Source organism: Saccostrea echinata, unplaced genomic scaffold (genome assembly GCF_033153115.1).
Source record: "Saccostrea echinata isolate AGI-Se365-2 ecotype Australia unplaced genomic scaffold, CSIRO_AGI_Sech_v1 ptg000032l, whole genome shotgun sequence".
NCBI classification, from domain to species: Eukaryota; Metazoa; Mollusca; class Bivalvia; order Ostreida; family Ostreidae; genus Saccostrea; species Saccostrea echinata.
In genome coordinates this window covers 6,760,242-6,832,330 of record NW_026889781.1, presented here as the reverse complement: position 1 = coordinate 6,832,330, position 72,089 = coordinate 6,760,242, and the positions used below count along the sequence as shown (strand labels likewise).

General features: G+C 33.9%; 2 protein-coding genes, 1 long non-coding RNA gene and 1 pseudogene across 3 annotated transcripts; 1 reads left to right on the top strand and 3 right to left on the bottom strand.

The window, feature by feature from the left end:
• Positions 1–4,943: 4,943 nt before the first annotated feature.
• LOC133197905 (PR domain-containing protein 11-like) lies at positions 4,944–10,717 on the top strand (annotated as a pseudogene).
• An 8,729-nt stretch (positions 10,718–19,446) lies between these two features.
• On the bottom strand, positions 19,447–24,468 carry LOC133198014 (uncharacterized). The gene is made up of 3 exons (XR_009722488.1): positions 24,451–24,468; positions 23,691–23,727; positions 19,447–19,493 (listed from the first exon to the last, which is right to left on the bottom strand). It is a non-coding gene; the product is annotated as an uncharacterized LOC133198014 (long non-coding RNA).
• A 22,914-nt stretch (positions 24,469–47,382) lies between these two features.
• LOC133197904 (uncharacterized protein K02A2.6-like) lies at positions 47,383–48,222 on the bottom strand. Its single transcript, XM_061334085.1, has one exon. The coding sequence runs from the start codon at positions 48,220–48,222 to the stop codon at positions 47,383–47,385; it is 840 nt and encodes a 279-aa protein (XP_061190069.1).
• A 3-nt stretch (positions 48,223–48,225) lies between these two features.
• Positions 48,226–51,233, bottom strand: LOC133197903 (uncharacterized protein K02A2.6-like). Its single transcript, XM_061334084.1, has 2 exons — positions 51,034–51,233; positions 48,226–50,872 (listed from the first exon to the last, which is right to left on the bottom strand). Exons 1-2 carry the CDS (start codon positions 51,231–51,233, stop codon positions 48,226–48,228), a joined length of 2,847 nt encoding a protein of 948 aa, XP_061190068.1.
• Positions 51,234–72,089: the final 20,856 nt, after the last annotated feature.

The window sequence follows — 72,089 nt, the reverse complement described above, 5'->3', positions numbered from 1 at the left end:
TCTATATTTAATGTACTTGACCAACAAAATATTCAACATGCGGTCTAACAAATGTAATTTTAGCAATTAGATAGTAGAATCTATATAGGTTCGCAGCACTTTTTACAAACTGCAAAGAGTGTTGAAAATAATCATATGTTAAACTTAGATTTTTAACTTGGTTATGCCCTTGCAATATTAGAATTTATAGATGACCTCAATACTTCAGGTATATTTGCTAAAATCACGTGACTGCCACATCAGGTGACAAGTCTAAATAAGAAGTCTAATCGTCCTCAACATGTAGTTTTCAACCACATTGCATTTGTCCGATAATAGTAGAGTCCTAAAAAGAAACGCGCATCCTTGTAAACAATGTATTTTCTATCTAAAAAAAATCGCCCATATTTCCATTTGGCACCTTAACTGTACTGCGCAGACTATAAATATTTTATTTTTAAAATATTTTGAAAAATATCACCAAAAAAAATTCTCAATTATTTCTGAGAACACCATACATGCATTGTACATATAATATAAACAGAATAGGATTGAGCGGCAGACATTGCTTATATAAGGCGTCTCCCTAAATATTATTTTTCTGTCCATCTGCCGAAGATCGTGTAGCACACCATCCTCCTTTTTTAGTGTTACAGTAGTGTACTTAGGAGTTATGCTCTGATGAAATAAAACCAAAACTGTAGAAGGAGTAGCATTTTGAGAGAATTTCACAGAAATGTCTTTTTCAAGTCACGTTGGCATCACGTTCATTGAAATAAAAAATAAAGGAACAATAAAGTACTCTTAATACCACAGCAAGTCAAGTCACATTAAAAAAAAAAAAAAAAAAAAAAAAAAAAAAAAAAAAAAAACGGGATTTTTCAGTTCATAGTTCTGATTTGAAATATTTAAATTTGCATCTTAGCACCTGTCTCATATTCTAAAAACGACCAAATAAATAAGTGAAGACACTCGCAAAATTCAATTAAATTCACAAAGCAATGTGTATATATCCATGCAATTTTCTGGATATCCTAAAAATAAATCATATTATGTAATTTGAAAAAAAAAAAAAAAAAACAAAATGATGGTAAAATTATCAATTATACATTTTTTAGCTGAAAACAGGAAAAAATAATCAAGAAATCTATTGAAGGATAAAAAACAATAAGCATTCAACTTAATAGAAAATACATGTTTCTGAAATAATATTGTCTATTAATTCAATTTTATATACAGCTATACGCTGTGTAAATAGCCTTAATTTTGCTATAATTGCAAGATTTCAGAGATTGTTTATAATTTCAATTTAACGCTTATAGGCATTTGTAATTTAATGACTTTTTTTTTTTCTAAAAATGTATTTGCATCTTTTGTATTCAGCATGTTATAACTATTTACACGACTGTTTCAAAGACTTCATACTCTTTGGGTCACAATAAGTAACACGAGGTAAAAACTAATGAAGAAATGCACATATATTTTTATGCCAATAAGAATTATTTCTATTATCAGTGGGTTGATGGACCTTAATAGATGAACTTGACAGTGAAATTACTTTTTTTTTTCAAACGACAGTGGATTAAATATTTCGGTTATAATCTGTACTATATACCTATACAGTGATAATAAATAATAACCAGAATTTAATCAATATATTCGTCTTATTCCTCTCAGATTATAAACTGTTAGCATACGAAGAATCCGAAGTGTATTTCTAAAAAAGCAGAAATCAGGGGAAAAATAAAACATTATACAAAATTTAGTAGTAGTCGGACATAAACTGAATGAGTAATAAACAGACAACAGGTACATGTAAAACTCGATAATCCAGATATTTGCACCATAATATGAGAGGGAAAAACAGAATTACAACAGGCATGATCCGGAATAGAAAAGAAACAGTAAACGCATTTTTTTCCCAAATGCCATGATGATTGGCTTATACTCATTTGTTTGTGTAAAATTCTATCACTTCGTGTCCACCTTCATAACTATAATTAATTACTGCTTCTCTTATTTAGTTGACATCAAAATGTGAAAAATTCCACTCGATCATAGGAAACAATTAGGCAAACCAAGAAGCAAAACATCTACAGTAAACGCATCTTTATAATTTTTGCTTTAAAATACTTTCCCAGTTTAACTAGCAGGCCTGATATCGTTTATGAATCCCTTTAACTTTCAATTTTGAATTACTTTTTTCACATTTTCTTTTGTTATTAAAGTAAAATCATTTGCCATATCGAAATTTTACGTACTGATGTATTACTTACATGATCATTAATGAATGGCAAAGAAATAAAAGTGTGTCCTCAAATAGTGCATTAATTTAATGAAGATTTTCCATCACCCAGTACACGATAAATATTTTTATTATTCAGTTCAGAAATTCAATTCCACAGGCACCTGTGCTTCTATTGCATAATTCATTTAACGCTAATATGATGGAATAGAACACCGCTTACCTAAACTGAAATACGTTTTAAAATATGCGTCATGGTTTTTTTTTTTTTTTTTAAACAGCTTCCATGTCATGTGGTATAAGGATGGTATGGGGTAGCAAGAATATACATGAAATTTTATATTTTATTTTGAGTACAAGAATTCTTTTATCCTGTATAATCTAAACATATCGTTAAAGAGGGATTCAACAATGTGATGTATCACATTTCTAAAGTATTTAAAAAAATCGGGCTTCTGTGTCTCATGAGGTATTCTTTTTCTAAACTTTGACAACACAAAACAGAATACAATAGTACAAAAGACAAAATATATACAATCCCACTCACAAAGAAATTGAAATGCTGTCTAATCTTACACTATATATAACTGTCTTTCATTGTAAGACCGTCAGGGTAAGTCAGTTGTTAGAACGAAGTCGATTAGAAAAAAGGATGTGGAAGTTTGGTAGGTCTTTCCTTCTGGAATTCACTACAACATTTAAGATCATTACTAAATTCATTGTGACAAAATGGCGTCATTAATATTGCCACAGACTTTTTGAGTTAACGACCTCGATATTTTAAAATACACACAATGGTTGTCAATTTGAAAACTTATTTTCCCTTCAAAGTAGTTTAAGTTTCTATGTACAAGAAGATAACGAACATTGATCAATCTTTTAAATCCAGTAACCAAAACGAGTTGTGAAAGGGCACAACACCTATCCCCAGAAATACCAGAGGTGGGATCAGGTTCCTAGGAAAAGTAATCACAACCTTTTCGACATGTCACACTCACCGTGAGCTCTATATTGGTAATTTTACGGAGAAATCGGCAGTCAAATTTAGTATTAAAACAACAATTGGTTTGGAACACGTCAGTCAAAATACGACCGAAACGATAAGTTTCATTTGCTTAAAACATCATTATAACGACCATTGAGTTTACGCAATGCTGTCTTTAAGCAAGGTTGTTGAGATCTCTGTATCACCAATTTATTTGTCAGTATCCTTCCTCGGTTTAAAAATTGATACTACCCAGAGCACACTCTTAAGTATCGAATTAGTTGGAAGACATTAACACCATATGCAGGTGATAGTGGAATATTTCCACATAAATAAGAAAGTTGATGATGGAAAAGCTGAAGTCATCCTGATTTTCATAAAATTTAGCTGTCAAATATGAAACAGGTATGGCAGTGTTTGCTGTGGCTTTTATTTCGAGTTCACTGGGATATATCGAGTCTGCATATGAATGGAAGTGCCTATTGTTGATGAAACGTCGACGATACATCTTAATGTCTAGTTGAAGGCCACAGCAAGTTTTCTTTTTCTTCATATATAAAAGTTTTTTTTTTTTTTTTTTTTTTTTTTTTTGCATTCTGCTTCATGATAATAAAGAAACAGGTTGGCTAGTAAAGAAGCACAATTAGTGCCAATCGAAATTCAAACAGATAGTTGGAAGAATGGGTCTTCACAGACTACATACATATTGTCAATGAGGAACTCTAATATTAATATCTTCTTAATATTAACTTTGAAGTACTTGTATGTAGAATCAGAATGATTTTTTTTAACAAATTAATTTTTTAAATTACCAATCATAGAATATGAAAACTTACGGGTCCAATTATTATTTAGGAAACAATTGGCTATTATGAGGAGTCTGCTCTTTAATTTATCACGAGGAATGGCTAGATAAAGGGTAGAAAAGTCAAATGTTCTTATGCTATTGATATTTGTAAAGTTTTGAAGATTTTAGATTTCTTTAAAAAATGGACTTTTTTAGAATTCACATTTGACTTACGTATGTTGTAGCACAATACATCAATCAATCATTTTCATGAGAAAATAATATTGCGTAACAAATGGTGTTTACAATATGACCTCAAATCAGTATGTCTTCATCTTACTATTTTAGTGAGGAGTAAGGATAGCGGCTTAGTTGGCTATTTACTGGACCCCGCAATATATCTCCATTTGTAAAGATTTTAATGAATTTTCGAATCCAATATAGGTACGATAAATGAAACTAATTTCCATTGAATGGAATGTTAGAAAAATTCAAAACTGAGTGATTTTGAAGAATTTCATCTTCTAAAAAGGAACTGAGAGTATAGGTTGGATTACCAGGTGTGGAAGTAAAACCGAGTTCTTCTTAAATACAGTTGTAATAATGAGCCTTACGAACAAGTACTTTTTAGTTACAGGCTTTGTCAGCTGGAACGAAATCATATTTTTCAGGTAGTCTTTCTTATTCTTTTATCACTTCCAGTCTACTGAAAACAGAAGGATAGATAGTTCCCATTTTGCCCTTTAATTTTCTTATATCTAACAGAGTACCGACCAGACACAATCTAACACCAGAGCCATCCCATAAAGCGTACCCAGGGGTCGCTTTGCTTTCATTCATGCGTGAAGCCGACTCCGCCATGGTATATTCCAAACATACAGTAGCTGAAATGGCTCATTGTTGATCAGTGGTGATCTGAAGCACGTATTGAATATGTAAGCGACAAAATGGAGGAAGTTAATTAATATTTACATTACAAGGGTTGTTTAAAAACTTCGTGGATACAACGAATTACGGGGAAATTAGTTGACTTTGAGAAATAATGTATAATTTATAAAATGACACTGGATTGATGATAAATACGTGTATACAAAAATCAAATAAGTTAATCTAAAGATTTGAATTTTTAGATTATTTTCATTCTTTCAATGATTTTTATTATTTTTAGATTATCATTGTATCGTAATTAAACACTGAGGGATAGCCAAGTTTGGGGAGAGAGAGGGGGGAGAAAGAAAGAGTGATATATATATTAAAGCTTATTTTTGAATTATTGTAAGATCAAAATTCATGCCTTTCCATCAATTCCTCGCAAAATGCTTTTTTAAAAAAAAAATATACCTTCCAGCATATATAACGTACATCATTCTATTGCATTCACAGGAGCTTTTTAAGATTGCTTAGAAGGAATGGGATGTTGAGACTGAAAAGAAGAACTGTAAGTAATAAGGTTCATTGTCCGCCTGAAAAGAGGGAGAACTCTTACTGGAATAAATTACTATTGTTTCTGTAGAAAATGATTTTAAAAAAAAGCAAAGAAGAATCAATAGAGGGAAAGCGATACTTCAGATTTAAAGCTTATTTCAAATATTGTTGTATGGTTACTGATTGTTACGTTTCATTTGTTCTTACAACGTTAAACGTACATTACCAGCTTTACTTGAATTTTTTACTGACTACTGACGATTGACTTTAAAGCCAACTAACAACTTGTTGTATGACAAACGAGATGATCTTAGCTCTTACAACGACATATCTCCTTATTTATCGAGTATTATCTGCTATCACCATATTTTCTAAACATGAAAAAAAAAGACAGGCTTCTTTTATTTCAAGTTCACTGGGATGAATCGAATCAACATATGAATGAAAGTAACTATTATTAATTGATTATACGTCGTCAATATTTCTGAATATCGAATTGAAGGCCACAACAAGTGCTTTCTTCTTCTCATGTAGAAGTTTTAAATGCTGCTTCATATAGAAACAGGTCGGCTAATAAAAAGATTTAAATAGAAAAAAAAATTGAAAAACGGGGTTGGGGGTTGGGGCATACCCCAAGTGCCTGTGAATAACGGAGCACAATTAGTGCCCACCGAAATTCCAACAGTCTGTTGGCAGATCTGGTCTCCGAAGATATGATAAATTGTTAATGTTCCGTATGAGAACCCTAATTAATTTTACGTCACCTGACAACATTTCACGTATCGCTTCACTCGATCTACATTTCAAACTTCACTACATAAACTACTACACCTCATCCTATCTTCTTCTTTTTTTATTTCACACCTCATTTGACCTGACCTTCATTTCATACCTCACGCGCAAAAAAAAAAAAAAAAAAAAAAAAAAAAAAAAAAAAAAAAACAATAAATAAATAAAAAAAAAAAAAAAATTTCTTTGCGCATAAAAAGTTTCTAATGCAAACGTAATGTATATGTACATGTGTGAATGTTTGTCCATATAGTATTTTCTCTTCAATTAATTTGTCAAAAACGTGTGCACAAATTTAAAATTCGATACTTTTATCCACGTTTATCAATTTCATGGTGAATTTATAATAAATCACTTTCTTAAAATAACTCCATTTTTTTTCAGGTAATACACACTTGATTAAAAAAAAAAAAAAAAAAAAAAAAAAAAAAAAAAAAAAAAAAAAGGATTGATGTAAAAAAAAAAAAGAATCAGTGCTTTATTAGCAAGAGACTTGTTATGGTATTAACAAAACCGATGTTTTTAACACTTTTTGTCAGGATAATACATTTCAAATGAAAATATTATGCTCTGCATACGTAGGACAGTCTTAGTACAATTCTGTACAATTTTTTTTTCTTTGCAGTTTGTGCAGATTACATTAAACACGGTATAAAAATTTCTAAATATAGACACATTCCTAATGCAAAGGTATGCACTTAAACAATAAAATGCTTTCTTTGGTTGTTGGTACGGGCATTAATGTTGCAGCTGATGCAGAGAAAATTCATAATCCGTGTAAGCGTAATTTTTTCTGCAATAGCTGCAACTTTAATTCCCCTACAAACAAACAAAAAAAAAGAAGACATTTTATTGTTCATATTTATAGATGTACAAATAATCCTATAAAGTAGAATTAAATAGATGAAATTGTGTATTATAGGTATGTACGCCATTGTAGGTTTCATTGATGGAACAGCCACTACTCAAGAAATCTGTAGAGGTGATATGCTTAGCGGTGTCTGATAAACGGCAATGGTTTTCTCAAGAAATAAAGGAACTAATATTCAATAGATGTATAAAAAAAAAAAAAAAAAAAAAAAAAAAAAAAAAAAAGGATAATATTCAGTGGATGTAAATAAAGGAGATAATATTCAGTAGATGTAAATGCAACAAAATGACTGGAATCCTATTATAATATGAAACATGCATCATTTAGAATATTTTCACGTTATATTTTACAACTGCCAAAAAAAAAAAAATCATTTTCTAAAGATCTATATATACATCCATACTCCAAAAGGATAACACAGAAAGAAACTACCCCACTCAGACAACTTATGTTGGTTCACTGAAGGGCCCAGAAAGGTGGCTGAATTGTAGATCTCTACCATACGGTTACTTTTCAATAGACTTTCATTCACCTTGCAGTTAACTAAATGGCATAGTTCAATCAAATAAGAAGTTTAAATGACAAGGAGCACACGCCGGGTGTGACCGGTCGGCAGGGGATGCTCACTCATCCATGGCACCTGATCCCACCTCTAATGTCTTAGAGGTCCGTGTTTGCTTTGCTCCTATTTTGTAATGTTTAGTGGACTGTGAGCTTGAATACTATTCTTTATCTCCACATATTTCATCATAAAATTACTTAATTATCTGTCCTTAACCTCTGTTTCATGTCCTTGACATTATCTTGTACATGTAAGATTCCTCTAGGTTCCCTTACACATCAGCGAGCTAACCTTACCTCCTGTATTCTCCATAAAACTTTCGTCACTTCCGGGGGCGGGAATGGGTGCATGGGCGGAGACCTTCGTACCGAAGTTCACGATCCTCGGGGTTTACGAAGGACATATTCACACTGTAAACCGGAAGGATAATTTTTACTCATGGCAGGTAAAATTATCTGAAGAATCATCCAAAATCAAGTATGAAATATCCCATCCAAATACAGGACATTCTATATATTCCCGATATACAATGTTTGAAAAAGAATGTTTTAAAGGAGAACATCTAAAAGGTTGACAACGAAGAGGCTGTTAAAATTAGTACAATAGAAGAAAAACTTAATCTATAATCAATCATTTGTATCGAAGTATCTAATGTTTTGATCTTTCTTGATGATTTGTTAAAGAAAGGTCGGTACAATATATGAATGTTGAACTTATGTTAAAAGTATCAGTTAAAAAAAGAAATTAATTTTTGAGAATTCATGAGGTACATGAACTACAAAGCTTCACGCCTGCATATTTATCATAAAGCGCTAACGCGCTTCATGAAGTATGCCGCTGTGAAGCGTCCTAGTTCATGTCCTGATGATTTTTCAAAAATTATTTTTTTTAACTGATACTTTTAACATAAGTTCAACATTCATATATTGCAAAGACCATTCATTTTTCTAATGACTAACCACATATTTTTGTCATTCAACTATCATTTCTGGGAAAATAATTGCACTATATTTTTTTTTTTAATTTCAATTACTTCACAACGGAAATATTCTAACGCATCCCACGGTAGTTCATGAGAACAGGAACTTTTTTTTCTAATTTGCAAAGTATCTTAAGGAAAAATATTTGGAAATGAAAATAATTTAAATGTTAACTACTGAAAGTTTAGATAGTGTTAAATTCAATCGCATCTTCTGGAGCCTTTCCTGCAAGCCCGGAAAGACACCTTAAATGTTTATGTATTTCATCATGGTATGTAAATATTTTATACACACTGGAGTCCCTTCTGATCTAAGATTTTTTTAAAGGTAGATAAACAGGGGACCGATGGTACCTATAACATAGATGCAGAAGATCCATCCTGTTGTAACTGGTTACGAATTGTGAACTCTCCCGCCAAATATCAGCAAGAAAATGTCATCCCTATAACGTGCGAGGGCATCATCTTCTATATGACGTCACGTAACGTAGAACTGGGTGAAGAGCTTCTGGTCTGGTATGGGGACGGACATGGGAGGTTTTTAGGGTAAACCGTATACATCCGGGTAATTATACAATCTATCACTTCACATATCTTGATTTAATGGGAGATTTTAGGGGTAAACTGTATAATTCCGGGTAATTATGCTAATTATTATATACCTTGATTTATTGGGAGGTGTTTAGGGGTAAACCGTATACATCCGGGTAATTATACTATCTATCATATTACATACCTTGATCGTAGGGGTTAAAAGTATACATAAGGGTAATTATGCTATATATCAAATCACAAACACTTGACATCTTGGAAGGTTTTTAGGTAAACTGTATACATATAGGTAATTATACTATCTATCATATCCAATGCCTTGCTTTCTTAGGAGGTTTTTATGTTAACCGTGTACATCCGGGTAATTATACTATCTATCACATCACATACCTTGATTTCTTGGGAGGTTTTTAGGTTAAACGTGTACATCCGGGTAATTATACTATTTAAACACTATGTTATCTATAACATAAGTTTTTTTTAGGGAGAAACCGCCTACATCCGGGTAATTAATTACTCCTTCATCACATCTTTAAAGTACCTTAACAAACGTTTTATAAACCTTATATTATGATATTTTAATATTTTCTAATTTGCAACTGGGTAGAATAAGAACTGCTTTACCTTTATATATATATATATATATATATATATATATATATATATATATATATATATATATATATATATATATATATATATATATATATATATGTATGTATGTATGCATGTATGTATATGTATAAATGTATAAACTCCTTACATTTTTTTCCCTTTTTTCCCCCTTTTTTTTTGCATTCCACAAATTTGAATTTTAGAACTTTTAGATTACTAACTTCATCTTAAACCTACAAACAGAGATTATTGCAGTGTATGAAATTTTGTTTTTGTTTTTGTTTTTTTTCATTTAAAAGACCATGGTTATGGTTTCTAACACCATCCAACGATACTTATTTTCCTTTGTTCCTCAAGATGAATTTTAGTTATGCCTAGATTGGCTTATGCTTACATGTATCAGAAAATTGTGCTTTTTTACCCAAGTCGCAAATGGGATACTTTCCCTTTGAATATCTGTTGGTTTTCGATACATAAGTTCAATTTTATTGATTTATAAGTTTTTAAAGGGTACAGGGTGTGTAACAACAAACAAATAAATATATGAATGGAGTTTAGAACGTTTATATGTTGTGACACAGATATCGGTATTTCAATAATGATATTTTCCTTGCGTTTTCTGCAGAAGTTGATCTGAATGGCTCTTTTGCATTCCGTGCCAATGTTTTGATATTTGACGACAATGAAAGACTAATTTTTTGATAATTGGACACCTGTGACGTATGAGAACTGGAATCGAGACAACGAGGGTGAGACGACAGTCGACCCTATCTTTGGCCTCCTTTTTACTTATCATAACGACGGTAGGTGGCGCTGGGTTACCTAGAGGAATTACACCTACTATACAGGAACAGACGGACAATACCTTCCCTTCATTTGTGAGGATTCTCTGTTTTATTTGGAGCCGGAAGGGTGTTCTATTACGTAATGTGTCATTTTTTTTAAAATGAAAATAAACTTTTCCAACCATTATATTTTTACCATTGAAAAAATGGCAGTGTTAGACTTGTGAGTAAAAAAAAAATGTAAATAATTGAATTGAACCTTCTTAATTCAATGTAGTATATTTGTCTTCTGGGAAGAGATTTATCCTCAAGTTTTTAAATAAACTATGGATAGCATGTAGACAAAATGTACAATGTGGCATCTCGTTATCTTTCTACTTGTTCATGGAAAACTTACACTCAGATATCTTCTTTCCAAAGAAAAAAAATTACACCAAGTGTTATTATTAATTTTATGCAACCGTAATCGAAGACTCGGGGACATATATGTTTTGCTTTGACCGTCCTTCCGTCAGTCTGTCTCTCTGTTGGTCATTTATCTGTTTGTCTGTTAGTCCGTAAAAAAACACTTTAACCTTACCCATAACTTTTGATTGGTTTGAGGTATGGCTTTTATTTTTTCAGGTGTATTTCGTGTGAAAAGACCTTTCCTAGAGTATAAATATGTTTGACATTTTGAACTTGATCTTGGAGTTTGACCCACTTAAAATAATTAACCTTGGACATCTCTATTAAACGATTAAATCAGGTAATTGTATGCTCCAAATGTTTTTTCTTTTGACAAGACCTTCTCTTGGGTACCAACAATTTTTTACCCTTTGACCTTGACCTTATGAGTTTGACCTACTTTAAAAAAAACTTTAACATTGGTTGTAATTTCTGAACGGTTAATGCATTGGTCTTTAATACCATAAATGTATTATATTTTGCGCATACTATATTTAGCGGAAATAGTTTTTCAACAAGTTAGCGTAAATTTGATTTAGCGCATTTTGAATGCATTTTTGAACATATATACACAAGATCTTTAAAGATGTACTTGATTTAGTGGAAGCTGCTTTCCGCGAAAGGTGCTAAATAGAATACCCCACCAAATGTGATACGTTTTCAGTATTTCACAGCTTTATTTCTTGTGGCAAGCGTTTTTCTCGCATACAAACAATTTTTTACCCTTTGATCTTGACCTCAGACTTTGACATACTTTTAAAAACTTCGGTCATAACTTTTTAATGACTCATTCTAAAACTTTCACATTTAATCTGTGTATTTCTTCTGAAATTCATTTGTGTACTATTAATTTTGGCCTTTTGGTCTTGACAAGTTTTGACTTACTTTTGAAAATCTTTAACATTGGCCATAATTATTGAACTATTGGTGCTTTCATAGCTTTTAGATTTCAAAGGTGAACTCATTGTGACAAGACCATTTTTTGAGTACCAACAATGATGATCTCTTGACCTTGACCTTAGAGTTTGACTTGCAAATGACAACCTTCGGCATAAGCGGCCATACGAGGGCATCATTGTTTCCCCAAAACATCTTGTTGTTTTAACATCAGCTGCTAAAAAAAACTTTTTCTCTTCATTGGACTACAAGTTCCAAACTGCAGTCTATGACATTTTTGGAAATATGTATCATACTCCATACACCGCATAATAGAGAATGAATTGTCTTAACACACACTTAAGCATTGAATCATTTTTTTTAAAGATGTTGTATCATAATATTAACGGAGTGTGCAAACAAATTGAGAAACGTGCGCAAGCGCGTTATAAAAATTTGTTTGCACACACCGTTGCAGATTCGAGACTACATCTTTCAAAAAAATAATGATTCAATGCTTATATATACTTTTTTTTAACTCCTTGCCTTGCTTTTCTTTTAAATATTTGTGTTATCCCTCGGGTAATTACAATTTATGGAAGTAAACGTGAATTTTGATTTTCGCTTATGACATTGCACTTACACTGCGTTGAACTTTTGTGACGTCAAAATAAAATGCCTACTATAACCTTTTGCGCCCCCCCCCCCCCTCCCGCCTTTGTTATTGTGTTTTGAATGCGTAGCTATCAACACATTTTATAAGCAAAATACTTGTGAAATGTAAATATATCTATCTGTGTTCCAACTCGAACAAAAATTACAGTTTCGATATAAGTCTTCGATGACGGATCTTGTACATTCAAGAGCGGTAAATTCTAATTTTTATTCTTTTTAAATGATTATCTGCAATAAAAGATATTTATCTTCAGAAAATGTGATGTTTTGACTTTAACCTCATAACATACCCTTGCTAAAAAGTTAGACCTGTGAGGTATACGAACCTGGCATCATTGCGTTTCTTGCAAGAACAATTTAAGCCAAATAAAGGTATTAATGGCATAATTCAATTTGTTAAAAAAAAAAAAAAAAAAAAAAAAAAAAAAAAAAACAAGAGGCCCAGGGGCCACATCGCTCACCTGAGCACTATGACTAGGAAAAAGCAGAAATCACTTCAATCTTGAAAGGTTGAAAAGTTTAAATATAAAAGTGGGGGGGGGGTCATGAATTGAACAAATTTGAATCTACATTATCTGAGGATGCTTCCATTTAAATATGACCAATCATGGCTTTGGTGTTCTTGAGTAGAAGATTTTTAAAGATTTAACCTATGTATTCCTATGTAAAACTTTTATCACCCATTGTGGCCCCACCCGACCCCCAGGGGTCATGTTTGAACAAACTAGAATGTACACTATCTAAGAATGCTTCCATATAAATATGACCAATCATGGCTTTGCTATTCTTAACAAATTGTTTTTTTTAAAGATTTTTACTATGTGTTCCAATGTAAAACTTTGATTGCCCATTGTGGCCCCACCCGACCCCCAGGGGTCATGATTCGAACAAATTTGTATGTACACTATCTGAGGATGCTACCATATAAATATGACCAATCATGGCTTTGCTATTCTTAACAAATTGTTTTTTTTAGAATTTTTACTATGTGTTCCTATATAAAACTTTGATCGCCCATTGTGGCCCCACCCGACCCCCGCGGGTCATGATTTGAACAAATTTGAATGTACACTATCTGAGGATGCTACCATATAAATAGGACCAATCATTGCTTTGCTGTTCTTGAGAAGAAGATTTTTACTATGTGTTCCTATGTAAAACTTTGATCGCCCATTGTGGCCCCACCCGACCCCCGCGGGTCATGAGTTGAATAAATTTGAATCTACACTATCTGAGGATACTTCCCTGTAAATATGACCAATCATGGCTTTGCTGTTCTTGAGAAGAAGATTTTTAAAGATTTTTCCTATATATTCCTATTTAAAACTTTGATCGCCCATTGTGGTCCCACCCGACCCCCGGGGGTCATGAGTTGAACAAACTTGAATCTACACTACCTGAGGATGCTACCATATAAATATGACCAATCATGGCTTTGCTGTTCTTGAGAAGAAGATTTTTAAAGATTTTCCTATATATTCCTATTTAAAACTTTGATCGCCCATTGTGGTCCCACCCGACCCCCGCGGGGTCATGAGTTGAACAAACTTGAATCTACACTACCTGAGGATGCTACCATATAAATATGACCAATCATGGCTTTGCTGTTCTTGAGAAGAAGATTTTTACTATGTGTTCCAATGTAAAACTTTGATTGCCCATTGTGGCCCCACCCGACCCCCAGGGGTCATGATTCGAACAAATTTGTATGTACACTATCTGAGGATGCCACCATATAAATATGACCAATCATGGCTTTGCTATTCTTAACAAATTGTTTTTTTTAGAATTTTTACTATGTGTTCCTATATAAAACTTTGATCGCCCATTGTGGCCCCACCCGACCCCCGCGGGTCATGATTTGAACAAATTTGAATGTACACTATCTGAGGATGCTACCACATAAATAGGACCAATCATGGCTTTGCTGTTCTTGAGAAGAAGATTTTTACTATGTGTTCCTATGTAAAACTTTGATCGCCCATTGTGGCCCCACCCGACCCCCGGGGGTCATGAGTTGAATAAATTTGAATCTACACTATCTGAGGATACTTCCATGTAAATATGACCAATCATGGCTTTGCTGTTCTTGAGAAGAAGATTTTTAAAGATTTTTCCTATATATTCCTATTTAAAACTTTGATCGCCCATTGTGGTCCCACCCGACCCCCGGGGGTCATGAGTTGAACAAACTTGAATCTACACTACCTGAGGATGCTACCATATAAATATGACCAATCATGGCTTTGCTGTTCTTGAGAAGAAGATTTTTACTATGTGTTCCAATGTAAAACTTTGATCGCCCATTGTGGTCCCACCCGACCCCCGCGGGGTCATGAGTTGAACAAACTTGAATCTACACTACCTGAGGATGCTACCATATAAATATGACCAATGATGGCTTTGTTGTTCTTGAGAAGAGGATTTTTAAAGATTTTTCCTATATATTCCTATGCAAAACTTTGATCGCCCATTGTGGCCCCACCCGACCCCCGGGGGTCATGATTTGAACAAACTTGAATCTACACTACCTGAGGATGCTTCCAAGTAAATATGACCAATCATGGCTTTGCTGTTCTTGAGAAGAAGATTTTTGAAGATTTTTCCTATATATTCCTATATAAAACTTTGATCGCCCATTGTGGCCCCACCCGACCCCCGGGGGTCATGATTTGAACAAACTTGAATCTACACTATCTGAGGATGCTACCATATAAATATGACTAATTATAGTTTTGCTGTTCTTGAGAAGAAGATTTTTAAAGATTTTTCCTGTATATTTCCTATGTAAAACTTTGATCGCCCATTGCGGCCCCACCCTACCCCCGGGGGTCATGATTTGAACAAACTTGAATCTACACTACCTGAGGATGCTTCCACATAAGTTTCATGTTTTCAAGCACAGTGGTTCTTGAGAAGAAGATTTTTTAATGATGCCATTAATTTTTCACGAATTCTTAATTATCTCCCCTTGGAAGAAGGCGTGGCCCTTCATTTGAACAAACTTGAATCCCCTTTACCCAAGGATACTTTGTGGCAAGTTTGGTTGAAATTGGCCCAGTGGTTCTTGAGAAGAAGTCGAAAATGTGAAAAGTTTACAGACGGACAGACGGACAGACAGACGGACAGACGGACAGACATACATTAGGTTATATATTGGGTACGTCAAGTCCAAGTCTTCTTGGATATTGCTTATTGGATATAAAAAAAGTGTACATACGAGAGAGCATTCTTTGGGTAGTAACTGTTTAAATCTTATTGGGTATAAATGCTTATGTCCAAAACTTTATTGAGATTTTTCTTATAATTCTTGATTCAAACCAAATTTGTGGTTGTTTAATTGTTTGCAGATAAATTAAGACAAGACTGTAAACCTTTGATTTGGAACACACTTTTTTCATACTATCTGTGAAATAGCTTTTTTGAGAAGTAAATATTGTTAGCATCCACATTATTACTGGCAAATTAAGATATATATTTAAAAATACCTCATACTGGAATGTGTTTACCTAAATGCAATACACATACGAAGACAACCCAACACATCTCAGACACCTGTTTAACCCTTCTTGGATACTAAAAACAAGCATTTGATGAGAAACCCAACAAGTCTTTTGAATCATGTCTGATTCCTATTGGATACATATAAACTTGTATTAGAATAGAAGCCAACAGGTATTGGACACCTGTCCAACTCCTCTTGGATACCTACATCCCTTAACAACATATACAACCCAACAGGTATGGACACCTGTCCAATTCCTCTTGGATACCTGCATCCCTTCATCAGAATACAACCCAACAGGTAATGGACACCTGTCCATCTCTTGGATACCTACATTCTACCCAACAGGTATTGGACACTTGTCCAATTCTTCTTGGGTTAATGAAATCCTTTCATCACAATACTACCCAACAGGTATTGGACACCTGTTCAACTCTTCTTGGATACCTACATTCCATCCAACAGGTATTGGACACTTGTCCAATTCTTCTTGGGTTAATGAAATCCTTTCATCACAATACTACCCAACAGGTATTGGACACCTGTTCAACTCTTCTTGGATACCTACATTCCATCCAACAGGTATTGGACACTTGTCCAATTCTTCTTGGGTTAATGAAATCCTTTCATCACAATACAACCCAACAGGTATTGGACACCTCTCAAACTCCTCTTGGATACCTACATTCCACCCAAAAGGTATTGGACACTTGTCTAACTCCTCTTGGTTATCTGCATCCCTTCTCTTAGAATACAACCCAACAGGTAATGGACACTCGTCCAATTCTTCTTGGGTTACTTGAATCCCTTCTTCAGAATACAACCCAACAGGTATTGACACCTGTCCAACTCCTCTTGGATACCTACATTCCATACAACAAGGAAATGACACTTGTCCAATTTTTCTTGGGTTACTTGAATCCCTTCATCATAATACAACCCAACAGGCATTGGACATCTGTCCAACTCCTCCTGGATACCTACATTCCACCCAACAGGTATTGGACACTTGTCCAATTCTTCTTGGGTTAATAAAATCCTTTCATCTTAATACAACCCAACAGGTATTGGACACCTGTCCAACTCCTCTTGGTTATCTGCATCCCTTCCTTAGAATACAACCCAACAGGTAATAGACACTTGTCCAATTCTTCTTGGGTTAATTAAATCCTTTCATCACAATATATCCCAACAGGTATTGGACACCTGTCCAACTCCTCTTGGATACCTACATTCCACCCAACAGGGTAATGGACACTTGTCCAATTCTTCTTGGGTTACTTGAATCCCTTCATAAGAATATAACCCAACAGGTATTAGACACCTGTCCAACTCCTCTTGGATACCTACATTCCATACAAAGGAAATGACACTTGTCCAATTTTTCTTGGGTTACTTGAATCCCTTCATCAGAATACAGCCCAACAGGCATTGGACATCTGTCCAACTCCTCCTGAATACCTACATTCCACCCAACAGGTATTGGACACTTGTCCAATTCTTCTTGGGTTAATAAAATCCTTTCATCTTAATACACCCAACAGGTATTGGACACCTGTCCAACTCCTCTTGGTTATCTGCATCCCTTCCTTAAAATACAACCCAACAGGTAATAGACACTTGTCCAATTCTTCTTGGGTTAATTAAATCCTTTCATCACAATATATCCCAACAGGTATTGGACACCTGTCCAACTCCTCTTGGATACCTACATTCCACCCAACAGGGTAATGGACACTTGTTCAATTCTTCTTGGGTTACTTGAATCCCTTCATAAGAATATAACCCAACAGGTATTGGACACCTGTCCAACTCCTCTTGGTTATCTGCATCTCTTCCTTAGAATACAACCAAACCTGCATTAGAGTGCAACCCAATAGGTATAAGACATCTGTCTATCCCTTGTTGAATACATATTTATCTGCATAAGTATACCACAGTCTAAAACTTCTTGAATACTGGAATCCTAACATTCTAAACTGGTTCAGAAAGTTTTCAAAATATATTTTACAAATGATAGGACAAGATATAAGCATTCTGCATCATAACTATTTGGCCGTTAATGCAAATGAAGCCAATTTTCTAAGCATGGTTGTGAAATTTGAATATTGCAACTTGGCAGTAACTCAATAAATCTAAAGCAACATAATGAAAAGATTTCTTCCCAAACCTTTACTTTATCTACCATGTAGTATCTGTAAATACCAACCAATTAAGAAATAGTCTCTTTTTTTACATTTAACTTCGAAACACAGAACAGATTTTACTTAAACATTGCCAGGTAGATATGTTAAAGGTACATAGACACAGTTCATATTGCCATTTTGTTTATAATTTTAAATTTCTAATTTAGTTTTAAAAAAAATTCAGTTTCATGATTTGAACTTGCAGGAATTCTTAAAATTCAGTGACAACAATATTCTTCATAACATTACATCAAACACCTGCATTTTTAAACATGGCACAAGGTCTGTTATTGTTTTTGTTTACTTTTTGCTAACTTTGCACACATCACTGCACACTTACTGACAACACTGGTGAATCGTTTTTTGCTTTCTACATTTTTATTCTCACTTTTCTTGATTACAGTTTTAATATGTCCTATTGATATGCCACAGAATTTCCACTTTTTTAAATACTAAGGATGAATTTTAGTTTGAGAAAATGCAAGAATGTACAGCAATCATACACACCCAAAATTCATTCTTTTATAATTTTATGATAAATGAAGTTTTATAACACGCTTTAATAATGTCAGTCTTCCTGGAGTGGTGTTTGTGTTCAAACATTCTCTGAAATATTCATGCACCTCCTTCAGTTTTGCCTCCATCCACTTTATTCATGCTGCAATTAGATCATCAGTACACATTTGTATTTGACTCTTGATTCAACTTCAAAGTGTTATCAGACGCTGGATGGGAACCAAATAGCAATAGGTCTCCTATGTGAGTCAAATGACCTAAAAAACAGTAAAATTATGCAAAAATGAAGGGGACCAATTAGACTTACTTAAATATTCTATTCAAGTGGAATAAAATGGAAATTTTCACTCAATTAATGTAATCAATCAAGATTTATATAATACAAAGTTTTAAATAAATGACATTTTCATCCCCATCCAAAGACTGATATAATTAAATAGGAGTATAGTATTCATAACATTTCATATTTACAGGCAATTCAATTTATAATAAGCTCTTTAAAAATTCAACATCTTTACCTTCCAGTGTGATATATGTCAATTTTCTGCAAGCATTTTTCACAGTCAGGCCATACACTGTTAACAGCACAAGTTTGGAAATGTCCACAGGCTCAATGACCCCCGGGATCTGCCTATAATGTATTTTATGGACGTCTACTGTATGATCCAAGTGATTTGTCAGCCATTGTTGTTGTTGGGGTGATATGTCAAATACCTGAAAACACAAAAGCAGTCTCATTAAGATTCTAGAAACTATTGTACATACTATATTTTCAAGTAAAGAAATTTATCAGTCAAACAACTATTTGAATTCCTGAGCTATATGTTTATTATGTAGACTGAAGTGTATCAAGCTATTAATAAATACCGTTAATCTGGAAATTTTTACTTTTTTTTGGTTACGTTTTTATTTTTGCGAATCTGGATCAAAAGAGTGTTGATTAATTTTTACGTTTAAAATTTTTGCGAATCGTCATTTGAACAAAGATATAAAAAGCTCTTAAAATTTTCTTAAACGTTTGTAAGTTACGCATGTACATACAATAAATTACGAATAAACATACAATATTAAACTATGCCAACGTTCAATAAAGAGATAAAATAATTAGAAAACATAAATCATCCAAAGTGTTGAAAGTTTTCATAACATTTTCATAAATCACACATGTACATAAAATATATATAACAATGTAATCTTTAAGTAATCTTTAGATAAAAACATTTAAGAAATAAATAACAAGTTTAAAAACTTCTCTGGGAAATGAAGTGGGTCGGTCACGTGATCAAATCCTGTGAAGGCCGAAGGCCTTCTCAGAAGATTTGATCACGTACCAACCCACTTCATTTCTCAGTGAAGTTTTTAAACTTGTTATTTATTACTTATATATACATTTGAGACGGACGATTGAATATAATCGAATATAAATATTGCACTAACTGCTCGCCGTAGATTTTGACAAATTACGCAAGGTGTAAATCGGCTTGAAAAGCGGTTACGCTTCAAATTCATCCGGCAAAGGATTCTGTTTTGAAGGGTATATTCTGTGAAAGGCTACATGTGATCAATTATAGTGAGCATATTGGTGTCTGGGAATTTTTGTGTTCATGAGAACGGTCGGAGAAACCATATGCGATGTTTAAAAAAACACAAGAAACACGTCCGATGTTTGATAATAAAAAGTTGGAGGAATTTCGGTCTGGAAGGGAAGGATGAAGACACATGTCCGGACCAGTTAACTTGAAATCAAGTATAAAATTTGATCAGAAACATAAAATCTACGATTTTAGTAAGGCATATTTATTATGATGTTGACACGGATACCCTGGCGACAGCTTACATTGTTAAGACAACGATCTCGATGATGGAGGTGTGCCTACCGAACTTCCGAAGTGTTTGTCTACTGTTTGTGGCGTGAGTGCATTACAATGTAATTTTCAAACAGATTTTCAAATTTATTGTGAGTAAAGTTTAATGAAAAAAAATTTATAGCATTCAGGGGTCTACAAGAAAAATAAGGATAAACGTTGAGACTATGCAGCTCAGACATGAAACTTTTAACACGTAGTTTTCTATTGTCTATGTAAAATCGATCAAGAACTGTATTAAATACTCGTTTACATTGTAAATAAAATGGTTATTATTTTACTTGCGTATTTTGTACATTTTTATACATGAAAAGCATGCTGTTTTGCTAAGTAGTGTAAGTCTTTTTAAGTAAATATTACTGCACTGTGTGAATAGGTCACGTAATGACCTATGACCTTCGAAAAACTTCATACAGATATGAAGATATTTGCTCTCTATATGTTTATTTAATAGAGAGATACCACAAATGTATATATTTTTTGTTGTTGATTTATTTTTCAGAAAAATATTTTTGCGAATGCAATACATGCGCAAATTTGCTAAAAATTTATCTACAGCAAAAATTTCCAGATTTACGGTATACTAGTCTTAACTGGTCAGCAAAGTTGACTTTTAAATCAACAAAAAAACAATTACTGTGTAGAATCCACAAAGAAACAATCTTGTCAAGTTCCTGTCCAGTTTGGTTCAATTTGCCCAATGGCTCACAATAGGATTGAAAAGTTAAAATTTACAGACAAGATGGACCATGGTGTACATTAAATTTTATTCATTAGATTAAGTTTCTCAGTAATACAACTTAATAATTAGTGTATTTGATATTGTTATTTTATTTTGTTGCTTTACTATTGTTTGTCCTGTTTACAAAAACAAACACAGCAATAGGTCGCCAAACCATAATGCACATAACGCAACTAAATTTCTGAAAGTCTAGGAAAACAGCTGATAAAAATAAATGGCTTTTTGTTGATCAAAAATTTCGGTCCGGCAGAAATTCATTTGGCCCTGTGAAATGCATCAGACTGTCGGTCCGAATGTCCAGTGTTAATTATTTTTTCAAGAACACTGAGCAATTTAGTTGATTTTCAATGATTTCTACAAAAGTGGGCAGATTTTTTCTGACCACAGTCAGAAAAAGCAAAATTTGAACCAGATGGAAAAAGCTACATGCACAGTATTCTTCATACACAAGTCTATTAAAGTACATGTCATTAAATACATTACATGCAAGCACTCTGAAATACATCTTGTTTTTGTTCTGTTTTAACTTCCATTTCTGGTAAATTTCATGTTTATAAATAGTCTATGTACTCAAATTTTGCTATGAAGATGACTACTGCTATACATAAAAACTTGACAGAACACTCATAATGACCATAGAAAACATTAGTTTATTTAAAAAAAAAAATTGTATGCAACCTCATGAATGTTTATTACCATTTTAAATTTTTACCATTTCTAATTTCAGACTTTTTAAATTCCCTCAGTCACAATTCTATGTCAAGTTCGGAAAAAAAGCCAAGGCTTCCAAGTAGACTGGGATAAACTCATCCACATTTGTGGAATTACATGAATGAATATCCTAAATATCTTTTCATAACCTAAAATTGGAAAATGTTCATTCCTTTCTTATCCCAAATAGATTTCTTGAATTGATAAGAAATGAATACTGTAAAATCTAACAGAAAGTATTTTTTGAGACTGAAAGAAAATGGTAAGAGAATGTAATTGATAGGGTATTCTGTCATGTAACATGTGTAATTGTACCTTTTAAAATTAACTAGTTGAAATCCCGTGCAAGCGCGGGGAATTGAATTTATACCACTACCGACAGAAAAATTCCAATAATATATATTGTAGTTTCTACCGACAGCCTACAGGCTTATAGCAGGAAAAAATACTTTGTTCAAAATTCTGCAGTTAGTTTTGGAGCAGAAGTAGATGTACGTCTCCACCCCCCTTCTCTCTCTTTCTCATTGTGAAAACTTGAAAAAATAACAATTTCATTTATTGACGTTTATTATGAAACTTGTTATACTATGTAATGGATATTGTACTTCAGATGCTCTTATTTCGTCAAGGATAGCAGCAGCGAATTTGCACATTTTACTAATAGATTGATTTTTTTTTTTTACATAAGCTTTTAATGCCTTATGAATAGGCCAAGTATTTGATACAAAAGACTGTATACAGAAAAAAAAACCCCTGAAATATATTGATTAAAGCACAAAATTTAACAACTTTACTTGTATTTAAACAATACCTAATATTCATTTATTAATTTCATTTTCTTTTTTCACGTAAGCAAGTTTATTTCGAAGTACAAATTGTACTTCGGGTTTATTGCCACGATGCTCTCAGTGAGAAGTATACAAATTTTACCGATAAATTTATTAGGAAAACCTACCAGGTACTAATAGTCTTTAGATACATTGTCATAAATATATTCACAACTTATAGCGTCATCGATGATTTACCATTATTTCAATGACCATTCACACAAAAGCTTTTTTATGCTCATACAGCTATAATCGCCTTCTTTTTCTTTTTTAGCAACGGGCTTGATGCTATATGATATTCTAGAAGTTTCTGTCAATATTAAGATCGGTGAATGCGAAAATAATTTGCACATTTCCCTTTTTCATCGGTTATCACAACTTATTTCTTTCATATTATTTAAATCAAGTTTTGATTGAATAATTCAGTGATGACGTTTTATGGAATAAATAAACGATTGCTTGTTGTCAGTTTCATTAAAAATTGCCAGTTACTTAGATCCGCCAACCGGAACCGCCACCGTATTCACCTTTTTGCTATTTCATGGTTGTTTATAGAAAATGAAAGTAGAATTTTAATCTAATGTACGATATTTACTATGCGAGTGAAATCTAAATATAGTTTACGTACACCACCTCATATCTAGAGTATTCATAGAGGAGTAAGTAAGAAGTCTGGTGCAGCCATTTCGGAGTTTACTTGCAAAATTTATTAATTTATAAGTATAAATAGTGTGAATTTTATGTGCAACACATTAAGTGCACTTACCTTGGCATATCTCTACATCATTTGGTAATTGATCCACCTGTGTAATGGTAAAATAAGAAATTTATCTCTACATTTTTAGATAAACCTTACTACATAACATGCAGAAGCCCTGTCATTATTTTTCTTTTAAGAAAAAAAAACACCTACCTTAATAGGTAAGGGTATATTTTTTCTTCATTAAAAGAAAAGTAATAACTTCAGCCAGTCAGGTGCCTGTGATTGCATGATGGGAATATGTTAGGTATGTTGTGAAATGTAGAGAGGCTGTGTGCCAAATCTTCACTAATTATACAGCAATTTTTATTTTCTTACATATCAGATGTGATTAACTTATATACAGTTATCTAGTTATTGTCAATTACCTCCATCTATCATCATCTCCGCTATCTTTACACTACATAAAACGATACCTAACAATTTATGGACAAACGATTGTCAAAATTTTTTTACCTTCTCCTATATACCTCGTCAAAACATACAAAAGTTTATTATTATATAAAATTTAATGATTAACACTTCTGATTTATCAAAGATTATGTGTACGTTAGTTTTCTAAATGCAGCTCGCGCCATATAAAGTCGATGAAGACAGAGGAAATTCCAAATACATACAAGTATCATTTAAATTAGTTGTTCTGATACTTATCCTACTGTTGTACACATTTACGTAAAAAATAGTACATTTTAATCAATTTTACATTTAAATCAAATTTACCTAAGCAAGACATCTATCAATGGGTAAATAAATCGAAGAAACTTACTTTTGCTCTTGTTGAGTTTACCTCGAGCGCTTCTTAATCGCCATATTTTTTGGTCAAAACAAAACGCCGCAAAGATCAAGACTAACGGAAGTTGATTTTCGGAACTCTCGGGGGTTACTTATGTTAAATTTAGCGTTCCGAGTGTAAAACCGAGATCGAAATACGGTGAGTCCGTAGAAACAACTTTTTCAGACATTTTTTTGGACAAGTCATCGTGTCCAAGTCGTGTTGGGTACTAACCGGCAAATACCCAATTAAGGCATTTTAAGTAAATTTAGCGACACTTCTTATTGGGTATACCCAATTAGCAAAAAGTACCCAATAAGTACCAATTGAGTATAAAAAGAACCCAATAAATGCACTCTCGTAAACACGGACAGACGGACAGACGGACTACAGACAAAATGTGATCAGAAAAGCTCACTTGAGCCTTCGGCTCAGGTGAGCTAAAAAAAAAAAAAACATGAAGTACGTCTGACGTCAAAGATTTAGCTCATTTTTTCCCTTAAAATAAAAATGGAACGAAATATTTCTAAATTCCAATTTATTACAACACATATTATGTACAGTTTTAACTTGGTACATTTGGTAAGGAAAATTGATAAAACTTTATTGCTTCAGCAAATAGTTCAACCACAAAATCCCCTCAAAACACAATCCTTTACCAATTTTCTCTCTTAACATTATTTAAAAAAAAAAAAAAAGAATAGAATCCCATGATGAATTGGTGGTTCTCGTCAGTTTGAGGCCTGGTCTTTCAATTTTGAATGTTCATCTGTTGAAAATAAAAGAATTAAATGATGTTTCAGAAAAATAGAAGGATATGTTTTACACCTCTTACGAATTTTCTAATAACCGTTTGATATGTTGAAGGAAATACCAAAGAGAAAATACGAGTTTTTAAGATTGAGTGTTGTTTACCTAGTGTCGTTTGATCATCATCCTGGTCCCCCTGATAGTTGATCCACTCACTACTGTAGGATGCCATGGAGAGGACCAGTCTGCCGAGGACCAGGGTCCATTAAGGAAGGCCTGGTGACAGTAGTTAAACCACCAGCCTCCTCTAAAGTAAGCAGCACAGTGACCTCCCCAGGAACTTTCACTATTCCTGTCGTTATCTCTGTCTTGTGTACTGAATGACACATTCCCCGAGTATAACATGCTGTCACCTGTACAGAAAATACATCACAGAGATAATTGATTGATTTATTTAAGAATTGAATCAATATTTTATGCAAGATATAGTCTCATAACTGCAACGGCGTGTGCAAACAAATTGTGTATCGCGCGTTAGCGCTTATATTTATATTTTTAACTCCTTGCCTTGATTGCAAATTTGATTCAGATTTCAAAATCCCTGTATTATCCTTAGGGTATGTTACAATTAATGGAAGAGACATTGCAACAGCTTCTGTTCAATGTTAGTGTGAATTTTGATTTTAATTTTCACTTATGACGTAGCATTTCCACAACATTTGTGACGTCAAAATAAAACGCATTCTTAAAGCTTTTGACCCCCAGCCCGTGTTATGGTGTTCTGAATGTCGTAGCTTTCCTCACACTTTATAAGCAAAATACATGTGGAATGTCAATATATATCACATTAATCTTATCTTCAATAATACTGAAGTACATCTAAGATAGACGGTTTCTCGTGCTGCCTTCTGTACATAACGATAATATTTATCAAAAATACAATACAAAACACTGTGCAATTCATATAGCATCCTTTCTAATGGAACAATGAACCCCAGGCGCGTTACACTTTTAAGTATGATTATTATTATTATTTGGGTAAAGGTCACTGGAAATATTAGAAAAATGAATATATTAAAAATGGATATATGTAGAGACCGTGCCTTTAAAATGTAAAAAAATGCAATACGAAGCAAAGCATTCAAAATGATAACAATGTAAGAAATGATGTACCTTAAATGTTTTAAATTGTTAGATTTTCATTTAATATAGAATAGGTATTGTAAAAGTGAAATGCACTGATATATTTTGATTTCGGCTGTTTTAATTTGAATATGTTCCGATCAAATAATTTTCTTTGAATATCAAGCTTTTGTGAACATGCCGACATAACATATTAAATACGCACTGTAAAATTTCTATTCCGTAGTAGTTAAAAATGTGAATTAGTGAAAATCATCAAGAAACCTAAGCTAAATAATAATGGAGGATCAAAGGTAGTTACTGGATATACTAGTTACAAATAATTTAACATAATTTTCTTTGTTTTTAAAATATATAATTTAAAATTTCAACTACTTAGCGATAACTAATTCAATATCCCCGGAATTCGTGAATTGTACCTACAAATGATATCGTGAAATATTAAAAACGTTTAATTAACACGGAATCAAAGACGTTTACAGAATATTAGAAAAAATGTATCTTTGTCTCTTTTTTCAACAACTTAATAAACTTTCTATGCAAAGAAGTATATGATGGTGCACTTGATTTAAACCCAATTTAAGAACATAGCTTAAATACACTTACCTAAGGTTCCCGTAAAGGGTCTTGCAAGAAAGAGTTTGAAATTATCTGTATCACTGGAGACCGAGAATCGATCGTACATTTCATACAGCGTTGTACCATTCTGGAGAGTATATGGACACATAAAGGAATGATTTGTTTTCTTTTGTCAACTGATGTATTACGTCATTTCCTGATTTAAGATAAATTTAAAATCAACTGTAAAGTCCATTGCAATACAATAGTTCTATTTTGAATATGAATATACCCTCCTGAAAAATCAAATTATTTTTCCTAAGCTGTAGACGTTGATGCAAAATTTGGTCTCTTTCCAAGACCCTCGCGCTGAGTGATATAATCCTCTTGCTCTTATTTTTTTCTTTTTATGTAAGATTTCAATTAAACACGCTCATTGAGGATTGTCAAAAACATATCACCCAGTCTTAAAATCAAATATTTGATACGCTTCAATTTATTTATCTGCCACAAGAAAGAAAGTCTGTCAAAGTTTGAAGCGGATGAAAGTCCCTATTTGAAAGTATATACACCTACCAACCCAGACTTCCTGTTCTGGTGAACCAAAACCATTTTTATATTCCGTCCAGGTCCTCTCAAAGCTCACAGATCCGTCTACACGTTTTTGGATTGCCTTTCAAAGTGAACATGTATAGCAACACAATTCATTGTTTCAAACAATTGAATGATCAATATGACATGATAAATACTATAATAATAATATTATAATATATCTAAATATATTAATATCATTTTTATCCTATATTCTTTTGAACAACAAAAACACAGAGTGCGAATTATATAATGTACTCTTATTTTGAAATGTATTACATACCGTCCATCCTCCGTTCATTGTCTCCATGTCGCAGTAAACTCTGACAGGACTGGTAATGGTGCCATAGGGATAAATGTCGTACACCCCCTGAATAAGTGTGTCCATCTGCATGAACATCTTTACAGTCTACGGGAATAACTAAAGCAGAAAAATCTACAATCTACATAAATCACTAAAAATAAAAAGAAAACAATGCTGGAATCATATTATGTATATATACAGCTAGTGATGGGTACACTATACCTGCAAGAATAATGAAGGTTAACCCTCTTCCCCGCAGTCACGCATTTTAACGCATATACAATTTCCTATTTCTAACGCAAAATCACGCATATACCGTTTCTCCGCAATCACGCATTTTTCACGCACTTTCAAAAGTAAATTTAATCTTCAATTTAATGCCAATTCCCTTCTAATTTATACCTGCTAAAATCTCATAAAATAAGAAAAGTTATAATCTTATTAAAATATTACGTCATAATTATTTAAGCTAAACTTTAGAGAAACTTGTACCTCGCTATAAAGTGCTTGCGGGGAAAAGGTGACGGCATATTTCTATGACATGAACATTAAGTGTATGTTGCGTCACAGTTCAGAAAGTTGTAAAGAGTTAATTGCTGAAGTTAAGTTGTGAACTACAAAGTAGATTTTGTTAAGCTGCTTCTCTTTACCTAAAATTATTTACGATTAATAAATTCTTTTAAAAAAAAATACCGGGCGACAGAGAATGCTTAGTAGTCAATGGCGTAGGGTTCCCATCTCAGCTTTCAGAATAAAATATATGGAGATAACGAAGAGTATTCAAGCTCAAAAGTCCATTTAACAATACAAAATAGGAGCAGAGCAAACACGGACCTCAAAAACATCAGAGGTGGGATCAGGTGCCATGGATGAGTGAGCATCCCCTGCCTACCGGTCACACCCGCCGTGTGCTCCTCGTCATGATCGGGAAATAACGGAAAATTCCGTCGACTATTCAGTGTGTAAATAATGGCCTAACAAATAGTATGAAAAACGTCAATTAGCATTTGACTCAATGGTAAATTGTATTTGCTGACAAAGTCATTGTATCGACCATAGAACTTACGAAATGATGACTTTAACAGTTACTAGCTTGAAGTGCATCCTTGTTAATTTTTTTAGTCAATTATAAACAACAGTTTTCTAATGGTTGAGAATGATACAATTTTATTAAGCTTGAAATATATTTCATTTCTGTATTGTCACAGTGTAAGCTTTGATCTTTTTCTCATTAGTATTTCCTTTACAGTAGAAGCTCAATTTTTTTTTTTTTTTTTATCGAAGATAATATTAACAGAGAGAAAAAAAAAATAGGAAAAAAATATAATTACATCAATTTTAAATTCAGTTTTCATTCGAAATAAAAGTAATTAGAAAAAAAAAGTAAACAGACAGGACTGTTATTTAGAATAAATAATGTTGAGCGATAAAAAGTAATGATGTTTATGTGATTTCTGACAAACGGAGATAAATAACAGTTATACATACAGTCATGAGAGTAGTATCTCCAGCCCCCCTCCTTAGACATCCCAGACGTGAAAATCTTCTTGTGGTTACGACATTTCTTCATCTGAGGATTAAATCCATAGAAACTACACTCCCTTTGACAGTGCGCTGCACATTCTCTCACCGATGTAGAATTGTATTCTCCTAAAAGTTCGTCATTTGATTTCTTATCATCCAGTTCTAGTTTTGCAGTATATTTCCGCGAAATAGTGGTAGACTGAGACAACGCGAAGAAGACAAAAATTGAATAGATAGCCCAAAGAGCGCCCATAGCGTAATTTGTATGTAAAGCTACCCGCTGCGTACTTGTAAGAATTTGCAATATGGCATACTAAACACTAAATATAAATACCAAAACGTTTATCAGTTACAGAAAAGTGATTGGCTAACTGTTACGTACTCTGTATGTTTCAGTCATTTAAATATTGATTTGTTGAATCTGATATGAATTACCATAAATGTTTATTTTGCAATTTCAAATATTAAAATGAAAGTTTGCTTTTCCTTAAGGAATAGTTCATGTCTAAATCATGTCTAATATTAAGTCATTTTTATGTGTTTCTGAATTAGTTGTCCTTACATTAACGAACTTTTAAAATTATTTTCTTCATTAAATGAAGGTTTCTTTCTTCTAACAAAATTTAAATTAAGATATTTAAAGGTCAATGGGACAACTATCTCATTCGCCGATAATATAAATTTTTCTTCAAGGCTTCAACTTTTGTTTATGCTTTTAAGCCTTAAAAAGTAGTCAGCAACACCTTAGTACTTAGTTAAAATCTGAAAACATTATCAATTAAAAACAAATGATGAAGAAAACAAACAATGGTCGATCTAAAAAATACCCAAACAATACAAATCTGTATACATGGACCCCTGGAAACTTATGAGGTATGATCAGGTGCCTAGCAGGAATAAGCATACTCCGTTGTCCAGCCAAAGCCTCCTTTATTGATAAGTAGGACCGGTGGATAATCAGTAGTCAAATTTTGTGTAAAAACAAAGATTTTTTTTTTTTTTATCAGTGGCAGGATAAATTATGATGTAAAACTAGGAAAGACCTTTGTTACATTGTAATAACAATTCTTTTTCTTATGGAACGTATACACAAAGTCATGGGAAACTCTTCTCTTCGAAAGACGTTAATGCAGTTCATATGATATTTCATATTGACCTACAGTTCATGAAGGTAGGTACCCTTTATCCACTTATCTTTATAACATACCTAGTTTGCATTTTTTGACTTGTCAGTCGCCCTAGAATGACGTCATAAAAACTTCTTGACGGTGTTGGAATTTGAGTTATACACATTTAAGAACCTGAATAATGAAGGAAACAATAAAAATTAAATTAAAACAGATTTTAATAAACAAAATAAAAAAGTAAATTTGTACAATTAAAACAAATTAAAATAAATGAAATGTTGAACTGTTAATAAAATTAAGAATCTTGTTTAGAATTTCATTTTTGCCATTGGCGTATTTTCCACTCATAAAATTAAAGATGATTGATTGATTGTATATTATTTTACGTCCCATTCGAGAATTTTTCACTCATATAGAGAGCGGCACCATATGCCGGTGAAGGGCTTCAAATTTTGACCTTTACTCGGCACTCAGGGCCATTGAGCTGTGGGGGATCTTTATCGTGCCAACGCCTGCCGTGACACGGGGCTCGGTTTTTAAGGTCTCATCCGAAGGACCCGAAACTTTCACTTCAAAGTGCCGAGTGCACGGTGAAGGAACAGTTGCTACCCATTTTTTATCCACTTAGGTCAGTCGCGGCCGAGATTCGAACTCACGACCTCCCGATCACGAAGCGAGCGCTCAACCGACTCAGCTACCGTGAACGGTAAAATTAAAGATGAAGATACAAACAAATCGCTTTTTCCAAACTTTCAATTATTAGTGTTCAATTCTTTCTCCAAAGTTAAATCAAACATATGACGTTTAAGTGTACGCTGCTCTCGAGGTGTCCGTCAGGGCTGCCGTTTTAACTCTCTACCATATGCTGTTATTTCTGCATCAAACCGACTCACTTTCACATTGGACTGGCTATTGCAGCAGCAATAGAAAAACCCAGCACCCTTGACATGTGTCAATGTACGGGACGAAATAGGACCATGGGAAAATAGTTAAAGGACAGCCATACTAAATACGTGTAGATTCTAACTATAATGACATATTTTACAACTTACAATATAATTCCCGTAAATATTTCATGTACTTTAGAGCACCCGCATCGGTCAGTACAGAACAAGCCAAACAGGTCTTATCGTGGCTGTAACTTTCCGGGTACTACTCGAATACGAGCACACAGGTATGTAAAATTAAAAATCGAGGGGCACTTCACAGGATACTGACACACATGTATAATCAAAAGCTAAGGGATTCATCAAAGGATAGATATTTTGTTACGAAGTGGCATGGACTCAATTTTTTAAGTTTCTAAATATAATGACTTATATGTTGCAAAAGCAACTGACACCGAAATGTAACGAAAGTGTTGTTACAAACTTATTTGATCTCAATATTATTAAAACGACAAATTTCAAAATGCATTTGATTTTAAGATAAATTTAATTTCGAATATACATACATATATTTGTGAGATTTACTTCATCAGATTTTAGAGCTGTACGTCTCAGATAAAGTTTTAAGATCAAGTCTCGCGGTGACTCAAACTATCAACTTATTTGTTAGAAATTAACAAATAAGTTTTACATCAATGAATCTATAAACAAATAAATAAACCATTACAGTATTATTAAATTATAATTACAATATTACTATATGCCTTTGGATACTGTTATATGCAGTAAAACACGCTCATATCGAAGTTCAAGGGACAGACGATTTTGGTTCGTTATAAACGTAATTCACAATATAATTTTTATAGCCATTGGGGATGAAAATTACTTCGCTGTAAGCATCAGTTCATTAAAAGCGTGTTTTGCTGTATTAGTTAGTACTATAGGAAACTATAGAAAACAAGGGCATTGCAAAGCGGAGCATCCCCTCGCAATAAGCATATCTATAAATCAAGACAGCATTCAACATCGATCCCGATGCAAATTACGTCACTTCCGTTTCGCACAGGACAAACTCACACACACACACACACACACACACACACACACACACACACACACACACACACTAACACACACAGACAAGCGCGTTACTATATCCCCTCCAACTTCGTTGCGAGGGGATAATCAGTTAACAGACTGAAGTAATTTTTACGAGGGTTGCATCAGTTTTCAGTGAATTCGTCTTGATACTGTTCTCCTGTATTTTCTACTGTATAACTGCATTGTCCTCTGGAGCACTGCTTTTGGACATAGTAAGATCTGAAATTAAATCTACAGTAAAAGTTTTCTTTTACTGAAGACCTATTCTCAAAACATCATATTCTTCCGGTTCTTCGTTCTCCTTTCTTATAACAATTTTCATTGCAACATCGTCTTCTAGTTCTTTTGAGGAAATCTGTTCTTTATTATTTGTTTTCCTCAATCTTCAATGCAAATGACAAAAAAATTCGATTTAAATTTGAGAAAACTGCTCTACTTGCTTATAAAATCATCAAGCACCCTCGGGATCTACAATCTGTTGACAATTAAAAGTACATGTACAGCGATGAAAATAAGTATCTTCAGATCAATTTTAATGTTAGTTTTATTTCACATATTTTACCCTATAATGACAACGATAATTACTGTTAAAAGAATGATCAGACACAAAAGTAGGTGTGATAATAATCAACATATCAAAGGAATCTGTAACTAAAAGAAAAAAAGACACGATGTTACATTCATTGTTAGCTATTTTAAGCCATTTTCTAAAAACTAAATTGTCGACGGATTTTTCCCTTTGCCATTTGACAAGGAGAACACGGCTGATGTGACCGGTTGACACGGGATTCTTACTCCTCCATGGCACTTCATCCTACCCATGATGTTTTTAGAGGTCCATGATTGCGCTGCTCCCGATTTGTGTTATTTCGATGGACTTTTGAACTTGAACACTGTTCGTTATCTCCATATTTCATTAGAAGCAAATGAGTAAACTGGTAAGTTTAGATGTAGAACCACAATAGCCAACTTTCCCTATTTATTCATAATTATATTTATCATCTTATCATTTGCCTTTAAAGCTTAAAAACTTAAGAAAATTTAATTCACCCCAGTTACAGGATATATTTAGCAATTTTTTAGATAAAGTAATATTCATGTTTCATGCCATTTAATCCTGTTATATTTCATAATTATGCAGTATTTAGCTTCCATTCATATTTTGTTTAACCTGTGTATTTCTTTGTTATGCTGGTTACCTAGGGTACAAAACAAAAAAAAGAGAAGATTAGGCATCAATGAAGATTAAAATTATTTCATCATGGCAAATTAAGTACCCTCGCCTTTTTTTTTTAAATAATAGTTGCTTTCTATGAGTGTGTGTATATATGAATCAACTACAAGATTATTTCAGTACAAGTTACAAGTTTCATAATGGATTAAACATTAAAATTATTCTAAACTGACATATGATTTTGAAGTATTTCTTTCTTTGAAAGAGAACTAGTGTACAAGTTGGATAAACCCTAAAAGAATTAAATCCAAGTTCTTCTAAAAGTCAATTATTGTAATAATGAGTCTTTCAAACAAAGATTATGTTGGTATCGGGGACCAGTACATATAGATCATGTAATCTATCTAATTCCTTTATCACTTCTGAATGACTGAAGAAGGGTAGATGGTTTTCATAATGCCCCTCAGCCGCTTTACCGTTTGACACAATACCTCAACATCCACTTAATACATTTACTTTTAATCTTTTAATTAATATGCCTACGTCTCTGCGTTTTGTTGAAAAATCCCATCGCATTCACATTGTTACACTGTGGACTTGAATGATTCCCCACACTAACTATATTGTTATTGTAACCATATGATTCCCCACACTATCTATATTGTTATTACAACCATATGATTCCCCACCCTATCTATTTTGTTATTGCAACCATATAGAAAAGCAGTGCCTAGAGTCCGGTATTCTTCTTGTTGTCTACGGAAAGAAATAAGACTTGTCAGAACATTCTGTGGAAATGCTTTAAATCAGAGTTTTTCTGTACGCCTCACTAAAATATTTACAGTAATGATTAGAAAACGTATAAAGTATTTCTATTGAGGATGAAATAGTTTTGTCATTTCTCTTTTCTTCAGGTTTTATGTTTCTTTGCAACGAGTATCTACTTTATGTGTATTTCTTTATACGAAGGGGAAAGTTCCTCTGATTCATAAATACTGATTCAGAGGGTGAAAATACGAAATGGTGTATTGAAGGGAGAAATAGAGTTAAAGGTGGAATGGTGTATTAAAGGGAGAAATAGAGTTAGATGTGGAATGGTGTATTGAAGGGAGAAATAGGGTTAAAGGTGGAATGATGTATTAAAGGATGAAATAGAGTTAAATGTGGAATAGTTATTTGAAGGGAGAAATAGAGTTTAATGTGAAATGGTGTATTAAAGGAAAAAAAAGAGTTAGATGAGGAATGGTGTATTAAGGGAAGGATAGAGTTAGGCGTGGAATGGTGTAGCAAGGGAGAAATAGATTCAGATGTGGAATGGTGTATTAAAGGAAATAATAGAGTTTGATGTGGAATGGTTTATTAAAGGGAGAAATACAGTTAAATGTGGAATGGTGTATTAAAGGGAGAAAATGAGTTAAATGTGGAATGGTGCATTAAAGGAAGAAATGGAGTTAGATGTGGAATGGTTTATTGAGGGAGAAACAGAGATAGATGTGGAATGGTGTATTAAAGGGAGAAATAGAGTTAAAAGTGGAATAGTGTATTAAAGGGAGAAATAGAGTTAGATGTGGAATAGTGTATTAAAAGGAAAAATAGAGTTAGTTTTGGAATGGTGATTTAAAGGGAAAATAGAGTTAGATGTGGAATGGTGTATTGAAAGGAGAAATAGAGTTAGATTGAAATATGAAGATAACGAACAGTATTCAATCTCGAAAGTCCAATGAAACGATGCAAATTTGAAGCAGAGCAAACACGGACCTAAAAATTATGAGGTGGGATCAGGTGCCATGGAGGAGTGAGCATCCCCTGTCGTACAGTCACAGCCGTGTCCTCTTTGTCATGATCGGGTTATAACGGAGAAATCCGTCGACAGTTCAGTGTATAAATAATGGCCTAACAATTAGTATGAAAAACGTCAGTCAGCATTTGACTCAATGATAGGTTGTATGTGCTGACAAGGTCATTTTATCGACTGTAAAACTTGCGAAAAGATGACGTCAAACAAGACTGTTGATATCCTTGTTTCATCAACTTGTTTGTCAATAGCTTGCCTCGTTTTAGAAATTGTTCACACGTAGAGCATGCTCTTGCGTATCGAATCAACTGAGAGACATAAACCCCATATGCAGGTGATAAGGGTATATTGCTACATAAGCAAGGGAAGTTGACGATTGAAAAGTTGAAGTCATCACGTTTATCATAAGGCTTGGTTGTTAGGTTACCATTAACGCCTTTTTCTAGTAAAATATCTAAATATGAAACAGATGTGTCAAAATCTGTGTTATCTTTTATTTCAAGCTCACTGGGATATATCGAGTCGACATATGAATGAAAGTAACTATTGTTAATTGATAATACGTCATCGATATATCGAAAAGTCTAGTTGAAAGACACAGCAAGTGCTTTCTTCTTCTCATGTAGAAGCTTTTGATTAAATTCTACTTCATATGAATACAAAAATGGGTCTCCTAATAAGGGGTCGCAATTGGTTCCCATGGGAATTCCAACAGATTGTTGGAAGACCTGATCTCCAAAAACTACATAGATATTGTCAATCAGAAACTTAAGCATCTTTTTAATATCAACTTCAGTGTACTTGTGTGTACAATCAGAGTGCTTTTAACAAAAAAAATCTGTAAATGACCAATGACTAGGTAAGTATATTTACCATTTCCATTTTTTATGAAAAAGCAACTGTCTATGATGTCAAAAAGCCTGGAGTTCAATTTATCGTGGGGAATGGTTGTATAAAGTGTTGAAAAGTCGTACGTTTTGTTGCTATTGATTTTAGTAAAATTTTGTGATTTCAAAGTTCTTTGTAGTTTTTAAGTATCCACATCTGATTTGCACCACTTCTAGAATAGTGGAATGGTGTATTAAAGGAGAAATAGAGTTAGACTCGGAATGGTGTATTAAAAGGAGAAATAGAGTTAAATGTGGAATAATATTTTGAAAGGAGAAATAGAGTTAGATGTTGAATGGTGTACTTAAGGGATAAACGCAGCACTGTAAAGGCGTACTTCAAAGAAATCAACAGAATATAAACGTGCATAAATACATACCTTTTAAAACTGAATTTATTTTTGTAAAGGTACTATATTATCTTATGACTTTAACATTCTTTGAAATAACATTGTATACCCCGCTCTGTACTGAATTTGGTTTGGTCACGTTATTTGATAGTCACGTGATAAATGCATGTAATGTGTACTGTATGTAGGTCACAAACAAATTTCAATATCGCAAGGGCATACCCTAGTTAAAATTAAAAATTAAACTAATAGATTGTTTCTACAGAACTTGTAGTTTATGGAAAGTGCTGCTGCTTTTAATAGAATTCGCATTTTATTAGTTTAAATTTCAAGTTATCTGGCTAATGTCGAAATGTGTGTGACCTTTACCAAGTATTTTATGTAGTTATTAAATTATGCTTTCGATTTCAGGAAAGCAGCAGCACTTTGCAAGTTAATGAATACGTCCGTTATGTGTATTCAAAAAATGGTCAAGATCTATTAAGTGTATGCCCTTGCGAAAAGGCGCTTTAATGAGGCACCTCGGCGTGAAACATGCACACCCTGTAGACAAAAACACGGTAGAATTAATTCAATACATTCTCTCGATATTTTTTAAATAATGGCACTAAACAAACGTTTCAGATTTGTATTAATGGTCTACCTAAGATTTGCAAATAATGCTCTGTTTAATAATAAAATGCATTTTTCACTGTGAAAAAATTACTTGATCCGCCTCTCACTGCACATAAAATGCGTCAAACTTTACCATGATGACGTCATGTCGACAAGTGCATTACGATCAGTGACTTGTTTATATCTTGCTGTGTGGGATTTAACTAGCGACAAAAATGAATGCGGTGGTAAGTTTTGATGTAGTTCATTACTCTTATACAGTTTAGATTCGCAAATTATTTCATTTTCTGTTATTGTAAGGAATTGACAATTGTTATATTTGTGTGATGTCACAGTAAACTTTTCCCGTATAAATTAGGCCCCGCCCCCTTTATGCAGCCTTAACAGAGCTGCGAATAGAGTTATAGGTGGAATGTTGTATTAAAGGGAGAAATAGAGTTAGATGTGGAATGGTGTATTAAAGGGAGAAAAAGAGTTAGGGGTGGAATGGAGTATAAAAGGGAGAAATAGAGTTAAATGTGGAATGGTGAATTAAAGGAAATAAAAGAGTAAGAGGTAGAATGGTGTATTAAAGGGAGAAATAGAGTTAGATGTGGTATAGTGTATTAATGGGAGAAATAGAGTTAAATGTGGAATGGTGTATTGAAGGGAGAAATAGAGTTAGATGTGGAATGGTGTATTAAAGGGATATATAGAGATAGATGTGGAATGGTGTATTAAAGGGAGAAATAGAGTTATAAGTGGAATGGTATATTAAAGGGAGAAATAGAGTTGGATGTGGAAAAGTGTATTAAAGGGAGAAATAGAGTTAAATGTGGAATAGTGTATTAAAGGGAGAAATAGAGTTAGATGTGGAATAGTGTATTAAAGGAAGAAATAGAGTTAGACGTGGAATGGTGTATTGAAGGGGGGAAATAGAGTTAGATGTGGAATGGTGTATTAAAGGAAGAAATAGAGTTAGACGTGGAATGGTGTATTAAAGGGAGAAATAGAGTTAAATGTGGAATGGTGTATTAAAGGGAGAAATATAATTAGATGTGGAATGGTGTATAAAGGGAGAAATAGAGTTAGATGTGGAATAGTGTATCTATAGATGAATAAGATTAAGAAATAGTGTATTTATAGATGAATTAGATTTGAACTTGGAATAGCTTACCTAAATTTAGACTTGAAATAGTGTATTTACAGATGAATTAAATTTATACTTGCAAGCAGATAGTGTTTGTGGAAAGAATGAACGGTGAATCAGTTTTTTTTACCCAAGTGAAATTCTTCATAACATCATTTATTTTTAATTTCCTGTGCAGTTAAAAACAATTATGAGAAACTGATTGTAATATATGACAAAAGTCAATGAAATATTAAAGTCTGGCTTCCTTTCTCCTATTATATTTACTTCGTTTTGCTATCATGTTACTCCACTCATGTATAACTTTATGCATAATAAACTGGCTTTCTTCATTAAAAAAAAAATGATGTCGAAATGTGATGATTTATTCAACGTATGTGGTGATTGTCCCCTATATTATAAAAACAGTATTGATTGATTATTAGAAGGCTGGATGCATTTATGGACCAGTTTTAAGCAATTGTGACTATACAAAAGATAAAATGTCACGAGCATTTAAATTATTTAGTTTGAAATGAAAAGGAGACCTTAATTATCATAAACAGATAGCCACGTTCCAGTCATTGCTAATCTGTTACTGTCCCTGCATAATTTATGATAAGCCAACAATTGGTGTAGATTAATTCAACCATTACACCGAATCGTACAAGCATTTATAGACTAAGCTATTGTGAAGAATTCTCGCGAGCATTGAAACTTTTCTTTTTCAACTCTAAACGAAAAGGCGACATTTACAGCTATAAAACATATTCATATTTCTTTAATGCAATGACTACTTTTTGATAGTTCTTGAGTACTTAGAAAATAAATATCTATGACTCTGACATTTTTAATATATTTTAGATCACTGAAGAATACCATTTCAGTTGAAACATCTATCAAATAAAAAGATGTTTTAACGACTTTTATTTATTTGAATAAATTGCTGATATTAGCCGCTATTCTTAATTTATCAGTCTATTTGCTATGGAAGTTGCTGAAATCAGTAATTTGCTACAGAAGTTCATGAAATCAACTACCTGATATAGAAGTTGCTAAAATTAAATCATTCGAATAGAAACTTCTGCAATCACCTACTTCGTTTAGAAGTTGCTAAATTCGAAATCTTGATACGGAGTTTCTGACCCTTTAAATGGGATATACATGTTACCTGTATTATATACCGGTTATACAGGTCACATGTATCTTAAACTGGTTATATCGGTTGTACATACTACATGTATTATCTACTGTGTATATAGGTTATACAGGTTACCAGGGTTCTCCATGAGCTGTTTTACCGTGTCGGCCCCGACACAGTCAAATTTTCCCCGACACAGTAAAGATTCAAATTTTATGCCTGCAACACAGTAAAAATTTTGCAACACAGTAAGATATGTGATCATCAGAAAATCAAAACATAAATTCTCTCTAAATGAAACTTTAATCAAACAAATCTACCAATTTCAATTTTTAAGACAGAGCACTTTTTAAAGTTATCTCTTAATTAGGGGACATTGTCTTGCTTCACCTTGCATAATCAATTATCTCCTAGACCCTGGCTGGTCTTTACGCATGAAGGAAAAAAGATAAATAATTTGTTTTCACTCTTCCATGTAACCGTATAATTGCTAGTTGCATTTTTAAATATTATTTTAAAAAATTATTATAAATGTGTGTCTTTACTTCAGAACCACGTCTCTAGAATTATGTTGGCACTGTGAGTCAAACATCGTACCATAATCATTTAATTGATGTAAATGTACTGTTAAAGAATTTAAAGGCACCCCCTAAAAGTATTTTACTATTCTAAAGTTTCTTTTTTTTACTTCGGCAATTCGATCAACTGACAAAAATCACGGCAAATTTACTTTTTAAAATGTTTAGTAGTTTGATTGTATCGACCAGAATTTCCTCTGCTCTTCAGAGCATGTGAAAAATATGAAGTTATGTAAATATATATATGTACAAAAATATCAAGGTTTAGTATACACGCACAACTTGTAGATAGTGATACAAGTATATTATATAAGTTTTTTTTTTTTTTTTTTTTTTTTTTTTTTTTTTTTTTTTTTTTTTTAATTTTTTTTTTTTTTTTAATCGCACTTGTTTTTTTTTAAATTGTGTGTGTGTGTATGTGTGTGTGAGGGTGTGTGTGTGTGTGTGTGGAGGGGGGGTTAACAGTTGGTTTGTCTTATAATACATTGTATGTACATTATAATTTAGAGACATTCTAATTGGTTTAAATATCCATTAATTTAATTTTTAAAAATATATACGACCATACCATTTGTGTAACGAATTAGTAATTCAAAGAAATTGTGTGTGTATGCTTCTGTAATTATAATGAAGAGTGGTTCAGTTGCGAATTTGATCGCGAAAATACTTCGAATATTAGTGCTTCACGTAAAGTCTGCAACAGAATAAAATTTCAAATGATGGAGAACCCTGGGTTACATATATTTTATACTGGTTATATTGGTTGTGCATGCTACATGTATTATCTACTCTATTTATCGCTTATACAGGTTACATATATTATATACTGGTTATATTGGTATACAGGTTACATGTATTTAAAACTAGTCATATCGGTTGTATAGGCAACATATAGTTATCACTTGTTAATTGTTATAGCTAGGTTATACCTAAACATCTGATCCCACCTCTGGAATTTCTGGGGGTCCGTATTTTTTGCCCTTTTCAAATATGTGTATTGTTTGTGGACTTTTGTGATCAATCACTGTTCGTTATCTTCACCTTCCCCAAACACAGGATGTGTTATACACTGGTGATGTCGATTATACGGGTTTTAATCTTTAAAAATCTAGTTCAAAATACATTTATTTGATCACCACAGTCATTTACTGGTAAAAATAAAAGCAAGTAACGGATATAAAATCTAAGGTATACCATATTTTCCTCCAGTTCAATTGAGCACAAAACTTGACCAAAACTATGACTCCAGTAGCATTGGTTTGTATTATCTTTCCCTAAGGAAGTTTTATTTCATAGAAATATTAAGGAAAATGGCTTTATCTTAAAATCGATTTGTGACTCAGTAACGGTAACATTATTTGTAAATTCATTTAAAGTTTCCTTCCTGTTATTATACCCCCCGCAAACGAACCTTGGGGGGTATATAGGAATCACCTTGTCCGTCTGTCTGTCTGTGCAAACGTGTCCGGTCCGTATTTTCTTTTACGGAGGAACATTAGAACCTATTACTTCACACAAAGAATGTTCATGACCTAAGAGTGTGTCATGAACTTGACCCAAGGTCATTTGGGCAAGTTCAAGGTCACTGAAAGAAAAAAATCATAATTCATGTCCGGTCCATATCTTTTTTTATGGATAAACTTGGTGAGTTCCCATTTTACACAAAGATTGCTTATGACCTGAGGGTGTGTAATGATCTTGACTCAAGGTCTTTTGGGCAAGTTCAAGGTCACTGAAAGAAAAAGTTCATAATTCGTGTCGGGTCCATATCTTTCTTGTGGATAAACTTGACGAGTTTCCATTTTACACAAAGATTGCTTATGACCTGTGGGTGTGTCATAACTTTGACCCAAGGTCACTTGGGCAAGTTCAAGGTCACTGACAGAACGAGTTCATAATTTATGTCTGGTCTGTATCTTTCTTATGGAGAATAATGTTGGGATGTTGGGAGTTTCCACTTCACAGAAAGTTTGCTTATGATATGAGGGTGTGTCATGATCTTGACCTACAGTCACTGTAGAAAAAATGGATAAATAATGCATCCATACTTTCCAACAGAGAAATGCTTAAAATTTGTTATTTATTTTTTCAATGTAATAAAAACAAGTTATTATAACTATTGGTGTTTTATTAGGCTGTGCCTTAGTTTCATTCATTAAAAAAATTAATTAGCAATTACCAGTAAATTTTCAATACAAATGTTTAAACAAATTGTGAACACCTCTAAGATCCATCAAATACTAGTATTAGTGACTTGGCACCTTCTCTGAAAACCCTGTGGGGGGTATTTGTTCTTTTTGGACAGTTCTAGTTTTTCACCAGTCTTGAATGTTGATCTTAGTCGCGCATGGCGAACTCGGGTTTTTCTTACAGATCAATGCCTGTTTTTACACTGCCGAAATCTTTCATTTTTTTTTTTCTTTTCATAATACTGTACATGGTTGTCCTTTGTATTCCAAACAATCCACATGTACTAATGCTTGATATATTCTTTTCGGTTTTAATATTCATTTACCTTGTTTAAAATGGCAACTTCGATTTCCTCTGTTTTCCCTTGTGGCTATTTTCTCCATCTTACTGAACAAAGAGCTAAGCCCACCAAGGGTCAAAATATGCCCTGTAAAATGGTAAAAATGAAACTGAAGTTATAAATAGCCGTACTTGCACATACTGACATCGCCAGAAATTTGTGATGTTAATTCTGGACAAATGTGCGAACCCGATATGATTTATATAAAAATACGATCGGAAATAGCCGTGACAACTTTTACGGCTATCTGCATATTTTGACCACATTGACGAATACTTATGTCAAATGACTGTAAGACAACGCAGCACAGTTAAGGCTACAGAAAGTAGGTGGAGCTTAATTTATACTGGAAATATTAATTATGACATCATATGAAGCTATAACATTTCTTACAATTGCCAAAAAATGAAATGATTTGCGATTTTAAACTATAAAGGAGCATTAAACTACATCAAATCTTACCATAGCATTTTGTTTTGTCGTTATTTAAATCCCACATTGAAAGGTATAAACAAGTCATTTGTCTAAAACTTGAAACAATTTGTACGCAGTGAGAGGCAGATAAAGTAATATTTTTACAACCAAAAATGTATTTCATAATTAAACAGCCGTCACGGTAGCTACGTCGGTAGAGCGCTCGCTCCGTGATCGGAAAATCGTGTGTTCGAATCATGGCCGCGACTGACCTAAGTCGAATAAAAATAGGTAGCAACTGTTCCTTTGCCAAGCGCTCAGCACTTGGAAGTGAAAGTTGTGGGTCCTTCGGATGAGACCTTAAAAACCGAGGCCCCATGTCACGGTTGGCGTTGGCACGATAAAGAACCCTCACTGCTCAATGGCCCTGAGTGCCGAGTAAAAGATCTAAATTTGAAGCCCCCTTCACCGGTATATGGTGACGTCTCTCTATGAGTGAAAAAATTCTCGAACGGGACGTAAAACAATCAATCAATCAATCATAATTTAAAAAATATATATATTATTTGCAGATATTTAACAGGCCATTACCTTGGATGTTTTATTATGATTTTATTCATATATTTTCCGTACATTATCTAGTTAAAAGATGCTGTCGTATATTTGTATGCAGGTATATTTGAGGGTAATGTAATGGTTTTAGTAAATCCATCTAATGCAAGGGCATACCCTCTATAGATCATAGTAAACTTTTACACATTATCTCCGATAAGTGCATATATAAACACAAAGATTGTATTAAAAGAACTTTTATTGTGGCAAACATTGGGCACGGCTGTATATCGAATTAACAATACTATTGGTGTCTCTGGCAACACAATGGATGGGCCACCAAACACAATGGGCAGGCCCTACAACACAAGCAAAATTCACATCATCAAATATTCAAATCAAGGTTCAAAGTTCATAGTTTAAAGGTCAAAGTTCACAAACATTTTTTTCACAACTTGTAGTAAAAGCCTTGAACCTGGGAGGTACAGAGGTCAAGCACTTATTTATGTATATATTTAAATTAAAAGTTTACTTTTAAATTTTAAAGAGTTACATCACTGTATAGTATTTACATCACTGCATTTTCTCACAACGTAGTAAAAACCCTGACCCTGAGAGGTGAAGAGGTCAAGCACTTATTTATTTCTTGTGTCAGTAGTTAACGCATAACTCAGCTGGAAAAGAAATAGACAGCCGTACCAGATTCTGAAAGTCTACATTATTGTTTATGGTTCAAAAGATATCGTGTACTGCAGTAACGGCGCATGATTATTCTGCCACAGTCTAGTTCAATGAATCAGGTATCGCTTCCACATCCTAAGACACCCAGTTGAGACACTGAATATTTGACTATCCATAACTGTTAACGTGCCTAGTCTGCATTTCGCTTTCACAAACTCTCTTCTGAGCTGGGAACTAAATATTAATCTCCCCTTAACTGTTCAGTAAACCAATACTTTAATGTCAAAGTCCTACGTGGTGAAGTACTGTAATTGTTTAAGCTTGTCATATTGAGATGATCTCTGTTATGAGTCTTCATCTGAAAAAAAAAACAATTTTAAAAAAGCAGTATCAATTATAAATGGGTATGGTAATTGGCTGTTTCAAATTAATAATACACAATGACAAGAGGGAGAATTTTACCGACTCATGTTATTGCTGCAAAATGGAGAAAGGAAGTTGCAACTAATGCGCCCTCAAAGCAAATGCTAAAAGGGGTAATAATCGATTGACAAAATTTACAAGGACGATAACCATTCAGCTTTAATTTTGAGATTTGGGTAAACCATTTAATGTCATGCACTTCCTTCGATAACATCATCTAATTCAGAGCGGATTAGATTGGAATATAAACTCTATAAATATTGATCTATTTAAATAGTATTATTATTATATAAAAGAGTATATAGCGCTATATGTAATTAAAAATGCTCTAAAGCACTAACACATTAAAAAAAATGTATGAAAAAAATACAACAATCAACTAGCACACAATTTAAGAAATTTAAAATGGACGTCGACATAGTTCGTTATAAATAACATAGCCAAAAAAATTGGATCCTAGAGTAGCCGTTGCAAACAAATATTTTTAAATAATAAAAGTATGACACTGAAACATGAAAAAGTTTTACAAGTTATAAAGAGTCAACAAAGTATACACTAGAAAATTTAAAAAAAAAAAAAAAAAAAGAAAAAAGAAAACATCATTACTGCGTTAACGATAAAAAGGCATTTAAAAAGGTGAGTCTTAACACACTTCTCAAAACTACATTAATTTTGTTCTTGTTTCAGATCTACCGGGAGACTGTTCCAGAGTGCAGCTGTTCTTACCGTATTACGTGAATTACCGTACGACTTGGTTCGAGCACGAGGTTGAACTAAACACCTGGAATTCTCTGAACGCAATGATCTCGTCCGAAATATGGTTTTAACAAGTTGTTGTCCTTTAAAGAAAAATGACTGCAATACGTGGACCATCGTCTGTGCTTCTAACAGAAATTTTTAAAAAAAAAGTTCTGGGTTTTAATTAAATTCGTTTTACAAAAAAGATTTCTTCCATCTTGAATTTTTTTTTTAATTATAATTTAACTTTATGGTCTAATTACTAAAACTGTAATAAAGAATGGAAGCAACACGTCCTGGTCAAGGTTTCTGTTGTTCACTGTACATAGCTTTGACCTTTAAATGGGAACATCCATTTAGCACAAATACATCACGTGGAAACTGTTTTGCTAGTGTTCAGATTTTAAAATAGTGTCTTGTTTCTGCCAGTGATGATGTCAGATCTGTAGGACCCGGGAATGAGGTATTAAGTATTCAATCTAAGCTCATTTACGGCCGTACCCCCTTAAGACTTTTTTTTTAATAAATGTCAGATCCTCGATCACACACGCCTTCCCCTTCAACTGGAAATGAGTTCTTACGAGCGCCTGGATGCAGAAAACTGATGCCGATGAAATTTGTCCTGTCTTTTAAAGTCTAGTCATTGAATTAAAATATGTTATTTTTGTAGATAAAAACATTTCTAGAAACAAACATGAAGTTTATCTTTACAATGTCTGTGTATTAAAAGGTATGAAGTGTTAAATTTTGGATTCTATCCTATGACGAAGGAATAATGTGTGATGCTCCGCAGCCGCAACAGTTTCTATACAGAGATTTCGCACTAATCTCAGGTAAAGTTTTACATCGGCCGTCAATGCGTCCTTGGACGAGTCCTTTGGTTAGTCTGAAAGGTAACACAGGTTAACCCAGCCTTTACATTTTCTACAATGGTCTACCCACTTTGAGTAATAGTAGTTTAATAGCACAGAATTAATACTAAATTCTTACCCTGATGGGTCTATAGTTTTAGCTATCTTCGGTAACCTTTAACGACTAGGACTTGTTTGGAATTTGTACGGAAGTTTCTATAATTGGAAGGGTACTCTTGCAGCACATATCTTCTCGTAGTCACGCGGGATTTTTTCGGAGCCCCCGTCCCCCTCCACTTTGATAAACTTTGCCACAGGCCTGTAACAAGCTATTTGGATTGCTGTATATGATACCTAATGTTGTGATGTCATTTAGTAATTGTAATACAAATAAATACGTGTAGTATTAAGTACGTTTATATGGACAAATATTTCAAAGAAAATAGAAACAACCTCCACTATGCTTCATTAAATATTCCTGAAAACGAGTGACGTATTGAATACAATTCATTTTTAAAAGTAGTACGATTAATTATATCAATTTTAAGTTCTGTTTATGTATTTTAGACTAATGTGCAACTTCGTGATAAAGACACTGCTTGCATGTTTTGTGTTGTTTTTATTTAACACAAGAAATGAGTACTAGAAGGCATCTTTACAGATTAGCATTTTATTCTAGACTAAAGCATACAAACATATGTACAGAGTATTAAGTCTGGCAATGCAATATGATATTCCTGGGACTGGATGCTGATGTCCGAACACATAGTAAAGTTAATATAAACAGTTCACTGGATTGTTTATGCGGCTATATAGTGTTGTTTATTAATACACTGAATACAAGAACACATCATTTCCTCCCTTCTTATTTTATGTCCATCAGATAAAATAATATTCAATTTTAACCTTTAATTAAGAAAATATCTAAGAAGAAATAATTAGTAAAGATATACATCAAATAACTTTTACTACTTTTCCTAATTATTTACAAACTAATGTGGTTGCAAAAGAAACTTTTTTTTTCTACGCGCACTACAACCACTGCTAATTATTGGCTGTTATGGGAATTATTATTACCCATACGGTGTTTACACAAACAGCCATTCACAAATTTAATTTGACCACAGGCTTCCTGGTTCGCAACGGATATCGGCGCTCCTGTGGTGCATTAATTATCGGCGGTGATTCGTCAGACGTCTCGTCTGCTTCACTGTTAGCTGCTTGAGCTTTATCATCGGTTATTGGTATTACCACATCGGAATTCTGCTCAGGGTCGGCCTTGAACTCGGCATTTCGGATTTGGTCAGCGTGTCGCTTCCAAATTCCCCCTGCTTGTGTTTTTACTTCGTAGTTTAATGGTCCTTTGCGCTGAATAATTTCGCCGCTGGTCCATTTCTCCTTCCCGCGGTAATCCCTAACTGCCACTTGTTCTCCAGTGTTGAATTCTCTTAATTTCTCTGCTTTGGTAGTGATTGCAGTTTTCATTTGCTTATCATTAACAGTTCGTCCCAGGTCAGGTTTGATAAGGTCAAAACGGCATCTAAGGTTTCTCCCCATGAATAACATCGATGGTGTTTCATTTGTTGTGGCGTGAGGCGTGTTACGGTACGTAAGAAGAAATTTTGCTAACTTCTTATGAATGTCCGCATTTTCTTTATCCATGGCTTTCATACCTTGTTTAAAAGTTTGAACAAAACGTTCCGCCAGGCCATTTGTTGCAGGATGATAGGGTGCTGATCGGATATGGTTTATTCCGTTTAGTTTCATAAATTTCTGAAATTCTTCAGACACAAATTGTGGGCCATTATCGGAAACAAGCTGCTCCGGTAATCCGTTTCTTGCAAAGATATTACGCAAAGTAATAATCGTTTTGGTTGACGTGGTCGTCTGCATAGGAATAACTTCTGGCCATTTTGAATGTGCGTCCACGACAATAAGAAACATGTGTCATAAAAATGGTCCTGCAAAATCAATGTGGATACGTTTCCACGGAGCTGATGGCCATTCCCACGGATGTAAGGGTGCAGTTTTCGGATTGTGGCGTTGTTTCTGGCATCCAGAACAACTTTTAACAAGCTTTTCGATTTCCAAATCGATTTTCGGCCACCAAACGTAACTTCTCATCAAAAGTTTCATTCGCACGATTCCGGGGTGAGCTGAATGAAACATTTCAAGTACTCTTTTCTGAAATCGTTGTGGAATTATAACTCTGCATCCCCACATGACACAGCCTTGACTAACAGTCAATTCATTCCTTCTACTGAAGTATGGATTTAGATTTGGATCCTCATTTTCAGTCCAACCATTAACAATGCAATCGTACACTTTTGACAAAATTTTGTCTCTGGACGTTTCTCTTCTAATTTCTTGGTGCGTAAGACATGATATTTGTTCCATTTGACTGAGTGTAAACATATCTGCTACATCAGTTAAGTCTTCGGCCTCAAGTCCGTTCTTTTCCTGAGGAATTCTTGACAATCCATCCGCATTCGTGTGGCGTTTTGTATTGCGATATTCAATGTTGTACGTATATCCACTTAAAAATATTGCATGTCTTTGCATTCGTGCAGCGGAGGTAACTGAAATTCCTTTCTTAGGATTGAAAATTGACACTAACGGCTGATGATCGGTTATCAAGGTGAACTCGCGACCATACAGATAAGTGTGGAATTTCTTTACACCAAACACAATACTAAGAGCTTCCTTGTCAATTTGACTGTAATTCTTCTCAGCCTTATTCAAAGTTCTTGAAGCGAACGCGATCGGGTGTTCCGTCCCGTCCTTCAACACGTGCGACAACACTGCCCCTAATCCAAAAGGTGACGCATCACACGCTAACCTGATTGGTAAGTTTGGATCATAGTGACATAATACTTGATCAGAAGTTACCAACCTTTTTGCTTCCTCGAACGCTTCCTGACATTCTTTGGTCCACTGCCATTTGACTTCCTTTTCCAAGAGTTTGTGTAACGGGTGTGCAACAGATGATAAATTTGGAAGGAATTTGTGATAGTAATTCACAAGACCTAGAAACGCTCGAAGTTGGGTGGTATTGGTTGGCTCTGGGGTGTCCAACACAGCTTTAATTTTATCCTTGGTTTTGTGTAATCCTTGTTTGTCAATTAAATGACCACAGTATTCAATTTGGTCTTGGAAAAACTGACACTTGGATTTGTTCGCTCTCAAGTTATATTCCTCCAGTCTCTGTAGAACGTGGCGTAAATTTTCAAGATGTTCTGCATCATTCCTACCCGTAATTACCATGTCATCCAAAATGCACTGTACTCCATTTAATCCTTGCAATATTGTGTCAATGGTGCGTTGCCATATTGCAGGTGCTGACGCTACCCCGAATAGGAGTCGGTTGTAACGGTACAATCCTCGATGTGTGTTAATTGTAAGAAATTTCTTTGATTCCTCTTCTACTTCAAGTTGCAAATATGCGTTCTTCAGATCGATCTTTGAGAATTTCTGTCCACCTGCCAATGAAGCGAATATGTCCTCAATGCGAGGCAATGGGTATTGCTCTATTTCAAGTTGCGGATTTATCGTAACTTTGAAATCCCCACAAATTCGGATATCACCTGATCTCTTTACTATCGGTACAATTGGTGTGGCCCATTCACTTGTCGGAACTTTGGTTATGATGCTCTCACTTTCAAGTCGTTCCAACTCTTTTTCAACTTTGGGTTTCAGAGCGTAAGCAAGCGATCTTGCTTTCACAAATACTGGTTTAGCGCTTTCCTTCATGATGAGGTTCGCTTTGATTCCATTGACGGATCCAGTTTCCATTGTAAACACGGCACTGTGTTTATCAAGAATTTTCTCCAATTTCTGTGATAACTCATTGATATCCAGTGTGACGTTGTTCAGGGAATTCCAATCCAATTTGATTTTTCGTAGCCATTCACGCCCGAAAAGTATCGCTTTTCCCTCTGAAACAACATACATTTCTAACTTTTCCCGTTGATCTCTGTATAAGACATCTACACGAACTACACCAAGAGGTTTGAGTTTTTCTCCTGAGTAAGTCATTAAAGTGACGCTTGTATCCTCGAGTTTCCTCCTGGGAAACAATTCTGTAAAAACTTTTTCCGGAATAACGGAGACTGCGGAACCTGTGTCTAGTTCCATGTTGACATTTTTCCCGTCAATAGACACATCCACCATTATCTCATTTCGCTTACCGGTATGTACAGTGTACAATCCTAAATCACTGTCATCGTCTACTGCATGCACTTTCTTCGGAAATTTGAATGATTGGTCCTTTGCACGACATGCCGCTTTAATGTGTCCTTTCTTTTTACATTTGTGACATGTTGCATCTTTGAATCTGCATTCTTCTGCTCTGTGTCCACTTTTGTTACATCGGTAACAATTCGAAGGTTTCGGTTTTTCCAACTTTGATTTCGATTTCTGGAATTTTAATTTGTTGACTCCAGACTCGCAATTTTTTCCTTGCAGTTCCAATGCGTCTTTTGATGCGATTTCCATAGCGACCGCTATTTGAATTGCTTTATCCAGGGTGAGCCCCTGCATGGACAGTAATTTCTTCTGGGTTTGTTCATCTCGGAGTCCACAAACAAATCGGTCTCTAAGGGTGTCATTTAGATCCTGAAAGTCACAATACTCAGAAAGTTTCCTGATCTGTGCGACATATTCATTGACACTTTCGCCCTCTTTTTGCTCTCTTTTATGGAAACGAAATCTTTCCGCAATTACTAAGGGTTTTGGCGATAGGTGATCTTTAAGAACCTTAACAATGGTTTATCTGGTGTTGTAAGATTCCTTAGTAAAGCGTAAGTCTTTCCCCCAATCAAACTTAGGAGCGCAGGGACACGTTTGCCGCCCGTAATTCCATTAACTTCGAAGTACTGTTCTAAACGTTCCGTGTACGCTGTCCACGTATCAACTGTGCCATCAAACGCCTCAATTTTTCCTATATATCCAGCCATTGTTTTAAATCCTCGTCGCCAATTTTGTGTTGTTTTTATTTAACAAAAGAAATGAGTACTAGAAGGCATCTTTACAGATTAGCATTTTATTCTAGACTAAAGCATACAAACATATGTACAGAGTATTAAGTCTGGCAATGCAATATGATATTCCTGGGACTGGATGCTGATGTCCGAACACATAGTAAAGTTAATATAAACAGTTTACTGGATTGTTTATGCGGCTATATAGTGTTGTTTATTAATACACTGAATACAAGAACACAACAGCATGTATATGCACAAGCATTTTGTTTCCTAGTACCAGAATACAGGCTTGGATCAGTGATTATGGAAATTGCTAATCATAGGCTTTTTAAACCGCCACGTTTTACGGAAGATAATACTGCTCAAACAACCCATCTGTTCCTTAAACGTCAGTTTGCAAACAAAGGATTCGACGGGTTGTTTGAGCAGTATTATCTTCCGTAAAACGTGGCGGTTTAAAAAGCCAATGATTAGCAATATCCATAATCAGTAGATTATTAGAAATATTCTTAATCACAAAAGAGTCCAGTCTTGTATTCCACCATATTTCAAGCTGAAGTCCACACCTTGTATTTCTTATAAATATACATCGGCTAGTGCTTCGGTACTTTTAATTACAAAAAAACTCTACAATGCCTAGATATCGAACATCTGATACATTATCCTCCTACGTGTTCATGTTCTTCTTCACCTACAACTATAGTCCTGCTGGATCTTCCATTACTGGTGATGTAAACATAGTTAATAATGACAACCTTAAATCCTTATTTGAAAAGGGCCAAAATTTAGGGAACCCCATACTTTCAACTGGCGTCATAATTTTATAAATATTATGAATTCTGTTGAAGAATACGCCAGGCGATGGATCAAACACGAAAAAGAAGACCTTGACACTTTGTCAGAATAGATTAAGAGCATCATGCAGATAGATGTTGAAATCTCGCATCAAGCGATTGAGGGGCTTCATGAAAACTATTTATCCTTCTGTCTTTAATAATACGAAATGAAAAAGGAATTAGATAGATTACACAATCAGTATGTACTGATCCCAGCTGACAAAGCTGGTAACAACGTAGTCTTTGTTTGTAAGGCTCATAATTTTTTTAATTTTTTTTTTTACTTATTGTTTAACGTCCCTCTCGAGAATTTTTCACTCATATGGAGACGCCACCACTTGCCGGTGGAGAGCTGCAAATTTTGTCCTATACTCGGCACTCAGGGCCATTGAGCAGTGAGGGATCTTTTTCGTGACAACACCTACTGCCACAAGGGACCTCGGCTTATACGGTCTTATCCGAAGGACCGGTTTCCACGTCCCACAGTGGGAGTCGAACCCCCGACTTAAGGATCAGCTCCTTACTCCGCGACTCTAGAGCGAACGCTATGACCACCGCGCCACGTGGGCGACGGCTCATTTTTTGAATTGTATTTTAGAGGAACTAGGATTTAATTCTGCAGGTGGAAATCCAACTTACACCCATAGCTCCCTTTCTAAGGAGGAAATTCTGCTAAATCATATGTCCGATTTAGATATTTTTTAATATTCCCAACAATGAATATGCATTTGAATTACCATACCTTTACTGGATTCCTAAACTTCATAAAAGATACATAGCGGGATCAAGTAGATCAAGTAAATGTTTTACCGAGTCTCTTTCTTTACTCCTCACTAAAATATTTACTGTAATGAAGAAGAAACTTCAGGAGTACTATACAACAGTATATTCGAGAAGTAGTGTAAATCAGATGTGGATACTTAAAAACCCCAAGGAACTTTTAGAGAATTTGAAATCACTAAATTTTACTAAAACCAATAACATCAAAACATACGACTTTTCAACACTTTATATAACCATTCCCAACTATAAATTGAAATCCAGATTTTTTGATATCATAGACAGCTGCTTTTTCCAATAAAAATGGAACTCGTATATATACTTACCTTGTCATTGGTCATTTGCAAAATTATTTTGTTAAAAAGCATTCTGATTGTACACACAAGTACTCTGAAGTTAATATCAAAAAGATGCCTGAGTTTCTGATTGACAATATCTATCTGGTTTTTGGAGACCAGGTCTTCCAACAATCTGTTGAAATCCTCATGGGTACCAATTGCGCCCCGTTATTAGCAAACCTATTTTTGTATTCAAATGAAGCAGAATTTATTCAAAAAACTTCTACATAAGAAAAATAAAACACTTGCTGTGGCCTTCAACTCGACATTTCGATATTCCGACGACGTATTGTAAATTAACAATAGTTACTTCCATTCATTTGTCGACTCGATATATCCCAGTGAGCTTGAAATAAAAGATACCACAAAGTCTGGCACATCTGTTTCATATTTAGATATTTTACTAGAAAAAGACGTTAATGGTAACCTTACAAGAAAGCTTTATGACAAACGTGATGACTTCAACTTTTCAATCATTAACTTCCCTTACTTACATGTACATGTATGTAGCAATATACCTTTATCACCTGCATATGGGGTTTATATTTCGCAGTTGATTCGATACGCAAGAGCATGCTCTACGTATGAACAAAGTTTAAAACAGGGCAAGCAACTGCTAATCAAGTTGATGAAACAAGGATATCAACAGTCTCGTTTGAAGTCATCATTTCGCAAGTTTTATGGTTGATACAATGACTTGTCAGCAGATGCAACCTATCATTGAGTCAAATGCTGACTGACGTTTTCCATACTAATTGGTAGGCCATTATTTATACGCTAAACTGTCGACGGATTTTTCCGGGTTTTTTTCGGTCATGACAAGGAGCACACGATGGGTTGCTCACTCCTCCATGGCACCTAATCCTACCTTTAAATTTCGAGGTCTGTGTTTGCTCTGCTCCAAACTTGAATCGTTTCATTGGACTTTCGAGATTGAATACTGTTCATTATCTTCTTATTTCATTCTACAGAAAATGGAACTCAATAGCCTACATCTTTTGTTTTTTAAGGATATTTATATCACTTCTAAGTTGACTTTCTACAGCTTGAGTATCTCTGACGTTTTGTCAATAAATGCTTGCACCATAGAAACACTGAATTTAACAATCCATATACAAAACTTTAGTAAAATATGCTCTTTTTTTACATATAAGGATATATGTATTAAAAGGAGATTCGGATCTCATATACGCTAATTAATAAATAAATACGACGTACAGATTTTAAGCGAGGTTTTTCAATGGTTTGTGAGTTCTATTTCGAAGAGGGCGATTGTCCTGAAGGCAAGTTGTCTTAAGAAGGAACCGTCTAAAGCATTCTGGCGCACGCATAACCTGACGTAATTCCGTGGCATCTGGTTTAACCTCCTTTATATATTTTCTGCGTGGACCTCAGGGTCCACGCAATAATGAAATTGTGGAATCTATGTTATATTGCAGAACATTTCACAAACTTCAATTGGTGTTGAAAATATTGATAACCTACACTTAGAACTTTAACATGGTTATGCCCAATTACTATTGAATTTGAAGATGACCTCATTTGCAAAATCACGTGACTGCCACATCACGTGACAAGTTTTAATGAATAATCTAATCATTCACAATGTGTATTTAATAACCATATAACATTTTCCCCTTTTAAGTAAAGTACTAAAAAGAATCGCAATCCTGATTAAGAATGTATTTTTTATACAAAAAATCTCCGATACTATCATCGCACACCTTTTCTGTAGTGCGAAATGAAATGCATGGTTATGACAAGCAAACTCTGTTATAATTCATGGCTCCATGCCATATCAGGAATTATGGATTTCCCTGACCAAAAAATTCTATAGTAAACTATAGTTAACTATAATAAATCAAATTTTTCATTCAAAGTTATCTCTGAAATGACATAATGATCACTATAGTAGTTTTAATTAATAAAACTGACAATCAAATGAAAGTACACGTGTGATGGTGAATCTCTGTAGTTGAATTTGGCTGGAAGTTGGCTAAGTGTGTTACACACTTGATTAGTTGATATGGTCAGGACGGAAGAATTTGAGCTGTGATAAGCACACAGCGCCTCGGGCCCCAAGGATGTGTCCCAATATATTTTTACAAGAATGATGTGAACTCGGAATTGACCATAACAACAGTTCAAGAATGTTTCAAATTACAAGAGAAATACTTTCCGCGTAACCAGTTCTGGGTCACCTAGCGTCGTGTGATTTTTATTGACAGGTGCACGGGGATTTTGTGTACACGAGTAACACTGAACAAATTGTAAAGATGTTGTAACTATTGGAATATAAAACAAATGGAACTTAAATAGTATTGCATGAATAGTTAATTGTGACTTTAGCAGTGTAAGTAAAACGAGGAAGAATTAGATATACCGATTTATGTGAAAGTGGGAAGAGATTCTCTCTCTCTCTCTCTCTCTCTCTCTCTCTCTCTCATTTGTTTTTATACACTTCGCAATCACAGTTACTTTTGGTCAGGACACCCCCCCCCCCAACCCCCACTCCCGATATTCAACTCTGGGACTTGTTGGACCTTTTCCACAAATTATATTTATTACACTTATTTATCATGTGTACCATAGGAATAAATCGGCAAAACCCCAAAATAATCGTTCTACAAAAAATATACCCCATTATACATTATAAGAGAGAAAGGTATGCCACTCCGGTTTGTTTATGTTGTATCCCTACTGGACTTTCTTGGTTTAAAAATATGTATTTATTTTATTTCAACCTCAAATGTCAGTTCACATTGTCTCTTCACATATTTCTGTCGTCGGTTATACAGTAAAATTGGGTTTGGATCACATAAGAATTCCATAATTAATCCATAAACACGATTTCAGCCAGTGCACTATCAAATCCTTAGGTAAACGCTACTGAAGAACAACAAGATTGTATTACATATTACGATGACGTCAGAGAGAGTTTTGACTTGAACCTTTGACTATAGATAACTATAGCGATAACTTTGACACTATGAAAACTATTGTTAACTTTAGTTCTTGTCTGTCTGCAATTTTAAGATTTGATATAAAGACAATATTTGTACGAATTCCATCCACCACTGCATTAAATTTATGATTTAATCTTACATAATTCTAACGAGTTTTAAATCCATTCAGGTCATAAAAGTTATTTTCAGGACTTTTTTTAATATATGTGCTAAATACCACTTAATTCACTAAGAGGAGTTACTCGGTTGTACAGGAATACTTCCAAGTCTCCAATCATAGACTGTTACATTTTATAAGAACAGATGGATAACTCTATATTGTAAAGTTAGAATCTCTAGATTTGTACAAAGAAAAGCTTAGCTTCAAATACATAAAAGTAAAACATTTTTTTTTTGTAAAGTAGGAATTTCTCTGTTGACCTCGGCCATGGGTTGTTGTCCCTGTCTTAAAGTGCGGTAAAGCACTGGCTGTCATTTCATGTACATTCTTACGATGTTCATCCCCTGAATTTTACTTTCGAAATAATCAACGAGAGATGCAGATTAAATAAATTATTATTATTGTATTATTATTTTGAAATTATGACTTTGAAAAAAGGTGAAGGTGTGAAGGTACGAAACAGTGATAAATCTCCAAAAAGAAGCAAAAAATAATAATAATAATAATAATAATAATAAAAATGAAATAAAAAAGAAATATAAAAATACAAATCTCTGAACAGGGCATAAACATATGGAAATATCAATAACGTTTTCAAAAAAAAAAAAAAAAAAAAAAAAAAGCACTGTGAATAGTCGCATAGGTATTGTGAAGGTGATATTAGAAATGGTGCTAGATATCTGATGGATAATATTTAAGACGTCTTTTGAAATATAGCCTTCCAACAATCTAGTAGATTTCAGATAAGTATTAAATGTGCCAACTTTTAATCGACGGATATTTCTACTCTTAAAAAGAATTTATTTTAAAAACAATACAGACGAGAAAGAATATTGTTTCTAAAATTTTCAATTAAAGGATAACACTATACATAACAAAAATTTACTATTATTAACAATACTATTAGTTTTTCCAAGAGATGTATTTGATTTAAGGGAAAAAAAGTACCAAGGGGGGTTAGGGGTAGTACTAGTCTTTATTAAATTCTGTATGTGGAAAGTCACATGGACAGTGGAAAATTGAGAAATCCGATTGTATGTCGATGCATCTGTTTCAAATATTCTACAGATATTCTAACTTTTAAAACATGAATAAAGGGGAAACAAGTTGAGAGAGAGAGAGAGAGAGAGTTAAAATGATTGCGTGTTCAGTACAAAATTGGTTTATACTCCGATTTTTTTTTTTCCGAAAAAGAATACATGGATTGTACATGTAATTATGTACTAAGCTCTTTTGCACTTTGTCATGCTTTGTTTTTACCAACCCCCACCCCCACCCCCAATACACTCGAAAAAGGAGCATTCCCAAATTGTTTGTTTGCACTGTCTCGTACGACTAGTATTTTTGAAAATCAATTTCAAGTTTTATTTTGAATTATGCAAATAAATTATATTTTCAAGAATTTTAAGAGTTACTGATTGGTGGAGGGAGATTCAGAGACAAAAACAAAACATCAATCGCACCACTCCACACAATGCACATTGATTATGAGTTAAAAATAAAATGCATTCTCACTGCATTATGAGTGGTACGACATCAACAAAATTCTAATTAATATTAATAAAAAACACGATGATAATTGTTTATTTGATTACATGACGATTTTATTAAAGATGCTTCAAATGTATCATAAACTAATAAGGTACATGTACGTACGGACTTTTTTGTGAATACCAGGATAGGGGAGAGTAATCTAGGAGTTTTGAAAAAAATGTCTAACTGCACTCTTCTATATATGTACCTCACCTCTTACAGTGTGTCAAATTACGGGTTATAAAAGATTTATTATTTAATCAGAATAATGTACAGTACATGCAACCAAAAATCTATTAGGGTTCATACAAAATATGCAGTGTTAATACAGCAGTTTTAGCTACGTGTACAATTGAAACATTAAACCTCCCTCCCTGTTAAAAAAAAATACTGTACCTGTTAGCGATCTTTTTTATTCGTAATAGCAGAATGATATCCACGTTTTTTCAAGGACGCAGTAAAGTACTTGTACTGCATAGGCGTCGGAACCGGGGGGGGGGGGGGAAGCTAGGGGGCTTAGCCTCCCCTCTCCCACTTTTTTTTTCAAAGATAGACAAAATATAGGCATTGAAAACTGGGGCTTACCCTTTTCCGTTGGTTTACCCCCCCCCCCCACTTTCAATTAGCCACCCCACTTTCAATCTGCTTCCGACGCCTATGTACTGATCCTTGTCCCGGAGAACTCTGAACAATCGTTTGGATTAAAGAAAAAAGTGTCAAGACGAGGTAACTTCCAGCGTGTGTGAGTGGGTGTGTAGGGTGGGGGTATAGAAGGTTCAAATATAATGTGGTTTATACTTAGGTATACCGTGACCATGGAGACGGGATGTATTCTATAAGGAAGTGCCACTTTAAACAAGAATAGATATGGGTTACCCCATATCCAAGATATTCGACTTTTAATTTATTCGAATTTTCATTGTGTTCAGATGATTTCTAATAAAAAAAACAAGTATTTACTGACAAAACGTCAGAGATACTCGAGCTGTAGAAAGTCAACTATAAAAGTGCCATATACATAAATATCCTAAAATGACATAATATTTAGGCTACAGAGTTTCAACATCTTTTGTTGAATAAAATATGCATATAGTAGGAAACAAACTGCGTGTACATATATAACGTTACTTGCATGTAGTGACTTTATCACAAAGTTGCACATGCATAAAAATAGTTTTAATTTCACATAGAACATAAACTAAATATAATTAATCGTATAATTTTAAAAATGTATTTAACGCCTCACTCATTTTCAGGAATATTTAATCCAAATAGCATGTTACAGGCCTATAGCAACGTTTTCAAAGTGAAGGGGGGGGGGGGGGACTCCCAAAAAATCCCGCGTACTATGGGCCTGTGCTACATGTGTACCATCTAACTTTCCAATGATAGAATCTTCTGTAAAAAAAAAAAATCAAAACAAGTCCAAGCCGTTATGGATTATCAAAGATAGCCCATTTTTATAAATAGCAAAACTATAGATCTATCAAGGATAGATTTTAATTTATTTTTTGATTTTGTGCTAATAAAAAGTACTATCACTCAAAGTATAGGCAGATGTTAAAGATGGTCCAACCTGTCACCTTTCAGAGTAATCAATGAACTCGTCCAGTGATGCATTGACGGCCGTTGTCAAACGCAAAGGAAAGCGCGAGATCGGTTGCGGCTATGGAGCATCACTGAATATTCCTCCACCATATACTGATTTTGAATATACAGACGTTTTGAAGATAAACTTCATTTTTGTTTCTAGAAATGTTTTTATTTACAAAAATAGTACATTTTCGTGTTAGATCGATGACCATAACTCAGCCCCTCTAGCCCAGTCTAGGGCTTCACCTGGAGTAAAAAACCTGCACTTGTTATGAAACTGGTGTATAGTTCTAAACTTCTTTATGTCCGTAGCAAGTACTGATACCCAGTCTACTGATCTAAGCGTCACTAGGGAACGGTGCACACACCTGTTCTTGCAAGACCAAATAGCCTAGGTCTACACACGTGCGAAGATCTTTCCGAGCTCGGAAAATCACGTTGCTTTGCCGAGAAGTGTTTAACCATAATAACCATTCCGTTATTTAAAAAAAGAGAGAAAAAACACACACACAGTTAATGATTAAACTCAAAAGAAAATATACGGCAATTAACGAACAATAATCATGACAGTAATATAATTGGTGAAAAGATTTATCATTATCAATCGAAGTGTGACCTATATATTTTCGTGAAAAAGACTGAGGAGGCAGCGAGCGTAGGAATATGAAAACTTTTTATTTGCTTTTCTGGGGAAAAAGTGATTTTCTTAAAATCTTTTAACGTTAATTTTGTTTTCTTTAACGTATTAAATATACTTGATTATTCTTAATATTTGTTGTAATGTTTTATCTACTGATCATGAATGGAACTATTTTCTTCGGAGCAATTGTGTGAAGAGTACCTGACTTTAGTAATATATCTTGAATAGATAATATGCACTGATCGAATATATTAAAAAAAACAATAGAAGATACTTTGCTCTCTGCACTCGAAAATCTCGTTAAAACGGGTGAATGAATACCGATACATGATGATCTCATCTTCTGCGTATTATTTACGTACACATGTAACTATGTACAGGTAAAGGTTTTAATTATTTTTCTGCACAATATACACCAAAATATTGAGTTGATTTAAACGTTAAAAAATATTTTGAATCTTATACTTTGAATGAATTATTATCTCCATAAACACGATTGTACGGTCCACATGTATTCACATCGAGTTGCAAACTGGAATGCTGATTGATCAACACGCTGAGTCGCTTTCTGAGTGCGCTTATGAAACTGGCTTTCACTTTCGGCGTTCTCTTTGGTGTCTACCCACTAGTCCGAAGGTTCATTAGTCCGACGGCCCACTAGTCCGAAGGTTCACAAGTCCGACGGCCCACTAGTCCGAAGACCCACAAGTCCGAAGGTTCATTAGTCCGATTAAAAAAAAGCTACGAACTTTTTATTTACATATCATAACAAGGAGCGATAAATATAGCGTTTTATTGAACATATACCTTTGTTGATTTCATTATAGAATATGGTTACAGGTGAAGTTCGCCCAGTTATATATCGATATGTAATTTTCTATTATTTGTTGAGGTTTTCAAATGCCGTTAACTCTGAATTGAATATAAGGTAAATAATTTTCACACACATTTTACTAAAATTGAAGCATATGCTCTAGCGGAAAAAAGACTAAAGCTTAATAAAACTGAACTGTAGTTACATTATCTTGTGCCTTTTTCGCTCGAGGGGAGGACGCTCACACACATATACAAAAAGCAACCACCCCCACCCCCACCCCACCCCCCACCCAACACAAGCACATGCACAAGAATTGCACAAATATTTTACGTAGTGCACATAAGAACAGGAATGCTGCAATGAATTCTTCTAAGTCTTAAAGCACTATAGATTTTATAAATTTCATCTAATCAGGTCATGGTACTGTAAGTCTTATAATAAATTATTTAGATATTGGTCAAAAAACGTCATTGATCTTCGAGATTTATACAAAATCACGATTGCACAACGCATGCACAGATTATTATAACTTAAAAATAAAATCTATTTTATTTATGTTTCCCTTGGAATTTATGTCTCCCCTTCGGAGACATATTGTTTTTTGTAGATTTTCTTATTCTTCTAATTAAGGTCTTCAGTCTTCAGGGAAGACCTTATAGTGATTATGCTGTTTCTTCTTCTTCTTCTTATTTTTCTGACCTTGTAATTTTGTGCACGCGATTTCTCAAAGACTATTGTGTGGATTTAGATGAAATTTCTAGGAACTGTGTGTCGTTAGCTTCAGTTACAGTACCCGCATCGTTATTCTTTACAATTCTATCGTGTCCTATCGTGCGTTTATCCTATCGTATCGTGCGTGTATCCTATCGTATCGTGCGTGTATCCTATCGTATCCTATTGTATCGTGTTTTCCGTTTATCAGGTTTTGCGTTTTCTATCGTGTTTTCCGTTTATCAGCTTTTGCGTTTATCGTGAAGATCGTTTATCAGGTTCTATCGTGTATCGTGTTTTGCGTTTATCGTGTGCATTCGGAAACCCTCGCTTTTTATCTTTACTTTGAGAAGAAACACCCGAGGTATCCCGAGTTCATTTTTCGTTTTGTTAATTTATTTAGGATTAATTTAACTGTTGAACAGAATCACAAATTAATACTCTAACTCTGGTATATTTGTTTAAGAAAATAAATAAATAAATCAAATAAATAAATAAATAAATAAATAAATAAATAAATAAACGTCAAGTACCGTGACCAAGCAGAGAGTGTAAATCGAAAGCCAAATTCTATTTTTGGACATGAAATAATCCATCTACTAGTCTTTCGTTATTTTTTTTTTTCTTTAATTTGTCGATTTGTAAGAAACATTTTTTGTCAAAGATAGAAATATTATACTTCCTTTACACAGAGTCACAAAAGCAAGACATTTATTAACTTTGCTTTAATAATTATAGAAACATAAAGCAGTAGATATGTGTGTAAAAATAAACTATAAATAAAAAAAATATCAGCATCATTATTACATGTAAGTCAATCCTTTCTCACTCGGCACACCTCGGCCGATTCGTACCTCATCAAACCTCGGCTGTATCATGTAAACCTCCATTGAACCGGAGCTACTTTATACTCAATATGGCTGCGCCCTACATATACACGTGCACAGTGTGCTGAATTCGATCCGTTAACAAACAAGTGATTATGTTAAGATACTAAGTGCATTTTTCTTGGTAAGTGTTATTCTTAGTGTTACCTAAATGCTTTTGAAAATTTTTATCGTATATCAAATGCATGTTTATTATCGTTTTCAAAGCGTTACGTTTTCCCTAAGCGGTAAACAGGCAGTCTGATCACAAATGTTAAGCGGAGACGCATATCAAGTTTCCTCGTACAGCCGAGGTTTGATGAAGGTGACGGAATCAGCCGAGGTTTGCCGAATGAATCCTTTCTATCAATAACGGAAACATAAATTTTGTCTATGCGCGCAAGTTTTGTTGTTCCTTTTTATTTATTTGTTTCTCTGATGTGTCAACAAGTTAAATTACAGTTTATTTTACATGAACATGCTCCATTCAATTCATCATATGATAATTATATATTTTAATATAGATGTTTGCCATTCATATTTGACTACTGCATTTAGAAGATGTAAAAACAAAAAATAAATAAATAAAATTAAACAAAACCATACTAATTTTTATTATACAACTTACCTATTTCGATGTGAAAATGAAGTGAGTATACATGTATATACCGTAATTAAGTGACAGGTGGAAGCGCCTCCGCGACAAGAGAACTGACACCTAAACGTACCTGCCTAATCAGTACACTGTCTTCTTGTCAGGTCAAGAATCCACCCCCCCCCCCTTTCACCCTACATGACCGGCCCTTTTGTATTCAACGTAGACATACCTGAACTCCTCTCTCACCTGGTGTCAGGTATTTACCTTGAATCCTACTAGGTTTCAATGAAATGCATCTTCTTATTTTCTGGATATCGTTTGAACAACACTTAATTAATAATTAAAGATTTTATACTAAGAAAATTGGTAAATGTACACTTCCGTTACAGATTAAAAATTTAATAAAAGAATCAAATAAAATATAGGCGAGTTTTGTCCCCCAAACTCCGTTGATTTAGTTCATTCGTATACTTTTATATAATTTTTATAGGTTTACAGTATTAAACATTATTGGTGTGATCAAATTTAAAAAAAAAATGCGCTTGTGGTACTTCCGGATCTTCGGGTTTTCTATGTAAAATAAAAAAGAAACATTCTATTAATCGAAGAATATGGTAAATAATTCTTAGCAGAAAAATTTTTTTTCTTATTAAAAAGGCGCCTCAAAGATACATGTAAAAAATTAAAAGAAATCACCCAGATCTGCCGTGATACACAAGGCGAGTAAATACCTTGAATTTAATATTGATGTTTATCGGTTGCATTTAATACTTGACTATGATCAAGAAGTCAATATATTCTTATTTATTTATTAATTTACTTATTTATTTATTTTGCTCTTTGAATTGGATCTTTTTTTGAGTGGTTATGGAACACCCCCCTTCTTCCCCGCTGACTATGCCTCAAGTGGGATTAAGACTTTCATAATTTATTACAAAGTTTTGTCTAATTTTGCCGATGTAGTTCTATATAAAATAAATTTTGTAACAATTAATACAAAGTCTAATAGCAATAATTTACAATTCTTCAGTCCGAAAATCCACTTTTCGTATTGTGGAAATTAATTTATAAATTTTTTTGTGTGTGTATGTTCTAATATGTTGTATACAAGAGTATGTAATAATTCAATTTTATTATTTAATACAAAGTTTAAGTACCCAATAAATATATTCACATAATTGTAAGCTTAGCATACACGCGTCTATAGTAGATACAAATTCTGTTATTGTAAATGTTTATAACACAGGCATGCGTAGAAAGCAATTTCATTTCTTTGGGGGAGGGGGTCTAAAAAGAAATGTTTTGAAAAGCAAACAAAAGAGGCCGAAGACATTATTATTGTTGATGGGCAATATTATCATTATATTTCTACTGTATACTACACATGTTGGTACACTGTAACTTTTTTAGGTATACGACTGCATGCTCCCTTCTTAATCTTACATGCCTATAGCATTAGAAATACCAGAGAATAAATACAAAAGAATGGAAATGCGGTATTTTTTTTCGGATACTAGATGATGACAGATCTAGTGACGTTTATTAATTTTATTGAATTCGATTTCTTTCGGCCGGCCTCCTTCCACATATATACATAATTTTATACAATGTATGTAGGAATACGTAAATACTTTCTATGTGCACGGGATATGTGTAACATATATATTTATATATAGGAGAGATTATTTAATCACAGTCCAGTGCTCAATCTGTGTCAATGCAACTAGCAATTTCAGCAAGTCATGTGTTCAAAACGTAATAAAAATAAAAGTAATTTATATAAAATATAAATTTAAGCAAGTTCGTAAAAACGTTGAGGAGAAAGCATTAACATTAAATAATAAAAATGATTTTTTTCCCGAATTCTCCCCCCCCCCCCCCTTAAAATTATGACAATTAATTTTTTTTTTGTAAGATTTGAATTATTAAATACAGATTATTAAAGGCGATTTTGGATACATCACAAACTTCTAGCACAAGATATTGAATCTAAATATTTCACATTTTACATGGAGTTCTTCCGTAAAAATAATCAATGTTTGTTATGAATTTATAAGGTTTTATTTGTTAAAATAATGAATATATTTATAGCGTTTCGTGAATCTATTGACATGGGTGTAAAACTTTGCTTGTCTACCGAATTTTTGAGCCACCTATAAATTAAAATCTCCGTAATAAAACGATTCAAAATTCAAATTTAACGATTCGATGGAATTTCGACATTTGTATAATTACACAAACAATCGCCTAATTTCCATCATAGATTGGAATTAATCTTAAATAATTACAGTTTGAATTTGATGACGATCAGTTTTATTGACGGAAAAAATGTATCTTTTACAAAGCATCATTACTTCAGATGTTTTATCACGATAAAATTAATATATTTTATCATTTAGATATGCGGCTTTGTAAGTAATTAAAATTATTATACTACTAAAAAGGAAACTTTTCGTCTTGTCAAAAAACGTTTCGCATTTTGAAACAATCCTATCAGGTTTTGCGTTTATCCTATCGTGAAGATCGTTTATCAGGTCTATCGTGTTTTGCGTTTATCGTATTTTGCGTTTATCGTGTTTTGCGTTTATCGTGTTTTGCGTTTATCCTATCGTGCGTGTATCCTGTCCTATCGTGCGTGTATCCTATCGTATCGTGCGTTTATCCTATCGTATCGTGCGTGTATCCTATCGTATCGTGTATCCTGTAAAGAATAACGATGCGGGTACTGTATTTTATCCGGGAGGAAATTGGAAAATTTACTTACGGTTCCAAGTTACGGACCATTTTTGGATTTCAAAATGAGATTTTGTCGACGGATAATCTGAAGGGCTGAAGATTTTAATATCAAACTTTCAGGGATTATAGATCGTGATAGATACTAGCCAGAGATCGTGATTTTTTGTTCGTCGTCGGAACTTCCGTTCGTCACCAGACACGATTAAGGAAGCTCTAAACACTGCACACTAAAGAGTTCTACTTGTAGGGTAATTTTATGCAGTTAGTGTGATCTACCCTTAGAAGTAAAATAGAAAAAAAAAATGGCTACTTACTGTTAATTACACGATTTATAATAGATTGAAATATTCTTAGCATTATATTAGAACAAGAATAAGTAATTGAATCCATTATTTCCATTGATTTTCCCACTGTAAGTAAACAACATTGATATCTGTTCATGAATAGTCCATTGTCTTTGAACATTTTTCCTGCAGAAATAAGGCAGGTACCCTATGTTGAAAATGAAGGAAATAGTCTCAATATACACACCTTTGTATGATTTTTTTTTTTCTCCAAGCCCAAAAAGCACTTTTTGTTAGTGTTTACAGCTTCCTTAAATGAAGTCAAATTTTTCAATTTCTATGTTTCTCAATTTTTTAAATGAAATTCAAAGGAATAATAGAAATTCTTTTCAAAATGCTTAATATATGATTTGTTTGAAAAACGATAAATCCATACTCGAAATATTCCTCTGTTTTCAACACTGGATTGAAATGCTTTTTAGATTGATTGATTGATTGATTGTATGTTGTTTAACGTTCCTCTCGAGAATTTTTCACTCATATGGAGACGCCACCATTTGCCGGTGGAGAGCTGCAAATTTTGTCCTATACTCGGCACTTACGGCCATTGAGCAGTGAGGGATCTTTTTCGTGCCAGCACCTACTGCGACACGGGATCTCGGTTTATACGGTCTCATCCGAAGGACCGGTCTCCACGTCCCACAGTGAGATTCGAACCCGCGACGTAAGGATCAACTCCTTACTTCGCGACTCTAGAGCAGACGCTCTAACCACTGTGCCACGCAGGCGACAAAAAAAGAAATGCTTTTTAGAAGAAGAATTTTAATCAAATGTTTTCACAGACGTCCGCATGGAATTAATCGCGGACGTCTGAAAAAACATTAAAGGAAAATAACTGTTTTCTTCTCAGACGTCCTAACTGAATTGATCGCAAACGTCTAGGCAAACATTATATTGAATTGAATGTTTTCTCCGACGTCCGCATTGAGTTTATTGCTGACGTTTTAGTAAACATTGGATTGAAATTCTTCTTTGCAGTTGAATTTCAATCCACCTTGGCTATTCTCTTAGGCAAAATTTTAAAGATTCATCAAATGGACAATAAATATTTTAATTTCAGTATTTTAAAAAAAATAATGAAATAAGACTTTTTTATCCAATTTCTAAAAAGAAATCAATAATTTTCATAGGAGTAATTTGACAATTAAGGACAGGGGAGATGGCGTTTTTGGAAATGAATAAGCTGTTTACGAAAATACAATTACTCTGTCCTGCAAAGGCAATAAAATAAGTAATCTGACATTGAATTATGGGCCTTCAGTCAACTGATCTGTGAGTACCTGTAAGAAATTCCAAATCTTTGCTAGCAAAGATGAAAAATCTAGTTTATGAGTATCCCTCCTTCTCGTTTTGTTTAAACAATAAAATATGTTCCTGGTCATCTCAGAAAAAAATATTTTACCTGCAATGACATAAAATGAACTTTGAACAATGATTTTGATCCAATGTTTTCTCAAACGTCTGCGTTGAATTCTATCAACCTATTTCATTGTGATATTTTCCTTAATAAGTATTTCTTTTAAAGTGCGCATTTCCTGTTCGTGTCACTATTACTGGCATATACTCTTATTCTTCTTTTTCTTCTAAATTTTGTCCGGGTTATAACTTAAATACCCTTTGACATTAAGACTTCAAGCTAGGAACAAAGATAGATGACATTAAGAAGGAGTGCACACCACCAAAACTTTTGACCATGACCAAGTCCAAGCCATAACCTGAGAACAATTTGATAGGATTTAAAAGTTGGAACATAGTAAGAAGACATTAATACAAGATGCACTGCACCAAAATTTTGACTTTGACCCCTTTCTTCATCAAGATCAAATTGAGAAAACACGACTAGACCATAACTTAAGAACCCTTTGACATTAAGACTTCAAACTTGGAACATGGAGGAAAAGGGGAAGGATGAATGCCATTTTTTTTTTCCACCAGACCAGACAATAATTTAAGATTCTTTTGAAATAAAAACTTGAAATTTTGTACACGGATCGAGAAATTTGAACTGATTTGCACTGCATTATTATTTTCTACCCTGATCGTATTATTGCACTCGTTAATGTTGGTTAAGAAGGGGAGACATGTGTTTGGGTTTGAATTTTTTTTCTTTTTTGTTGTTGTTGTTGTTTTGTGTGTGTGTGTGTGTGTGTGTGTGTGTGTGTGTGTGTGTGTGTGTGAAAAAAATACCCACTAGTCTATTCTATTTCATTCTATGCAACATATTTCTTTCTTTGCCCGCAGCATTGAATATCCCGAATGATTTTTTTTTTTCTAATTATCCTTTCAGTCATACAAAGTTTTGCTTTAATGATAATTTTTAAACTAGGGAACTCTAAATTGAATTGCAAACAAGTTAAATACTTTGAAAAAAAAATGACACAGATCAACTTTTACCGTACTTAACAATCTTTCGTGGGAATAATAATAGTCATTCATCCCAGTGGGAGTACATGCATCTCTTTTATTAAAAAGTCATTGATCTTAATCGTACATGCAACACTTAGCTATTATTCCCCCGCTCCGAAGGAGAGGGGGTATACTGTTTTATCCTTGTGTGTCTGTCTGTCTGTCTAGTTTTGTGTCTGTCTGTCCGTAACAAATTTTGGTCGCAGTTTTCTCAGCAACTACTCATCGCAGTTGCTTGGAATTTTAGCACACTCTTTGTTTAGGCATGCCATATGGTGGGATTCATTTTTGTACAAATCCGATTTCAATTTCCTGATTATCACTGTGTCTGTCCATAACTGAACTTGTGTATTCACATCAGAGCGGGGGTATTATTAGTGAGCATTGGCTCACAGACTTCTTGTTTACGCCACTTAAATTTGCTTTATAACGTTTTTCACCCCCTCTTAATTTGATCTCATTCCAAAGAAGGATCCAGTTCCTTTGCCACTTCGAGACGTGCTTTTTTTTTTTTTTTTTTTTTTTTTTTTGTCTAACTTGTATATATACTCTCAATTTAGTCCCCAAATAATGTTCTGACACTTAGTATAAGGGCTGATTCAAAAGTTTCTCCAAAACGTCTACCCCCCCCCCCCCCATAAAGAGTAAAAATCATGTTTATTTAAGATATCTGTATCATAAAGCGAGCGGAATAATTTTGAAAATTATGAGTATAACGAAAATATGAGAACAAAACTGGACTGTAAAGCAAGAAAAAACTGCACATTATATAAGTGCCGGAAAAACAAGTTGTATTACCGTTTCGTTGTTACCGTGTACGTCAAGGTCACGCTTTTATTCTTAGCATTTAAAACTTGTAAACAACATTCAATTGGAGCATGCAAAGGTGAGAAATATAGTCTTTTTTGAAGATTGTTTCAAAATTCTTTTTTTTCTACCGACATTCATTTTTTGGTACTTGAGACCATGGTAACGTCTTCAACCTTTCTGCGCATGCGTACAATTAGGAGGAAGAAGTAAAGCAATATTTTCGTCTTGGACCATACATTTTTTTTCTCCATAAAAGTAGATTTTTTAGGTTCCGAAACCTCTTATTTTCTGAAACCTAATACATTCAACAGTTGAACAAAATTCGCACGGGTCATGCAAAATTTCTCTGTTTGTCAATTTTCCCGTTTGTGCGTTGCGATGTCACTTTGACCAAATACTAAAACATGTTTTGTTTAACTGTAATACATGCATATATAAATGTATAGTGCTGTTCATACAGCATGTATAGAATAAATTATAGATGCATACACAGATCAAGGAATTTCATTTATTTTGGATACTTCCATAAATTTTGGGATTTTTCTTCTGTTACACGGGACCACAAGGCCAACTTGACCGGTCAACAGTGGAAAAATTAAGAGAGGGTTGAGATGCGGGAATATGAATATAAGAAGGAAGTTTCAAATTTCTATTAATAATTTTTAGTCTTTGTATTTTGTGGTCCGAATTTCAACCCCAAAGTTCAGGGACTTCTTAAGGTACATATAGAACAACTGCACAGAGCCGGACACTTTGAACTGCTTAACTTATGAATTATATTGGGTTTTCTGACTAGTGAATTTTCGGACTAGTGGACCTTCGGACTAGTGGACCGTCGGACTAGAGAACCTTCGGACTAGTGGACCGTCGGACTAAAGAATCTTCGGACTAGTGGACCGTGACCTTCTCTTTGGGTTCGCCCGGTGTGCGCTTTGTGTGCCTTCTGGGTTTCCGGGGTGTTAGCCTTAGCAGTTCCGAGGGAACGCGTTTAGCAAACCCGGGGTTAGGTTAGGGTTCGCTTTCTGTTTGGTTGTGTCTGGTCGGTACTGTATATATCTAAAACGCTTATCTCTTCTGAAAGAGTGTCATGGTCTTCCCCTTCATATTTAGCCGATCGTGAACATACATCACGATGGAATTTATAATTCGAAATAAAGTTCTGTCGCCATTTGAAACGTCTGGACTCCCTGAATTTTGGGCCATACCGTGCTCTTATATCACCATTGTGACATGACCCGGCGATTTTTCCTTTGAAGTCAGTCTTACAATAACTGCGATATAGAACACTTTTAGTGGGCGTTTCTTATGCAGATGAACAGAAACTGTACTGTATCTGCAAAATATCAACGATACTGTACGGTACGGAAAACTGAATCCGTTTCTTAAACAATATAGACATAAGAATCAATCAAATCGCATGATAGCGCTGTTAGTTTTTATCCAAAATTTGAAATCAATTAAGAATAGAATTTTACAACGTAAAGTTACCAGTGGCGGATTCAAAAATTTTAGAAGGAGGGGGGGGGTACACAAATGGTTTTCTTCCAAAAAATGTCCAAACTGGAAAATCGGGGGTTTCGGGGGGGGGGGGGGGGGTAGATTCATAATCAGGCCTGACACTTCATGTGCGTGATCTTTTCTTGTTGATAAATTAAGTGTATACAAGTTTAGCAAACATAATTTACGAAAGTTAAAATGAAAAAAAAAAAAAAAAAATCAAAAGTGGTGGGGGATACCGACGCGCGCGAGTGAGTGCTGGATCTTCTTTTGGTTCCTCTACATTTTGTTTCAAACATGAAGGTTATTTGCGCCCTTTCTTACGTCTGTTTATTTCAATTTGGAGCCAAGAATTTTGTATACACATGTATGACGACCGGTCGATGACATTGTCGGACATTTCTCTCAGATAAAACCTCCCCGAAACATTTTTGATTCAAACACATTCCCATATATGCTTCTCATGTATCAAAATGTTTTGCACTAAATTCGTAGCTTAGATTTAAAAAAAAAAAAGTCATCAAGAGCTAAATAGAAAGGAAAAAAACCTACGCAATCAAATATAAATTAAATTTTGGGAAAACACATTATATAATGCATCTCATAATTATAATTATTTAAAATGATAGATACCTGCACGTCCACCTCATTCGGCATTTCAGTTGCGACTAATAAAAATGGGGTACTAAATCATCTTTCTGCAAAATCATCTGATTGGTTGAGAGATATATACCCAAATACACATGTAAATTAGCGAGGTCATAAGAAAGGTCATGTCACAAGTCATTTAGAATACTCGTTTCCTAATGTATCGGAGATACATGGCGAGGCCCGGCTCGAGCTATCGCTCTCGCCTTAAGCCCCGTCCTGTATCTCCGATACAGTAGGAAACTCGTAACTAAATATAACATGAAATGAAAATAGTTGATAATACACTTTACAACTTCATTTCAATGATAAATTATTCTAACACTTCAAAAGTCAGAATAGCCAGCACAGTCAAACTACTGTAAACTGTCTCTGTTTTACAATGTCAATCAATAACACTTTTCTTTAGATCTCTTCGTTTCTTATTTTCAGTCACAAATTGTACATGTATAAAATTAAATAAAATACACAAAATCTATGGACGGCGCTACAGCTGTCAATCAAAATTGTGAACTTAGCCTGGTGTCACGGAAGTATTTCCCATATGATT

Coding starts and splice junctions, on each gene's coding strand:
- LOC133197904 (XM_061334085.1), bottom strand. CDS start 48,222: ATGTTTCTTATTGTCGTGGACGCACATTCAAAATGGCCAGAAGTTATT.
- LOC133197903 (XM_061334084.1), bottom strand. CDS start 51,233: ATGGCTGGATATATAGGAAAAATTGAGGCGTTTGATGGCACAGTTGAT. Junction 50,873..51,033: donor CCAGATAAACCATTGTTAAG/GTTCTTAAAGAT, acceptor TGACACCCTTAG/AGACCGATTTGTTTGTGGAC.